This window comes from Silene latifolia, chromosome 7 (assembly GCF_048544455.1).
Source record: "Silene latifolia isolate original U9 population chromosome 7, ASM4854445v1, whole genome shotgun sequence".
In the NCBI taxonomy this organism is placed as follows: domain Eukaryota; kingdom Viridiplantae; phylum Streptophyta; class Magnoliopsida; order Caryophyllales; family Caryophyllaceae; genus Silene; species Silene latifolia.
In genome coordinates, this window is record NC_133532.1 from 7,866,770 (window position 1) to 7,938,858 (window position 72,089).

Here is a 72,089-nt window from a genome sequence, read left to right on the forward strand (position 1 = left end):
CAATCTGTTTATTTCCTGGGTTTAGCATCATCCTTTAATAAGGAAAACCATATTTCTCTAGCTTAATCTGGTCTGAAAGTTAATTTCACCATTCATTTTTCAGTGTTTTTTTGGCTTTCTATCAACTGTTAAATTTGAAGGGGGGCCTTAAGGTATTGTTGTGTGACCAAGGTCACGTGTCGTGTCTTGGGAGCGGCCTCTTGCCAAAATGCCAAGGGAAGGCTTGCCCCTGTTACACCCTTGTAATGGGACCCTCGCCTTGTGTGGACGCTATCGTGCTACGGGTTGTGTTGGAGCATATGACACGTGATAAGCACTTGTCTAGGAATGGGCCAACACCCTATATCTGTTCCGGCACATGATCTGAATATCTAATGTTTTAGGCCCATTTCTCCTGTGGCTTATTTTGTTTACTGCCTCACACTTGTTATTGTATATAAATAGCATGTAAAGTAACTTTAGCCATAAGAACATTCATCACAACTTTCCCTCAGATACATAAACATTCATTCTTCAATCATCAGCAATATTTATCATTACAATTATCCTTAATAATGCATCCAAGTTTCCAAATTTGCCATGGTATCAGAGTGGGTTAAACCGTCTCTGCATACATCATCAGGTTTCATCTTCCCTTAATTTTTGCCTTGTCTTTGTGTTTATTTTTATTTTATTTTTCGTTGTTGTTGCTTTCCCCTTACCGCTTTCTGCTCAAAGTTTCGTTCTTTACCACACAATGACCAAGGATAGTGACAGTTCCAAAGGGAACTCTGATAGATTCATAGATCCCAATGACCCCCTTTTCACTCTCCTTTCAGACGTCCCTACTCTTGGCCTCGTCACTAACAAGTTTGAGGGAGATGGCTTTGCCTCTTGGAAGAGATCTATGCTCATTACTCTGTCGGCTAAAAATAAGATTGGCCTTATTAATGGAGAGATAAATAAACCTAAGGAAGAAGATCCTAACTTTAGGAAATGGGAAAGGTGCAATTATATGGTCATTTCATGGATTTTACATGTTTCTGAGGAGATTCGTGAGAGTATTCTCTACTCTAAGACTGTTGAAATAATGTGGGCCGAGTTAATGGAAATGTTTGACCATTATAATAGAGCAAAGTTGTATCAAGTAGAAAATAACCTCAACCAAGTATCACAGGGATCTGATTTAATATTTGTCTATTTCACCAATCTGAAAAAGTTATGGGAAGAACTGAGAAATGTTTATTCTCCCCCTGTGTGCACTTGTGGGTGTACTTGTCAAGCCAAGGAAAAGCGTCAAAACATGAGGAGAACAAGAGAGTTGTGAGGTTTCTAATGGGACTAAATTACTCTTACAATACTGTCAGGGGAAACATTCTCATGATGGAACCCTTGCTATCTGTGAATGGAGCCTACTCTCTTCTGATCCAAGAACAGAAGCAAAGAGAAATCTCTACCCAAAGTCCTCTTAGTCTAGAGGGATCTCCAATGGCTGCTAAAGTTTGGAGAAATAATCAGCACAACATGAATAGAAACAAAAACAATTTTAAGAAAAACATGAACAACAGTGGCAACAATGTCAACAACAACTACTGAAATGGGCCTTTTATGGGTAGGAGAAACAACTATTACTGCACGAGCTGCCAGATGGAGGGGTACAACAATGAGAGGTGTTACATTCTTCACCCAGAATTGAGGAAAGATAAGAAAGTGGTGGCTACTGCTGCTACCAACTATGACAGTGTTGTACCAGGGTCCAGTTCAGGGAGTGGAAACAATACTACTTCTCAAGAGTATGAGCAAATTTTGCAACATCTCAGCAAATTCAATACTGGTGACAATATTGCTATGATGGAAGGTAATTTCTATGACACTTCTAATGATATGCAGTTGAAATGGGTCATTGATAGTGTAATACCCGCCCTTTTTGAGACCCTTTGACCAGCGTTGACTGACCTTGGGAGCGGGAATAGCCTTAGAAGTGAGTGCCAAAATCATCTTGGGTTGCATGTTAAGAGTGGTACTCGACAGAGTAGAGGCTACTCGATCGAGTAGCTAGGTTACTCGATCGAGTAGGGGGCCACTCGATCGAGTATGTTGGGTACTCGATCGAGTACCGAGTTTTCAGCGAGGGTTTTATATCGCGTTTTGTGAAATCCGCATATCACTTCCGCCACTTTCCTCCTATCCTTCAGTCGCCTCTTTCCCTTCCCTTCACCTCAAAACCTCCATGGAAGCCTATGTGAAGATCCTTGTGTCTTAGAAGAGCGTCACTTGAGTCGGGTAGCGGTCTTTTGCTGAGTTTCTCCCTATAGGTATGTCATAATCATCATCCGTGTCCTTGTTCTTTACAGTTAGGGTTTGCTTGTTGGTAATAGATAATTGTATGGTGGTTATAGGCTTTGCTTGGTCGCTGGATAGGTTGTTTGTCGGCATGGATTGGTGGCAGTTGCTCAAAGGTAGGTTCGCCTACTCAGTTTCTGTAGATGGTCTAGTATGTCGGTCGTTGTGGTTGTATTGTGATTGCTTAGTATCGTAGTTGTATTGTGACGGTTGTGATGGTGATTGTGGTTGATTGTTTCTGGTTCTCGAGGTGTGTCCTCGGCTGAGTAGGGTCACTTGCGGGAGTGGCTTCACGCCCTAGTTTCGCCCTTCGTGGAACCCGCTACGGAAGAGGATGTGCACATTAATGGACAGGGTTATCGCTCATTATGAGGAGCGGGGATTTGATGGGAATGGCTGCGGTCCCCCACTGGCAGGACTGGTCCAGTGGACAGTCAGTGACAGAGTTGGTTAGGTTATCGTGATTGTGTTTGAGACTGATATCATTGTTTGTATTGATAATCGTAGTTGCCGTTGTCGTATCTTATCTCAGTACTGACCTTGTGTGGTTGTTTGTTTGTTATGTGTCTGCCGTGATCCCTTATGGTGAGCAGTCGGTCTTAGCAGGTGTTGATGTTGTTGATACCTGGAGTCCGGGCAGGGATGAGTCTTCACGAGATTCGATAGTCATAGCGAGTAGTCTTTGAGTTGTATCTTTCATATCGTTTGTTGGTTTAAATCGCTTGTAATACAATATAATAGTTCTTTTATCGACATTTGATTATTACTATCCTCGGGCAACCGAGATGGTAATGCCCTTATATGCTAAGGAAGGCCTAGTTAAGGCTCCTCTGAATATGGGGGTGTTACAAAGTGGTATCAGAGCGACGATTTTGGAACCTGTAACAAATAAAAATAATGAACATAGTGAGTCTAATAAAATGAACCTGGTGTATGTGTAATGGGAGCCCCAGCTGATGCTAGGTTTTGGGTGAGTAGGCGCCCTCATTTCAAAATCTTGGCCCCATGATACTTAAGCCAGTCACATGGTACGGGAATGTGGAGTCCGTGTGTATATGTGTGACGTGTATGCTAATTGTGTCGGAGCTACCTGTAGTTGAGCTTTAGTTAGCGTTAGTAAGGACGTAATAGCTGTATTTGGGCCGTGTTTAGTGAACTGTGGGCATGATTAGTGAGCTTGTGTGATAATTTGGAGTTGCGTGACAAAAGTCTATTCGATAGAAATGTTTGGGAATGTGAATGGGTGTGCTATAATAGAAGGATGAACATGTTGGTGGTTGCTGTAAGTTGATGGTGACTTTAGTCATGTACGAGTCTATAAACCCTGCCGTGAGTACGATGATGATAGTTATAGAAATGTTGAGTTATAATTCGTATCATAGCATATGGTAATGTATATATGCTTTGTTAATTACTTGAAACTTTTCCGCTGCGTGACAATCGATTTGTGTAAGATGAATTGCTTATAATTGAATGTAGAACATGATAGAGTAATTGGTTATAAGGATATACAATTATATGTTATAAGAAAGAATGAGTTAATGCTAATTATGTGTTTCATGTTATTGTGAAAGCGAGTTTGGTAGCGACATGTTAAGACAAGTTTTGAGTATGATAGGATGACGTGACTAAGCTTAAGAGTGACTCGGTAGCAGGTAAACCGAGTTGGGTAGTTGTGTAGCGTAAGGTGGCATACACCTTATTAGTAAGGCGATACGTTGTGCGTGAGTAATGATTGTAAAACGTGATCGAAGGTGATAATTAGTGCCGAATTCCGAACTTAGTTTGGAATCGACACGCGGTGTTGTTTTGCAGGTATCTTTGATTTACTTTGTATTTCTGACCGAGTACTTAACTATACTTGACCGAGTGCGAGTGCTTACTAGACCGAGTAGACCTCACTCGATCTAGTTAGGAAGCTATGACGTCGGGATTGGAAAGATTTCCTGCTGATACTCGACGAAATAGCTCCTACTCGATCGAGTAGGGTGGTACTCGATCGAGTACCCTAGACACTCGATCGAGTAGGTTACTGTACAGAGAATCCTACGGGTTTCTTAAAACCCCAATTCTTTCTATTTCTTCCCATTCATCTCCTATATTTCGAAACCTAAGGCTACAATCCTCTCAAAATCTCTCATACTCTTGGGTTAGTGGTGATTCTTGGGGCTGATTTCTTTGCTTAATTTCGTTTCCTTACTTTGCTACTCAATCAAGGTATGTTTTCTCCCTAATTTGCATGGTTTATGGATTTGAATGTATTAGAATGGTGAAACAATCTGAAATTTTCGATTCACATGGGTAGATTATTGCTTTTAATAGTTGAAATATGATTCACATGCCTCCTTTCCATGTTTGCTTGTGATTAATTGCTGTAAATTAGACTAGAAATTGCAAAGATTGAACCCGAAATTTCTAGGGTTTCCAAAATTGAAATTGATTTTTGGTTGTTTTACAATGGTTAGATGGTAGAATTGAGCCCTATGTATTGTTTATATCATGTTGAAGGATAGATTTTGATGATTTTACCTTAGAAAGTTGCCTTAAAACTCCGTCTTAAAAGTGCCTCAAGTGGAAATTCGTGATCTATAATTGGAATTTGGTGTGGTATATGACTGTTTAAGTGAAGATTGAACTTCAATATGATAATAGAGACGATAATTGATGAAAAATATGCCAAAATTATCACAATTTGTAAAGACCGTCATAAAATTTTAATTGAGTTGTTGTTCATAATATTGAAGGGTGATAATGATATGTTCTAAGTTATTCTTTTCCATGAACTAGTAAGAATGCCTCACATGTGATTAGAAGTGTGTTTGGAACAACCTTCAGAATCATGCTAGGATATTCGAATTTGTTGAGCATGTGTAATCACCATGATAAATTTCTTTCACAACTATGGCTTATAAGTAGTGGTAAACGGAGCTTATATGTCAAATTTGGGAAATCTATTTGAAACGTGTGTACTTAGCTTAGTATTCAAAGTTAATGGCATGAATTATGTGCTTCACATGTTGAAATTTGTTGGTGAATTGGTGTGCCTAACTGAGTATGTTAAGTTCAAGTTCCATGAAGTATATGCTTTACGTGTTTGTGCAAGTTGCTTAAGTCATATGCTGAAACAGATGCCGAGACTGAACATAGGAACCCGTCAAAGTAAACGGGGGAGGGGTAATCCACCTGAGATGGTGGAAGGGAGTGGACCTGTGGTACCCGCAGTTCCAGAGTACCCTTCTGTTATTTTTGTTGATTTCAAACAGCGAGAGCGTTTTGTAGTTTTACAAAAACGTAAGATGAGACCAACGAGGTGTATAGATACTACATTGTTGGAGGAATTGGAGATAGAGACGGATGTCCGTCACATATTTGAGACCTTGGGCCTTATGGGTTTGTATAGGTGAGGAAACACTCTTATCCTTTTCTTACCTTGGAGTTTATGAGCTCCTTTATCTATGACCCCGCTGGCCAGACCGTTGAGTTTCGATTGATGAACACTAGTTTCTTGCTTTCTATGGACCAATTTGCTTCTCACCTTGGGTTGGCCAAGCCTCCCAAGGACTCCATCACCGATATCCTGCTGAGTGCGGTGTATGCCGCTAATGCCTTGTCGACCGGGGAAACCGCTCCTACCTCGAGTAACATGCTGATTAATGACGTTCAGCATGTCACATTGAGGATCTTTCTTCGTTCTCTCTCGAACCTCCTTTATGATCGACCGGATATCAGTAAGCTGAACAACCATGAGGTGTTACTTCTGATGTCTTACTTGAACCCGGAGCGGACCAGGAAAGTGGTCTTTAATGCTCCTTCGATGGTTTGCGCTGCCCTTGCCTTGATGGCCACTGCCTCTTCCCGATACTTGAGTTGTGGCGCCATCGCCACTCGGTTAGCTGAAAACCTAACCTCTTTCGAGGCTTCTTCGGAGTACGTGCCTCTAGTTACCCCGGTGCCCACTATGGATCGTGACTACTATCTCGACCTGAAATGGTTGAAGACTTTGGCTGACGGTAGCCTAGCTTGGAGGGTGTGGGGCGTGAGTTGGATGAAGATTCCAGCTCCTGAGCACCTCCCACCCAAAGAGCCCTTAGAGCCGGCGGTATTGACGGTGGACTCCGATGATGAGGAGGAGGAGGAGGATGATGATAGACCCCGCCATCTGCAGACCTACCTCATCGACGACACGATTATGAAGGTGATGCCAGAGCCGAAGAAGGGCGAGAATGTGTCGGTCGTGGCGGTGGAGAGACCTAGGTTGGGGAGAGGACCCCGTCGAGTGAGGGAGAGGACCTCGGAGACTAGGCCACGGCCGGTGGCACCACAGCAGCAGCAGCATCCTTTTCCGTGTTACCCTTACCCCGACACCCCGGAGACGCGATCCAGCTACTTGGCGGAGAGAGTGTCATCTACCTTGACACTCCGGAACATGCACGAGATGGCGTACGCTCAGGGGATAGGGACCGAGGGACCGCATCCGGTTTGGTGGAGTGGAGTTGGGGACTACACAGGGGTTTTCCATTCCTACGGGGTGGATCAGTCGACGTGGGGGACACCTCAGTCCTTTGCCTACGGTGGCTTGACTCCATGGTACGTGGGCCCAGGAGCAGGAGCAGGAGTGGATGCGGGGATTGGGTCATCGGAAGCAGGTACTTCTGGTGGTGGTGGTGATGATGAGGTGATGTTTGAGCAGCAGCAGCAACAGGAGGAGGAGTGATACTCCTTGTACTTATCTTTGTTGATGGTAGTTGGTTTTGATGTTGGTAGTATTGTTAAACTTTAGTAGTTACTTTCGTTGAGACTTAGTTGAACTTGTATTGTTGGCCATAAGGCCGGATTTGATACTTTGACCTTGTTGCAGGATGTTGGGAGTCGGGGAGTGATCCCGACTCGATTGGTATGCCGATTACGTACATGTATGTTGGTTTACGACGAGCTTCATAGGCATTGTTGGCCTGTAGGTACTCGACAGAGTACCCCGTACTCTATCGAGTAGCTGCAGGCATGTATGAAGTAAAAATTTCTGATCTGTGGGCTACTCGATCAAGTAGCCAAGACACTCGATCGAGTAGCATGACACTCGATCGAGTACCGCTACATACTCGATCGAGTAGCACTGTTACAGGAGGTTTTCGAAAATTAAAAATGTTCAATCATTTTATAATTGCAAGTTTGATGTTTAACGTGGTTATTAGTGCGTAGTAACACCTTTGAACCGTTAATTTCATATGTTGGAAGTCAAGTTTCGGTTTTATATGCGTGTTTGTAACAATTAGTGAAGTGGCGACGATTTCTTGATTGTTTTAATATTACATATGACATATTGCCATTCATTCATTGAAGTTACATTTCTTCATACGTTGTGCAAACGATATTAACGTGCTTTATTGATGGCGACTAGTCATCCCGGTGAGTTGTGTACGATTTGTAATTTAACGAGTTTATGCTTAGTGAGTAATGTCCATAATAGATAATATGTTATGAATCAAGTAATAAGTAAAATGTGTTGTATTTTGGGTGGTGAACTTCGGGGACGAAGTTCCTTTTTAGAGGGGAAGAGTAATGTCGCAAAATAAAAAGGCCGTGGTTTTGAAGTTATGTGGTTACTCGTTTACAAGGCTTTGTTGTTTAATTACTAATCTTTGTTACTACGTTGGTCACATTGATTATATGAAGTCTAGGTGGTTACTTTAGTTCGTTAAAATGAATGTGATAGTATGTTTTAAAGGACCATCATAAAGAGCTAGTTGTGGTGCGATGTGTCGTATTAGAACGAATTAGTGAGTAACACGTGGTGTTAGTTGTGCAGCATGAAGTTGATACGAGATACGTTTCGGGTTGATAGTTGTTATCACATGATGAGCAATGGTCGTTTGTGTTGGCTCGTATGGCAAGGTCGATGTTTGATATATAATCATTAGTAAGAATTGATGCATACATGTAGAGTGACAATTAACGGTGATAATGTTTGCATGATAGTTGTAAGAGTCGATAGGTATAGAGCGTAGACGGTGATGATGATGACATGGGGGGGGATGGTATTTCCAGGGAGCAATGGTTCGAGTAGGAAGTTTGGTGATGTCGTGTTTTTCCGTCTCTAGTGCGTGGGATAGGTGGGTTGAACTTCGGGGACAAAGTTCTTTTAAGGGGGGAAGACTGTAATACCCGCCCTTTTTGAGACCCTTTGACCAGCGTTGACTGACCTTGGGAGCGGGAATAGCTTTAGAAGTGAGTGCCAAAATCATCTTGGGTTGCGTGTTAAGAGTGGTACTCGACAGAGTAGAGGCTACTCGATCGAGTAGCTAGGTTACTCGATCGAGTAGGGGGCCACTCGATCGAGTATGTTGGGTACTCGATCGAGTACCGAGTTTTCAGCGAGGGTTTTATATCGCGTTTTGTGAAATCCGCATATCACTTCCGCCACTTTCCTCCTATCCTTCAGTCGCCTCTTTCCCTTCCCTTCACCTCAAAACCTCCATGGAAGCCTATGTGAAGATCCTTGTGTCTTAGAAGAGCGTCACTTGAGTCGGGTAGCGGTCTTTTGCTGAGTTTCTCCCTATAGGTATGTCATAATCATCATCCGTGTCCTTGTTCTTTACAGTTAGGGTTTGCTTGTTGGTAATAGATAATTGTATGGTGGTTATAGGCTTTGCTTGGTCGCTGGATAGGTTGTTTGTCGGCATGGATTGGTTGCAGTTGCTCAAAGGTAGGTTCGCCTACTCAGTTTCTGTAGATGGTCTAGTATGTCGGTCGTTGTGGTTGTATTGTGATTGCTTAGTATCGTAGTTGTATTGTGACGGTTGTGATGGTGATTGTGGTTGATTGTTTCTGGTTCTCGAGGTGTGTCCTCGGCTGAGTAGGGTCACTTGCGGGAGTGGCTTCACGCCCTAGTTTCGCCCTTCGTGGAACCCGCCACGGAAGGGGATGTGCACATTAATGGACAGGGTTATCACTCATTATGAGGAGCGGGGATTTGGTGGGAACGGCTGCGGTCCCCCACTGGCAGGACTGGTCCAGTGGACAGTCAGTGACAAAGTTGGTTGGGTTATCGTGATTGTGTTTGAGACTGATAGCATTGTTTGTATTGATAATCGTAGTTGCCGTTGTCGTATCTTATCTCAGTACTGACCTTGTGTGGTTGTTTGTTCGTTATGTGTCTGACGTGATCCCTTATGGTGAGCAGTCGGTCTTAGCAGGTGTTGATGTTGTTGATACCTGGAGTCCGGGCAGGGATGATTCTTCACGAGATTCGATAGTCATAGCGAGTAGTCTTTGAGTTGTATCTTTCATATCGTTTGTTGGTTTAAATCGCTTGTAATACAATATAATAGTTCTTTTATCGACATTTGATTATTACTATCCTTGGGCAACCGAGATGGTAACGCCCTTATATGCTAAGGAAGGCCTAGTTAAGGCTCCTCTGAATATGGGGGTGTTACAGATAGTGGGGCCTCTAGTCATATGAGCCCCAACTTAGATATGTTTGAGACCTATCATACGTTAGCTTCACCCTGTTACATAAGTATACCCAATGGAAAAAGGGCTAATGTTCTGAGCGTTGGCAACATTAAACATTCTCCTGACATCACCTTGAAAAACGTTTTACATGTACCTGAGTTTCAGTTTAACCTCTTATCCACCAGTAAGTTAAGCAAAGATTTATCCTCTTCTATCATTTTTACACCTGAATATTGTCTTCTTCAGGTTCATGCTTTGAACTAAACCTTGATCCTTGGTAAACAAAGACATGGCCTTTACTTTGCTGATTTCAAGCCTTCCAACAAAATCAAAGATGTTGTCAACCAAAGTCCTTCATCTCACATTTGTGATGCCGCTTCCACCAATGCTGTCATTTCTCTTAATAGATGGCACTGTAGGCTAGGACATATTCCTTTTGCTAATTTGAAACATCTTCCTGTAATACATAATTGTTGTCAGCAAAGTTTATCTATCTATCAAGTTTGTCCTAAAGCTAGATTTCACAGATTATCATTTCCTAATAGTATCTCCAATTCAAAGCATATTTTTGAGTTACTTCATGTTGATCTATGGGGACCATACCATACACCTACAGACTCAGGCAAGAGATTTTTTCTGACCATATTTGATGACATATCTAGGACCACTTGGACTCATCTTCTCAGCCACAAAAGCAATGCCCTACCCATCCTTATGATCTTCATCACCTACATTGAGACTCAATTCCAGGTACATGTAAAAATGATTAGGAATGATAATGGGTTGGAGTTTGGTGAGGTCCAAGCCACAACATTCTATTAATTCAAAGGTATATCCCACCAAACTTCATGTGTTGATACCCCTCAACAAAATGGTGTCGTTGAGAGGAAGTATAGACATTTACTTGAAATTGCAAGGAGTTTATTTTTTCAATCAAATGTGCCTATTCAGTATTGGGGAGAATGTCTATTGACCGTCACTTATTTGATAAATAAAATGCCATCTAGTGTTTTCGGATTTAAATCACGTCTGGAAATTTTACAGAAAGAGGCCCCCTCTTATGACCATTTAAGAAGCTTTGGTTGCCTCTGTTTTGTGAGTAAATCAAAAAGGGGTAGGGACAAGTTTCAACCCAGGGCATCACCTTGCATATTTCTTAGATATCCCACTGGAAAAAAAGCCTACACTGTCATGGACCTTCAATCAAAGAAAATATTTCATAGTAGAGACGTTGTCTTTCATGAAAATGTATTTCTCTTTCACACCACGAATTTATCCAAACATTTCCATCAAACCACAATGCCTTTCCCACCTAAATCTCTCTCGAATCCTATTTTCTATATGCCCAATGAAATGAAAACTGAAATTCCAAATTAAAATGCTAATATTCCAACATGTGACATCTTGCCTTACACCCAAACTGAAACAACAAGTAATATGCAAGTTAATGCGACTGTCCCTGAAAATGCTATTGATACCCCAACTGAGACAAAAAGTACCAGAGGCAGGAGGTTGCCATCATATCTTCAAGATTATGAGGTTAGCCTTCCTGGCACAGACAACACTATTGCCCAACTCTCTTGGCAGGCTCCTCAACACTGGTGCAATCTAGTGAGTTTTTCCGACATTTCCAACCATGCTCAATACATCATCAATCAACAACTGGCTTATTCTGAACCAACCAGCTAAAATGAAGCATGCCAAGATCCTCATTGGGTCCAAGCAATGAAAAAGGAAATTGAGGCACTTCAAGCTAATGACACATGGGTTCTCACTTACTTGCCCATAGGAAAAAAGGTTATATCTTCTAAATGGGCTTACAAAGTCAAATTAAATGCTGATGGTTCCTTGAAGAGGCATAAAGCGAGACTAGTAATAGAGGTTGTAGGTCAAAAGGCAGGGATAGATTACCAAGAGACCTTCTCTCCAGTGGTTAAAATGACTACCATCAGAGCTATGATATGTGTTGCTGTCCACAGACATTGGGATATCTTCCAAATGGACGTCAACAATGTTTTCCTTCATGGGGATATTGAAGAATAAGTGTACATGAAAATGCCTGATGGCATACCTAATCCCAATGCAAAGGTGTGCAAGCTGAAAAAATCCCTTTATGGCCTCAAACAGGCTTCAAGGCAGTGGTTCTCAAAGTTGTGTCTATTCCTTCATCAATTCAAGTTTATCCAATCCAAAAATAACTATTCCTTATTCATAAAAAGGGACAAAGGTGACATTACAATAGTAGCAGTCTATGTGGATGATATAGTGGTCACGGGCTCCAATACATCCAAAATCAATGCTTGAAACATCTGCTCAATTTAACTCTCGGGATAAAAGATCTGGGTAAATTACACTATTTCCTTGGGATTGAAGTTACCTACACTCCACAAGGGATCATCCTAACTCAAAGAAAATTTACCCTTGATCTTCTAAATGATGCTCACATGATGCATTCTAAATCAAGTATCACCCCTTTTCCTGTTAACTGCAAGCTTGATAAATCTGACGAAGCATTATATGATAATCCTACCTATTATAGAACCTTGATTGGAAAGCTCAATTTTCTCACCCATACAAGGCCTGACCTGTCCTTTGTTGTCCAAACCGTAAGTCAATTTATGCAAGAACCTAGAATCTCTCATTTTCAGGCCATTTCTCATGTGTTACAATATCTCAAGGGAACTTGTGGGCAAGGCATCATGATGCAGGGTTCTGACACACTCACTCTCCAGGCCTTTTCGGACTCTAACTGGGCAGCTTGTCCTGTGACCAGGAGATCCATCACAGGATGGCTTGTTCTCTTTGGCCGCTCCCTCATCAGCTGGAAGAGTAAGAAACAAACCACCATTTCCAGGTCATCTGCTGAGGCTGAATATAGGGCCATGGCCCAGGCAGCAGCAGAGGTTACATGGCTGGTTAGACTTCTAGATGACATGGGTGTTCATAATCTTCAACCTGTGAGTCTTTACTGTAACAATCACAGTGCTCTCCACATAGCTAAGAACCTTGTCTTTCATGAGAGGACCAAACACATTGAGTTAGATTTTCATTTTACTAGGGATAAGGTCCTTGATGGTTTGCTTCAACTGAAATACACTCCTACCTCCACACAACTAGCAGATGTTTTCACCAAAGTTTTACCTTCAAGACAAAATTGGAAACTTCTGCACAAGCTTGGCATGTTACCATATCCTCAAGCTTGCGCGGGGTGGGGGTGGGGGGGGGGGTGTTGGAGCATATGACACGTGATAAGCACTTGTCTAGGATTGGTACAAGACCCTATATATGTTCCGGCACATGATCTGAATATCTAATGTTTTAGGCCCATTTCTCATGTGGTTTATTTTTGTTTGCTGCCTCACACTTGTTGTTGTATATAAATAGCATGTAAAGTAACTTTAGCCGTAAGAACATTCATCACAACTTTCCCTCAGATACATAAACATTCATTCTTCAATCATCAACAATATTTATCATTATAATTATCCTTATTAATGCATCCAAGTTTCCAAATTTGTCAGGCTGCCCTTTATGAACTGTCAAATATATTTCGACTCTGTCTAATGGCTCATTTTGCCCCTAGCTTATGCCGTCTGGTGCTTGATCTTGATTTCATTAACTGGATTACAGAACTTGGAAATATCTTTTACCTTGACAACTTAAACCGGCTATTGTTGTTTCTTTATTTCTCTCTGCTGCGAAATGCTTCTCTATAGCGTGGAGTATGGACTCATGTTTGATTTTCCTGTAACGTGATGTAGTAGAAAGTATTGGCTGTACATGGAGCAACAAAGATGAGTGCATATGTCACGCATGGAATATTTCCAAACAAATCATGGAAAAGCTTAAACCCAATACAACAGGTATGTCTATTTTTTTCTATATTCTTCCCAATCATTGTTGAGAAAACTAGAAGACAAGCATTGGAGTAGAATATTCTTATTATTCTTGATGATGAAACGTAATACATCCTTCCTGCATATATACTGAAGCTAGCTAGGTCATATCTTTGACTATGCACAAAATACTCCTACTTCTATGGTAACTAATTATCACCAAATATTCACAATATACACTAGCCACTAATATAATGCTAATCAAATAATATGGTTACCATATAAGACGGTACCCATATTCTAATACTCCCCCTCAAGTTGGAGCACGGGGCAAACCGAGACCCAACTTGTACGATAAGTGATCAAATGACTCTCCTCCAAGAGCTTTAGTGAACAAATCCGCTATTTGTTCCTTACTCGGCACATGATGCGCTTTGATCACTTTGGACACTAAATGTTGACGGACAAAGTGACAATCAATTTCAATGTGTTTCGTTCTATCATGAAACACGGGATTTTTGGAAATGTGAAGTGCAGCTTGATTGTCACAAAACATGAGCATGGGATTCGTGTGAAATACCCCAAGTGATACGAGGAACGACTTCAGCCACAACAATTCGCTTGTAACCGATCCCATGGCTCTATACTCCGCCTCAGCCGTTGATTTAGCCACCGTAACTTGTTTCTTCGCCTTCCAAGAAATTGGTGACCCTCCAATCGAGACAAAATACCCACTCAATGACCTCCTGGTGACGGGACACCCGGCATAATCCGAGTCACAAAAGCCACGTAGTTGATAGTCCGAACTAGCATTGAGTGTGATTCCCTTACTCGGATTCCTCTTAACATATCTAACCATCCGCAAAGCAGCATCCCAATGTTCTTTCTTGGGCTCGTTGACGAATTGCGACAACACATGAACAGAGTACACAAGGTCGGGCCTGGTTATCGTCAAGTAGACCAATCTGCCGACGAGTCTTCGGTACTTCATAATGTCCTTCAAAACAGGCTCCTTTGCAAGTCCTAAATTATGCCGACTTTGAATAGGAGTATAAGCTGTCTTCGCACCTGCCATACCACTGTCTTCTACGATGTTTATGGCATATTTTCGTTGGTTAAGAAATAACCCATTAACTCCATGAGCCACCTCAATCCCAAGAAAATACTTAAGTTTACCCAAATCTTTAATCTCAAATTTTTTGTCAATGAATTTCTTGAAATTGTTACAGGCTGCTCGATCACTTCCGACCACTATCATATCATCAACGTATACTAGAACGCCAATAAACACGTCTTCTCGGTGTAATGTAAACAATGAATAGTCCGCCATTGATTGAACAAAACCATAATTCTTCAACGACTCAGTTAATTTCGCGAACCAATTTCGCGAAGCTTGCTTTAAACCATAAATAGATTTCAGTAATTTACATACCTTTCTCCCTTTGTCTCTTTCAAATCCCTGTGGAATCTTCATATACACGTCTTCTTCGAGGTCGCCGTGCAAGAAGGCGTTGTTGACATCTAATTGCTCAATAATCCACTTCTTCTTTACGGCTACAGCAAGTAAGCATCTTACACTGGTCATCTTCGCAACCGGCGCATAAGTCTCATGAAAATCAATGCCTTCAACTTGTGTAAAACCTTGGGCTACAAGTCTCGCTTTGTATCGTTCTATCTCTCCATTCGCATGATACTTTATCTTGTATACCCATTTACACCCTATTGCTTTCTTCCCTTCCGGTAATTCAACAATTCGCCAAGTTCCATTATTTTCTAAAGCATTAATTTCCTTTGCCATTGCTTCACGCCATCTCGCATCTGTAGCTGCTTCACGGTATGAGCCTGGTTCTTTATGTTTATCACTTTTGGCAAGAAAACAGGTATGTGACTTCGAAAAATAATCATTAGTAACATAATTGATTAATGGATAACGAGTACCTGGTGTAGAGGAAGCTGACTGTGTGCGGTGCGCATCTTGATTCGGGGTGATTACTCTTGTTGACTTACAGTAATAATCCTTTTTCCATGCTGGCTCATATTTTTCTCGAGCTCCACGACCCATTCTGTCATCTCTGTTTTGCCCATCAGCATTTGTCACTGGTAATGCAGTCTCCCTTATCTCGCCACTTTGTCGAAAGTTCATTTTCCACATTCGCATCACCGATTGCGCCACTGTCAGGGACGACTTCAGTCATGTCTGGTAATGTATCATCACTCTCACCCTCATCAACACTCCCCCTGTCTACCCAAGTCCTCTCATTTAATGACTCATCAGTATGCAATTTCGAATTACTGTCATCAATAGTCGCATATGGGTAAACATGCTCATAGAACTTAACATCTCGAGAGACAAAAACACGTTTCTCCTTAAGGTCATAAACCTTCCATCTCTTCTTACTATGCGGGTATCCTATAAAAATACATCGTGTTCCACGCTCCTCAAATTTATCTCTCGGTTTTTCATTGTTGTGTACGTAACATAGACATCCAAACACTTTCACATTCTCAAAATTTGGCCTTTTTCGATAAAGAATTTCAAATGGAGTTTTTCCATTCAACAACGGTGTAGGGGTTCGATTTATCAAATAAGCAGCGGTCAAAATGCATTCCCCCCAAAAATGTAAGGGTAACCCTCCTTCAAAACGTAGGGCACGAGCTTTTTCTAATATGTGACGGTGTTTCCTCTCAACCCGACCGTTCTGTTGGGGTGTACCAGTATTGCTAGTTTGGAATAAAATCCCATTTTCCTCATAATATTGCTTCATTGATCCCGACAACAATTCCGTACCATTGTCGCTTTGAATTTGCTTAACATGGGTCTCGAATTGGGTTTTTATCATTTGACAAAAAATTTTCATAAAATAACCAGCCTCACTTTTATCTTTCATAAGGTAAACCCAAACGGCTCGACTACGGTCATCAACGATGGTCAAAAAATAATGGGCCCTTGTCAAACTAGCAACCTTATACGGTCCCCAAATATCGCAATGTATTAAACCAAACAAAATATCACACCGTTTATTATTCAACTTAAAAGGCGCACGAGATTGTTTTGCCCTACAACAAGAATCGCAAACTGTATCCGATGTCAAATGTAAATTATTGCCAACTAAATCAGAAAAACTAAGAAAAATACTCTTGGATGGGTGTCCGAGCCTCTTATGCCACAACCGTGCTTCCTTTGTGACGACAGTTCGAGCCACTACTTCTTCCTTTTCCAATTTGTAGTAATACACCCCATGACGATGCTCACCGCGTCCAATCATCATCCTCGTACTCAGGTCCTGTATTTCACAAAAATCGGAATGAAATGTTACTGTGCAATTATTTTCACAAATTAATTGCTTAACGGATATTAAATCGCAAGTAAGGGTTGGTACAAATAAAACATCCTTCAACACGAATTTCTCGCTCAATTTGATTTCGCCATGTATTTTTGTTTCAACCTTCCTGCCATCGGGTAGGCTCACAGTTGAACTCCCATTTTCGACCCAAACATTCTCCAACAATTCTCGCTTTCCTGTCATGTGATGGGAACATCCACTATCTAACATCCATTCAACATCAATAGTCACTTTCATACCTTTCAACTTGTCATCTCCTTCGGGGCTTCCTTTGAGCAATAGTTTCAATCGCTCGAATTCTTCACTGGTAAACGAATAGCTTTGTTGAGTCGAACCTGATTCTTTTGTTCCAGAAGAATTACTGACAGCATTCGCTTGGTGAGCCTCTTGACTGCGGCCCCTTCCTCTGCCACGATTGCCACGGCCAGAGCCTCGCCTTCCTCGTCCTCTTCCGCGTGCTATCACAGTATCATATCCATGCTTATCATAGCAATTTTCTTCAGTATGATAATACTTTCCGCAATGAGAGCACCGTGGTGGTGGGTCTGCGTCCTCATTCTCAGATTTTTGACTCCAATTCCTGCCTTGTCCTCCAGTACTTCGAACTGCCATGGCTGCCTCCACTCGATCTTCCTTGTTTTTCGTGATTGAGGCATGCGTCTCTTCCCTGAGAACAATAGCATAGGCCCGATTTAAATCCACAATAGGATCATCCGTTAATAAATTTGTCCTCACATGTCCATATAATCTGGAATCCAATCCCATAAGAAATTGGTGGATTTTCTCCTCTTCTCGTTCTTGGGTGATTGATTTAGCCGCTCCACAAGTACAAGCCTTTATTTTGCTATAATTTCCCAACTCATCCCATATAGTTTTGAGTCGAGTATAATATTCTACTACTGTGTCGCTCCCCTGCTTGCACTCGCTGAGATCGGCTTTTAATTGATGAACTCGTGGTGCGTTGCCAGTAGAATACCTAGCACGCAATTCTTCCCAAATCTCTGCCACCGGTTGCGTAAATGTGATACTCGGATGTAATTTCTCATCGATCACATTACGTAACCACGCTCGTATCATTGCATTGCACTACCGCCACGCGACAGTTTCGACAGTCTCCTCCCCTCCTTCTAATTCGGGTTTGACAACTTTTCCTTCCAAAAAATCTAATTTGTTTTTCACATCCAACCCGTTCTTAACTGCTTCTGCCCACAAATCGTAATTTTTTCCATTGAATACAATTTGTGTGACATTGAGGTTTGGACTCTCCGAAGGGTGGAGATACAGAGGCGATGTTGTTGGGATGATCTTTGGACCACCACTGTTAGTTCCTTTCAATTTATTTTCACCTGTCATGGTGTTTAAAAATTATGTGTATGTGTGTTTTCGAATCAAATTCTAGCTCTGTGATACCATGAGAAAACTAGAAGACAAGCATTGGAGTAGAATATTCTTATTATTCTTGATGATGAAACGTAATACATCCTTCCTGCATATATACTGAAGCTAGCTAGGTCATATCTTTGACTATGCACAAAATACTCCTACTTCTATGGTAACTAATTATCACCAAATATTCACAATATACACTAGCCACTAATATAATGCTAATCAAATAATATGGTTACCATATAAGACGGTACCCATATTCTAATAATTGTTGTCAAAATCTCGATTCGATCTTACGATTCTACGATTTTACGATCTAAAAACGCTTGACGATCCTAGATCTTACGATTCTATTATGGTTGTAGAATCTTAAGATTCTATTCATTTTAAAATTTCTAAAGGTAGGATCATAATACGATCCTACAATTTTACGATCCTACGATCCAGTTTTATGAAAAAACATAAATATATATTTTATATAATGAAATTGTAAAATCCGAATCTATGTATAAATTGTAAAAATATGTTCCTAACAATGACATAAAAATTATTATTCATCAATAATTTATGAATAAATATTAATAAATATAAATATGTATATTAATCTTCAATTTTATATTTTTACCAAATAAAAAAGCTGTATTTAGTTAGTTTGTAGAATCTTACGATTTTACGATCCGATTCTACCGATTCGATTCTACCTACTCTATCGATCCAAAGTAGAATCTCGATCCTGACAACATTGCTCCCAACATGACAAATGAAAATTAATCCATGTTAATCAAGCTCTCTGTAAAATGTCCTGTTTTGAGGCAAGTTAAAAGTTGAGCCGAAAGTTGGAAACCTCACAACATTCTACAATGAGAAGGACGGTGTAGCCTAATTTCTCAATGTTTGTCATTCCCATTAAAAACCCAAGAAACAAACATTTCAACTGATAGCTTCATCCATATGGATCCTTTAACCAACTTAAAATTGAAACTCAATAAATAATTACTCTTCACGAGTACGTCATTCTAATGATAATCTGATCATTATGGTACCATACATACTAGATGCAATATCAGTCTGAAATCCTAGGTAGGTATGGGTATTTTTCTCCTTTTCTTACGTCGTCACCTCATTCTTGGCCTACTACATTCTACAGGATCGGACTGACGTACTTGTGGATCACGGATTCGTGTCCCCTAACCGTAAAGGAGGTTAAGAATAGGCAGATTTGTATTCGTGTCCCCTTTTATTTAATTCTAAAAAGAGTGTTTTGTTAAGTTTAGTGATGGTGTAGTGGTCGAGATAGTCGGTCAAGTGATTTAATGCACGATGACGGTACCAAACAATGTGTAAGGCTTGTGTTTACGATCGGTAGGTCGTAAACACGTGTCTGATTGTGACTTAGAAAGTCGAATCTATAATTTTAAGGGAGAAAAGAGGGGGCGGACACTTGCGTAACTCTCAAATGATGGCATTTGAGGGTTATTTATAGGAGAATGAGTGGCTGTGTGAGTTTTGAGCGACGTGGCCACCTGGGCTGCTCAAAGAGGCGCGAGCCATGTCGCACGTCTTCGAGGTGTCTTGTCACTATCATACGAATGCAATCATGATTTGTTCTATCCTAGGATTTGGATGAACATTTTTGGTACTTGACTATGTAAGATTCCGGGAAATCTTAACATAGAAGCATTTGAATGGTTTGTTTTTTTGTGTTTGACTCGGTTTGACTCGTTGTTGGAGTCGGGATTTGAATTTTGAGTTGGGTTTTGGTCCGGTGTCGGTTTTGACTCTAGTTAGTGTCATTGTGACCCCATCGTCATGCATTAAACACTCCAGGTACTTTTGAAAAGTTTTGAAATATTTCATTTTCGAAATCGTATTATTTTCCGACGCAAAGTTATACACAAACTGTCGATCAAACGCTGCGATTCCTAAGCATGTTGTAGTCCGATAATCATCGGGTGTGTGTTGGAGACTCAACAGATACTGGGTATCTACAGTAACCTGGCAGGGTTACACACTTTGGTATAGCCCGATGAAGCGGATTCTTTGCAGGACCTCGTCGTCACCAGTCTTTGTCAGTTTGAAATATATTTTCCTCCCTCATTTTTCACTATTATAGTTCATTTGACTGTCCACGTAGTCCGAGAGATTCTGTATCTCGGGCCAGTGTATTTGAGATATCACTATTGATTTGAAAGATTGATGAAAGTTTACAAGTATTACACATCTAATAGGTATCGTCCAGAAGGGTATATTTCTGAGCGAGCTATTATCGATGAAGCTCTTTCATATTGTTACGCATACATCTCCTTCGACGGTTTGAGGTGTTCTTGGCCCTTTCTCTGACCAGCCTTACTTTACGCACCAATCAACCCCACATAAAGCCACCTTTGACCACCGTGTTGATAACTCCTGAAAAGTCTGTACTCCCACCTTTCCAACGAGTCCAAGAACACCTCAAACCGACCTTGTTTCTATCCCAAATATAGACTGAAAGTCACCCTATTACAAGTGGTCAGAAAGTTGTTAAAATTAGGTCAAAAAGTCGTGTTTGACAAACTTTGACAAAAAACCCTTTTATTTAATTGAAAATAAATTTAAATGCTAAGTAAAGGTACAATAGGTCTCACTTGTGACGGGTGAACTATCACCCACATGGGTGTATGAGACAAAGAGTAGAATGCATAAAGAATCACATATTACTTGTCTTTATCTTTTCATGTGGATTTTATTTGACCCGTCACAAGCTTGTGACGGATATCGGCCGTCACAACTCACAAATGAGAATTTGTGATAAACGTAAGTCGGGCGGTGCTGAACATCAATACTAGTTCTTTAATAAAATTCAAATCTAAAAAATATACTCCCTCCTATTCTAGATAAGTGTCACATTGTATGGATGACACAAGAATTAAGTAGGAGTTAAATAACGTAAAGTATTGTGGTGGGGTAAGGTAATTGGAGAGATGAAAGGTATTGTGGGGTATTATTGTGAGTGGAGTGATTAAAATATGTATTGTTGTGGGATGAGGTGAGGTATTGTTGTGGATCAAAGTTATTAAAATAATTATAAAAGTTTACCGAAAATAGACAATGGGACATTATTGTGAATAGACGGAAATGAACAATGAGACAGTTAGGTAGAAGAATAGGAGGGAGTATAACCGAGCCGATAGTTTATATACCGTTCTGATTTGGGGGGGTATTTAGCAAATTAATTAGGATTATGGTGTTATTTAGCAAATTAGCAAATTAATTAGGATTATGGGGTTGGTTTCAAACTATTTGGAGTCAATTGGTCCACGTCATCGCTTTTATTTTTTTCTCCAGTTTTTAGGTAAAGCCGCTAAGATCCTTGGCGGCTTGTATCTTTACCATTTTGAGTAGCTACGGTAAGTTTTAGAAAAATACCGAACTAATGAAGCTGCTATGATCCCTAGCGGCTTTTGATGACATTTTCCAATCATGATGTAAGCAACTAATAAGCAACATGCAGCTTTTAGAATTCAACATGCAAAGACGCTGAGAAGTGAGAATCCAGCGGCTTTCATTGCCAACAAAAAAATTGCATCATGATTGCTACAAAATAGTAGGGATATAAGCCGTTAGGGACCTTAGCGACTTTACCTAAAAACGTAAAGAAAAAAAAAGTGATGACGTGGACTCATTGATCCCAAATAATTTGAAACCAATCCCAAAAATCTAATTAATTTGTTAAATAACCCAAAAAATCAAAAAATATAACCCTCTAATTCTAGATAAGTGCCCCATTGTATGGATGATACAAGAATTAAGGAGAGGAGTTAAATAACGTAAAATATTGTGGGTGGAGTACTGGAGTGATTAAAATATATATTAGGGTTTTTCTAACATGTGTCCTTAGGGCACATGTTAATAAGTTAAATATAGAAAGTTTGTTGAGATTAAATCATGATAGATGTATAAACTTACATTTACCATAATTAGTGAAATATTCTCAACAAACTTTCTCTAATTAACTTATTAACATGTGCCCTAAGGGCACATTTTAGAAAATCCGTATATATTAGTGGGTGAGGTGGGGTATTGTTGTGGGTTGAAGTGATTAAAATAATTATAAAAGTTTATCGAAAATAGACAATGTGACATTATAAAAGTATAACAGAGCCGATAATTTATATACCGTTCTGATTTGGGGTATTAAGAAACCCTAAATCAGAGCTCTTTAGTCTTTATCGTCCTTGTCTCTGCATTTGTAGCACACACCAAATATACAAACAAGGTCTCTACAATCCAACTTTACTCCAATTTGTTCTGTAAGTGTTTATTTTCCTCTTTTTTTTTTTTTTACAAGGAGTTTGAAACCAATTTTTGATGTCAAATTCTGATTATTATTATTATGATGATAATAATGATGATGATATACGAAAAGAAGTGGATGAATTAAAAAAGTCAAAATTAGTGTTTTTCCCTTGTTTACCACCATATAAACCTATAAACGAGGTTATAGTCCTAAATTACTTGTTGGAAAAAGATGAGGAAGACATTCCACCAGAGTTACAGTTACGCAACCATGATTCGCAACCTGATCATGATCGTTTTGTAAAGCCTTTCGAGAAAGAAGAACCCGAATACCCAAATGATAATGATATACCCGTCTTTGGACCTGTCAAGGTTGGTGAGAAATTTGATGTTATATCCATGTTAACTAGCAATGGTAGTAGAGATTACCTTGTACGAAATGATAATGATGGTGAACGTGTTCTAGTCGAGACCCTTCGCGGGAAATACATCATTGTTTGTTGTTTCTTTGTGCCTATGTTGGCGGATTCTTATGAGGCCAACAAATGCTTGGATATTATAGCTGCGTATACCCACTTGATTCTTGAAAGGAGAGATGAAATTCAGATGGTCATGGTTGCTAAGATGAGACGTGATTCGGCTAACCATGAGCCTCATTTCCAACACTTTTTTTCTGCCTTCCCTTGCAGTTGCCTTGCCATACCCTTTTGGGACTCGCAGTCTCGTGACTGTGTTGCCAAGTCGCTAGGGTTGCGCGTTGCCTAAGTGGCCGACTACTCTTATTGTGGATCCTAAACAAACTGTTTTACAACAGGGGTCGTCTATGGACTCTTTATTCAAAAGCCATGGAGCTCTTACATTTCCTTTTACTGCTGAGAGAATTTACTCGCTTTCCATGGAGGACCGGGAATCGAGGTTAAGAATTAATGATATGAACCTTGATGAACTCCTCTGCCTAAATACCTCTGATTATCTCTGGTCAAGTGATGACGAGAATGGATGTATGTCTGTTTTAGATTTGAGCAACAAGGTTGTGGGGTTATACATGTGCTATGACGGGGGATATTTAACAACAATTAATTTCTTCCATGAGAAATGTAAAGCTAAGGGGCTCGAGTTTGAGATAGTGATGGTATACATGCCCTTTGCGGGACCTGTTAAGTGGCTCCAAAGTCGCGTCAATGAAGCATTGGTAAAGCATGAGATATCTTGGTGGGTGTTGCCCTTTAATGACAAAGTAAGCCGGAGATTGTCTCGATTATTTAGCGCCTACTACCACCGAAATGATAAAATGATTATTCTAGGACCTAATAACTCATTTGCTGAGAAATTAGGGTTAGAAGTCATGTGCTGCTACGGGATCAGGGGGTATCCCTTTGCTAGAGAGTGCATTGTAGATCGAAAGTTTGCCAAATTAAGGTCAGTAACACTAGAGTCAGTACTGTTGATCATCTCTGAGGAACATAACTATTATGTCCTTGACAAGGATGGGGATCGAGTTCCCGTGTCTGAGCTGCTTGGAAGGAATATCATACTCTACCTTGATTATTTAGATCCCACTCCCATCGCACAAGTCTACGACCAGCTTGTTAATTGGTACCCAAAATTAAAGGCCAAAGATCCCGAGTTTGAAGTTGTGTTTATCAGCTATGGTGCGCCACGTGGAATAGTAGATGAACGATATTATAAAATGCCATGGCTGAGCGTTCCTTTTCCGTCTGGTCATTCAGAGCATGTTAATATCAAGCAATTGTTCTTGGAGTGGGAGGATAAATATCCTACATTGATTGCATTTGGGAAAGATGGTCTGCTCCGTTCAAGACGTGCTAACCTACATCTTAAGTTGGATGGGATTGATGCGTTTCCTTTCCAAGGTTATCTCCGCCGAGAGATGTTTCTTGATTTTAATGAGCTCAACCATTTTTTCTATTAACTCTCCTCATACACAGAAAAAATCTTTTTTCAAGTCATTTTTCCTTGACTGCAATTTCTTATCAATTACAGTACACCCTTGCAACTGATTTATTTTGAACCAAATGTTAGATTTAATAATCTTCTTCTCGGATATTTTGGATGTGTTGATATCGAATGAATCACATAAGCAATCTGTTTTGAGCTAAGTTATTAAGGCTATTGTCTATTACCACTTTTCCTGTGAGGAGTTGATGTGAAGCAAAATGACAGTGGGAAATCTAACCACAAAGGGACTTGGATACAAGTACAACAAGGCCTAGATAAACCCATGAGGCATATTCTTACCCTTAGTAGAGGAGTGGAATGTGCAACCGGTGAAATGCCCGGTGTGGCGATATTCATGGACAGTTTTATCATCTTATTGAGTTGTTTCCTTGGTTTTGGATATTGTTGTATTTGAACATGATATTTAATTATTCCTTAGTTTTTTTGTGAAAATTTGTCAAAACTGTTGTACTGTTATTTTGTATTGAGGCTGTTGAAACTGTTCCTGTAGTTGTTATTGTTGTTATTGTGGTTGTTGAGCCCGTTACGTACTAAGGATTGTCTAGGCTGCTATTGCTACTGTTATTAAGTCTGTTCTCGATTTAGACCTCACCAGCCACGAAATAAACCCCTATGTATCGTATGATAATTTCCTTCATCTTGCTTAATACCTGGATCTCTTATCCGCTAGCCCACCTCGGCCTTAGGGAGCTTGACCTCTGCGCACGAAGTAAACCCCTATGTATCGTATGTGTTGCTGGCGGTTTTCTTCCAATTGGTAGTAGTAGTGGTGGTGGTGGTTAATGTTGTGTTCTTTTGACACACTTTTGGACTTGGTTAGTAACAATCCCTTGTCCAAGAATTTGATGTCCAAGAATATGACATAGTTCACCCATTATTATAGACGGTACGTCATTACACCTTCTCGGAAACTTTTAGAAAAGCCGAATCTCGAGCTATGTGATTAGCCTAACTGCATAATTACTTGCTACATTTCCTAATTCCCACCAATAAATATATCTGCAAATGGTTGTATGCATTCTGCCTATATTGGGTGGTTCATATTAAATCTCATGTCTAAACACCTTTATATTGACAGGTTGCTGACTTCTGTGCTAGGAGGATGCATCAAGTTATAACATAGGAGTTGAGTAGGGAAGGAATCGACGGGCAAAACAAGTGGATGCATTCTCTAGTGACTTTAGGAGAGCCTATACCGAGGTCATAACAGAAGTTGTGGCCTCGGATATGGTGCGCTCCACGGCTGTTGTAGCTGTTGTGTCAGGCTATCAGATTATTCTATCAAATTGTGGGGATTCAAGGGCTAGAACTCAGACCATTCCTTTGACTGTTGACTAGTCCGATTCTTTCTTGCTGCCTGTTCTTGAATGTTCATAATTTTAAGGGTCAATTAAATTTTACAGTCTTACAATGAAAGTAAAGAAGAAAGGAAGATAACTGAACTTTCAATATGGTATGTTAATGTGGAAGAAAAAAAAAACCAAGCTGAAGAAGATGGGGTAAGAGTGGAAAGGAGAGAGATGGGTGGGTAAACCGTAAAAGAAATAGAAATAAGAAGAGGGGTAATTTGGTCAGAATTTTCAAGTTTTGGAAGGAAATTTTAAATATTGACGGAATATTTTCTTTTAAGTGACCGGAAAATGAAATTGGTAGCAATTTGTATGCACTAATGCTTAGTAAGGTAGTAATTTTAGGAGTTTGTTTTATAAGGTAGTAATTTTTGAAAACTGGTATTTATAAGGCTGTAAAATTTAATTGACCCTAATTTTAACTTTTATGAATGCCAAGTTCACTCAGTCCCGAAATAATGATGAATAAACTGTTCTTTACTACGGTTATAGAACCGTAGCCAAAAGCCGTTTTTGTACTAGAGCGGCTGTTTTGTTAACTTTTGCATAAACTTGGTAAAATTTAGTTTCATTATTTTGCGGTACATATCACTCTGAGATCCGCTTTTTTTTCGAGGTTGCAGTTTTTTTTGTGACGCTTAAACACTACAAGACTTTCGTTCTCGGGCTACCAAAGTAGGCGACGGAAAAGCAGGGTCGCGAAATTGGCGACTGATAAAAAATTCGGGCGACTGCGTCTCGTCGCCAAATTGGCGACTACAGTTTAATAAATTGGCGACCGCATTTTGGAGAATAGCGACCGAATTTAGTCGCTAATTTGGCGACCGCATAAGGGTCCGTCGCCAGTTTCCGTCGCCCGAAAAAAAATACCATATACCAGATTTCCTCCCCCTCTCTCTTACTTTACCAATTCATAAAAAAAAAAAAAAAAAAGAGAAGAGGACGACTCAAAACCCGACGCCGCGCCACCATTCGTCACCGCCGCCACCAATCGTTACCGTCGCTGCCGTCAACACCAGCCCACCACCTCGACCCCACCACCGGTGACTACCCAACTGTAACACCCCCTCATACCAAGGTGCCTTACCAGGACCACCCTACCATGAAAGAGTGTTACCATCTCGGTTTCCCGAGGTTAGTATATAAAAGTTACCAATTCCAAACAACCTTTATTAAAGTATAAAGAGTTTAACGATTACATAATCTCAGACCAACTCAAAATAAAAGTGTAAGGAACTCAATACAACTGAAATCAAAGACAGCTAAACTCGTAATAAATGGAAGCTAGACTCGAAGTGATGACTCCCCATGATCGTCCCATAGCTAAACATCTCATTACACTGTCATAATCGCTCACCATCCCGAATGGATCACCGCAGTTTTACAAAACAACAACACGGGGTCGATTCTTTGCGATAATCAAGATAAGACAAACAAACAATGTAATCGGTGATCATCCTCCACAATGAATCGACTACACACCGGTGTGCGACCTGCTTAGGATTACCCATCGCAATAAGTAATCCACTCCGCCGGTGGGGGACCGCAGCCCATCCCCACCAAGTCCAGCTCATCAACGAGCGACTAACAATCCCTGTCCCTTAATGTGCACATCCCCTCCTGTGACGGGTTCCACGGAGGGCGAACTAGGGTGTGAAGCCACTCCCGCAAGTGACTCCGCCACAATCACACACACCACAGCATCACAGCTGTCACAACACCACAACCGTCACAACACGACCACATCACCACCGTCACCGCAGCACCCATACTCCGATGATTAGCAGATAACAACAATTACAAAATAAACACAATCTTAATCAATCAACATTAACTGAGTAGTGGAAACCCTACCTTTTCGCAATCCGCTTACGTTGTAATCAACCATACAAATGCATAACAAATACCACATCGTCACCTACAACAATAATCACATAATACAATTACACATTGCACAATCCCATTTTCCCCCAATTCATGAATAAAACAAACCCTAGAATTAATCATCAACAACATAGGGATAAAGACTTACCGACGGAAGAATGAAAGATTGAATGCGATAGCTACGATGTCCACACACACAGAGGAGAGATTTGGGAGTGATTAGAGTGTCGTAGGTTTGATTAGGTTTGCAAATGACGTTTTAGAAACTGATTATCGAATAGATAATCCCTAATTACTCCCGAATCAAACCGCTGAAATATTACTCGCCAGACCGGATACTCGGTCGGGTATAGGGTATACTCGGCCGAGTACCCTCTACTCGGTCGAGTATTCATCATACTTGGCCGAGTATTCCTCAGCAGTAGCCAAACAGACTACACAATCTACACTACTCGGCCGAGTAGGCTCTACTCGGTCGAGTACTTAGCCTAAGAAATCCGTAGTATTACAGTCTTCCCCCCTTAAAAAGAACTTCGTCCCCGAAGTTCCAACCCAACCTATAAAACATGGATACCTAACACTAACTCCACCAACTAAGCTTACTTCTACAACACGACTTACGATATCGTCTCAACTACAACATAGCCTCTCGACACTAACTCCATAATACCATCGAATAACCATATCATAAGTGTTGCCAACTCTATCTCACTACTATAACTCTCACTAGCACCTCAATACCAAGACAATCTACCAAACAAGATCAACCATCAAAACAACCAAACAAGATCAACCATCAAAACGGAATGTTACATTCTACCACCCTTAAAACGAACTTCGTCCTCGAAGTTTACTCCCACACCTAAACATCATACTACTACGAGCACTGCCATTACCTGTAATAAAATCGACCATCACACAAATCCATCCTTATTCTACACCAACACTCCAACTTCCAATTGCCACCTGTATGACCATCAAACTCTCTTGTCGCATCCTACTCCTCTTAAGATAAATGTTACGTCCTCGTAACACACTAATACTAGGTCCTTTGCTATACTCCCCAAAATCCTCATTACTACCGCATGCCAACGATAACCCACTATAACCTCAACACCTACAACCATTCCTATATCCAAGAATCTCTTTCTTTAACAGTTCTCGTGCCTCCAATCATTTTGTACTCCCATAACATATATCATAAAATCCTCAGTATTACTATTACTCCATCTCTTCCCCATTACCACAAAACGACATACTTCTATATACTTATACACTCTTCTCCACGATCTTAGATCACAATCCACAAAATATTACACATACTCACATTAGCTTCTCAAGTTCATCTCTTTTATTACCACAAAACTCACCCCTCACTTGACATGATACTAAGTCCCAAAACTCCGTACTCACTGTCCCAATAAAAGGTGTTAAACCACCCGTAGCTTCAAGTTTAATACCACACATGTTCCACAATTTCCTTGCCACAACTATGTCCACCAATGCCTCATCTAAAACAAGATCAAAAGTATTCTAACAACCTCTCACAACTGTGTCCCATTGACATAATGCGATTAAACCATGACCACAACGGAAACATACTCAACTTTCTTCCATATCCCACTCTACCCTCAATCCGAAGCCGAAACTGATAAGAAACATTAACACACAAAACAACACTCGATATGCCAACACTGATACTAACAGCAAGCAACAGTAAACAAACAACAATCTGTGACAACATGAAAATACTCGTATCACAACACGAATTACCTTGCACAGTGCACAAAACCACATCGATAGCCATCACAACTTTTACAATCTCATAACACTGACTCAGCACAACTTCCTTGACCACAAGACTTTCTTAAAACTGCTCTACCAGATCACGACGCAGCATATTAGACGGGATCACCAATACCAACTTTATGAATATTATCCATACCATGACTCTTGAGGCCGAAACCCCACACCATTACTTACAGATATCATACATAAACATATAAGTATAACATATGACGCGGAACACACATATAACGACTCGTATCTATCACACCACACCATTACTCATGAGGCCAGGACCTCACACAAAGTTTTACACACCTCATGGACCCATAATCGAATATAACTAGCCAATCCTGATCACGTAAGTTACCACTTGACAATGAATACCTCTCATCCGGACTTAACTCAGGTGCCCTTCATAACATATCCTTTCATACACAAAATTATCACCCCCGGCAAACGTAGCCATAACATCAGTACCCAACTTCCAGCGAACACCTCATATATCCACCTCTTGTACTCCCTCATAACCATACATACTAATCAATCACCACAGAATCAACCCCATTAGGACAACTAACTTTGTTAAATGTAGCATCATCTAGTGACAACAATACGACACCACCATCCTTCATGTGACCGCTCTCTCACTATCACTTCTTTATACAACAGTTTATCTCCTCTTTTAGTTATCATCCCATATAACGAGCATTCGATCCATCGACAAAATTTTCCTCAACATTATTCCCAATTCTATCCTTTATCGTATCGTCACCTAACTCTCCACCAAAATCTCAGATCGCGCAAACACTCTACAACATTCTTATTCCCTTAATACCTCGAAACTCACGGCTAACATCATGTCGTCCTGTTCTCCTATATAACCATTAACTCACCCCCTCCAATGAGGCTATCGTAAATTTCCGTAATTTCCTACTTACTTCCATCCCTCTTTCCCCCTTTTCACGCAGTAATACCAATTAATAATTCATCTCCTTCCTCTTTCTACCTAACTCTTTCGTAATTGTTTATTTTCTCGTAACTCCACAACTCTAATTCCATTAATTCATATCAATATCTTATCATTCTTTCTTATCATTGATCCTCTCCCTTCATATTATTCACTCGCACTTGTCACCATCAAGTCCCCATAACTAACAATTACCCTTTAATTAGTTATATCTCCCTTTCGTATCCCTAGAAAACCAACCATTCACCTCATACCGTTAATTGCCCAAAGAATTATACACTAGGCTCGCCGCTCGCCTCTTGATAATTCAAATTCCCAAACTCATTCATTTTCTACAAATTCACGTCGCGATATAGCTCCATCTAAGTTCACTTAATACCCTTCTTCTCAATCCCTCTATAACAACCTTTCATTACCTATATATTCTTAACCAACACAATTCTAACCATCTCCCTCTATAAATCCTTACACCTCTCAAGTTGTCAGTATTCACATCCCTCATCTCAATATTTCATTCTCACGTTTCTTTACACTTATATCACTCTTGCCCATAAACACTGACTTTTATATTACTCAACACACGACTATATCACTCACCATATCTTACCAACATGTTCCTTACCTTGATTATCTCATCATTCCTCCCTTTCCATTTTCCACTATCCTTCACAACCACATATCACTCATGTCCTTCCTATCCAACACATATCCCTCATAAGCCAGCATTCTCCCTATCATAGCATTTGGTAACTTACGTATCAAGACCGTCACATATATAAAAGAATGCGTAAAGACTCAAAACATACGGGTGCACATACCCCACGACTCAAAACAAATGTAAGAACATAGCCACCGTCTCAAAATTAAGGTGAAAATATAGCCACCGACTCAAAATGGTCGCCCACTGAGGTACTCGATCGAGTACATGGCGTACTAGGCCGAGTACAGGGTACTCGTTCGAGTAATGAGACTACTCGGCCGAGTTAACGACTCCAGAAGCTAAACAGAATTATCACAGAGAGATTACTCGGCCGAATATGGAATACTCGGTCGAGTATAAAAGATACTCGGCCGAGTAGGGACTACTCGGTCGAGTATCGGCGCAGTTCTCAGCACCGTCCAGTTTTCGTAAAACAGTCCTATCTCACTCGTTACTTGGTCGTTTTGGGCGTGTGACCTATCGTTAGAATCGTAAGAAGACAAGATATCACCTCAACTTGGAATCACAGCAATATCATTTCTAGAACTCGACTTATGACAGTTTTAAGACAGCCCTTCCATAATCGGTCTTCATACAAATCAACTTTTCTAAACCAACACAATTTGAACATGCATAATGCAACAATAACAACTCAATACTTCAAGAAACCAGTACATAATTGAACTCTTATCATACTCACATGAAAATTAAACATGACATTCATATATATAGATGCATGACCTTAATCACATGCTACTACCAACAAACCAAACATTAACATCATCATGATCATGTACACATGAACCACTACTATTTTGAAAGCCATGTATTAAACAGGTAACATGGTCGACATATATCATGCTCAAGATCTATCATATACGAATTCACAATCCACCTTTCATATATTACCATTTTCCATCACTTTCACCATTTCATCCATCCATATCACAAAATTCAAGTTACACGTACTACACATACATGACTCGACATACAACAGTTTCCAAGACTCCCTCATGTGACCGGTTAGAGATCGTAAGGGCCTTAGTGCGACTTCGGGACGTCTCCTAAGTTCATTGGATTGATTAGTTTTAGGTGCCAGAATCTTCGGCTCTGATACCACTTTGTAACACCCCCTCATACCAAGGTGCCTTACTAGGACCACCATACCATGAAAGAGTGTTACCATCTCGGTTTTCCGAGGTTAGTATATCAAAGTTACCAATTCCAAACAACCTTTATTAAAGTATAAGGAGTTTAACGATTACATAATCTCAGACCAACTCAAAATAAAAGTGTAAGGAACTCAATACAACTGAAATCAAAGACAGCTAAACTCGTAACAGCGGAAGATAGACTCGAAGTGATGACTCCCCATGACTGTCCCATAGCTAAACATCTGCATTACCTGTCATAATCTGCTCACCATTCCCGAATGGATCATCGCAGGTTTTACAAAACAACAACACGGGGTCAGTTACTGCATAATCAAGATAAGACAAACAAACAATGTAATCGGCTGATCATCCTCCACAGTAACTGACTACACACCGAAGTGTGCAGCCCTGCCGGATTACCCATCGCAACAGGTAATCCACTCCGCCGGTGGGGGACCGCAGCACATCCCCACCAAGTCCAGCTCATCAACGAGCGACTAACAATCCCTGTCCCTTAATGTGCACATCCCCTCCCGTGACGGGTTCCACGGAGGGCGAACTAGGGTGTGAAGCCACTCCCGCAAGTGACTCCACCACAATCACACACACCACAGCATCACAGCTGTCACAACACCACAACCGTCACAACACGACCACATCACCACCGTCACCGCAACACCCATACTCCGATGATCAGCAGATAACAACAATTACAAAATAAACACAATCTTAATCAATCAACAGTAACTGAGTAGAGGAAACCCTACCTTTTCGCAATCCGCTTATGCTGTAATCAACCATACAAATGCATAACAAATACCACATCGTCACCTACAACAATAATCACATAATACAATTACACATTGCACAATCCCATTTTCCCCCAATTCATGAATAAAACAAACCCTAGAATTAATCATCAACAACATAGGGCTAAAGACTTACCGACGGAAGAATGAAAGATTGAATGCGATAACTACGATGTCCACACACACAGAGGAGAGATTTGGGAGTGATTAGAGTGTCGTAGGTTTGATTAGGTTTGCAAATGACGTTTTAGAAACTGATTATCGAATATATAATCCCTAATTACTCCCAAATCAAACCGCTGAAATATTACTCGCCAGACCGGATACTCGGTCGGGTATAGGGTATACTCGGCCGAGTACCCTCTACTCGGTCGAGTATTCATCATACTCGGCCGAGTATTCCTCGGTAGTAGCCAAACAGACTACACAATCTACACTACTCGGCCGAGTAGGCTCTACTCGGTCGAGTACTTAGCCTAAGAAATCCGTAGTATTACACCAACCACCATACAACCACTAATTTCATTTGAATAAGGTATGAATCTTTGTTTATAATTTCAATTTCTTAGATTAAGTTTAGTTTAATTGGTTTAATTTGTGATTGTAATTAGTTTATTTAGTATATTAGTGTTTAATTTTAAGGTAGATTTAGTTTGGTTAGTATAAATTAATTTTAGTTTAGTTAGTATTAGTGTTGTTAGTATATGTTAATTATAGTATAGTTTTTGATTTGTTTGTTGAATTTGTTCTTGTAGTTAATTACTTGGATGTTGTTATGATGTTTAATTAGTTAGGATTTGTATAAATTGATAATTAGGGTGAATATGAATTGGGGGTTTTTGTGAAATTAGTAATATTATTTGAATTAGGGTTGTAGTTGACAATATATTGGTGATTTTGATGATGTTAGTATACTTAATTACAAGATTTAGTCTAATGTTAGTATAATGTTGGTATAATACTAGTTTAGTAAATTGCTAGTCTTGTTAAAAACTAAGAAGTATAATAATGTTGTATGAGTTATATTGTTAAAAATTGTTGTTTGGAATATTTTTTAGATTAAAATGAAGAGATCGGAACGCAAATGGATGTACGAAGATAGGGTAGATAAGAGGAAACGTCCCACCGGTAGATTTGTAAAGGGGGTTCTTGAGTTTATTGAGTTTGCTAAACAACAAGATGGATATGATTTGGTAGAAAATAAACTTAGGTGTCCTTGTAGTAAATGCAAAAACTTGAAATATTTTCATTACATTCAGGTAGAAGAACATCTTTATACAAATGGGTTTTCTCCAAATTATTATAATTGGATTTGTCATGGAGAACCATATTCTCCAATTACCGAGCAACCTCAAACCAAACAAAATGATAACCCATATAGAAATATGGTATTTGATGCTTTGGAGTTTAATACTTTTAATAATGACAACCACGAGCCTATCATTGAACAAGAACCAAACCCACAAGCAAAATCCTTTTTGAAATGTTAAAGGCTTGGAAAAACCTTTATATGAAGGGAGTAGAATGACATTGTTACAAGCCGCCTCTAGGATAGTAACCTTAAAATGTGAGTTTAATATGCCATTTAATGCCGTTGATGCTATTGCGTCTTTGCTTGAGGACGCAATCCCCGACAATAACGTCATGACCCGAAGTTTCTATAATACCAAAAAAGTAGTTAAAGGCCTTGAGCTTCCGCATCAAAAGATTGATGCATGTCCTGAAGGATGTATGCTTTTTTGGGGAGATGGTGCTTTGCTTAACAAGTGTAAGAAATGTCAAAGGGGTAGATATGAGACAAGTGAGGGAGATATTGTTTTGAAGGGAAAAGGCAAGAAGGGTAATAAGACGGGTCAAAAGAGTAAGAAACCAATATCACAAAACCAATTAATTTATTTTCCTCTTGCTCCAAGACTTCAAAGAATGTATGCAACAAAAAACATTGCTGAACAAATGAGATGGCACAAAGAAAATCCTCGTACACCGGGGAAGATGTGTCATCCGAGTGATGGAGAGGAATGGAAGCGTTTTGATAAGATTTACCCTGATTTTGCCGAGGAACCTCGCAATGTTCGACTTGGCCTATGTACGGATAGATTTGCCCCTTCACCCAATTTGGTAAACCTTACTCTTGTTGGCCCGTGATGATCACGCCATACAACTTACTGTTGGAATATGTGTCCTCCGACAATAATGCGATCACGACTGTTGATCATGATGATCACATGTTTAAGTCTCATTATAAAGAATACAATTGGGAAGTAATATTTTACTGTCAACTGGTCAACATATATCGGTAATGATTGGCTGACTAGAGTTTGACATTACTGTCGTGCGACGGTGGTGATCAGTTGATCCCCTAGGTCATACCTATAGGGCAACACTCTTAATTGATCATTTAATTAATCGTATAATGTTACGAGTTAATTAAATTACTTGAAAATTGACGGACGATTTTGGAAGTAAAATTTACGTATCACATTAAAGTTGATTAAAATGAGATACGGTCTGAGTAATTGAATTGTATCATTACTCAGATGAAATTATTGTTTAAGGAAACAATTGAAATTGAATGAATTATTATAAATACAAATTGTTGTGATTTATAATTGGTAAAATATTTTGGTACAAGTAATTATGAATTACTAAGTCGATTTTTGTATATGACGTGTTTTTATTAATACGTTGATTTTTAATATGTTAAAAATACATAGCAATTTTATGTGACATATGACATGTAACATATTGACAAATTGACAAAAATAATATGGATCCCATATTATAAGTGTACCGAAATTAAGAGGGGATTAGGCAAAATATTGTGTTGTTTAAATTAGTGGAAAACATAATCATTCACTAATAGCCTAGCCATTCAACCCTAGTTTGCATTGTGAAGGCAAACAAGAGCATGCATTGGGTCTCCTTTATTCCCTCCTCTTCCCTCCTACCCGGTTTTACCACAAGAAAAGGCAAAGTGTTTTTGTCTTATATTTTTGATATACACTACATGCATGAGTGTGTATTATTCATTCATTCTAACTCATCTAAAATAAGATTTTTAGAAAGATAAAAATACTTCCTCTCCTCTTCTCTCTCAACCGGTTTTTGGGAGATTAAAAACCAAATTATTTTGGGTCATTTTTCTACAAAATTAATATTATCTAGTATTCATAGTATTAATTTTAATTAAGAGTAAGCTTTGGGTATAAAACTTTGGGAGAGATCCTATACTTGGGTCTTTGTTCATCCAAAAGGAAAGCTCAAGAACAAGAGAGAAAGGTGATCTCTCTTGTGCCCATATTAACCAAATTTCCAATGTAAGACAATGATTTCTCCTTTATATTGTTCATTAGTTTGCATGCATAAGATCATTTGTTAATTTTATGACAAATTAAATTATAACATATATGAATATGTAAGTATATAGATCTACTTTTCCTTCAATCGGTATCAAGAGCCATGGTTGTTTGCATGCAAATCGGTTAAAAGTTTTTCCGAGTTATAAGAATAACATATAAAACTTGAATAATTTGTGTTATTATGAGATATCACAAAATTAATTTATACATGTTAAATTTCTGGTCCTAAAATGTTTTAGGATATTTTGGTTAATTTACGGATTTTTATTGTTCATATTATACAATAATGGCATTTAAATATGATTTTATGAGTAAAAATGTCATTTTCGGACTAAAATTAGCTAAACTTCGAATTTTTCAGTGATTTTTGGATATGTTGTCACCTATATTATTTTGAGATAACATGTAAATTTTCATAATTTTTGGACTTCTTATGCTCGAAAAATGGATTTTTCATTATTAAAATCGATTTTAGGTGAAAAATAGGTTAATATGAGATAAATTTCGAATCTGGTCATAGAAATTTAGTATGATGTCACATGCAATTTTACAAGATGTTTGTAAAATAATAGGCTATAGTGAAGTCTTTTTGCATGATTTATGGATTTTTGAAGAAAAATGGCATGAATAGTGACTTTATTAGTGAAAAATTAATAAAACATACTCTATGACTTAAGAAAAACATCATATGTTGCTTTTTATTGTCATTATCAGATCTAAAATTGAAAAGTTAATGAATATATTTTTTCTCATGTTTTTATGATTATTTTGTTAAAAACCGATAAATTGCAACATTGTTTTTCCGGAAACATTTCGAAATTTTTTAACCTAAGTTTTTGAACATTATGAGTGTCATGGTATTTTTCCAGAATGTTCATGAGTTTAAATTTCAAATTTTGAATTTATTTGAAATTTTGTGATTTATTTGAAGTTTATAGCTTATTTTTGTAATTTTTGGTCCAATAATGAACAATATTAGAAATATGAGTTAATTATGGTCAAATAATTAGTGAAGACTAAATTTTGAGTCCTAAGAGGTTAGGGTAATTAACTTATGCATAAATATGAATTTATGTAATTTTTGTGATTATAAAATGTTGAAATCACGCAAATCCGTAAAAACCGAGTAATATACGATATTGGCTAATTAAAGGCGATTTAGCATAAAATTGGGCATGTTCATACATATTATAATGCTGCATTTTCTTTATGATTGTCATAATTTAATTTATGTAATTTTTGAATTATGTATTTTTACTTAGTATGGCCTTAGTTTTAATTGGTATTTCCCGAAATGTATGGGAATATCGATTCGGTTGTAATTTTATTGTGATCTCGTATCACCGTTTTGTAATTTAATAGATTTATTTTATTTTAGTTACAAATGTATAATAGGAAATTATGTAATTTGCTATGTAATTTTATTTATTCCGGAGTTCCCAAAGACGGATTTCTTCAAGATGACGATACATAAAGACGGTGTTACCTCGAGATGCGTGCCACAACCGAAGTTCAAGGGACCAATAGAGTTGGTTTCCGAATATGTAATAGTTAAATAGTTTTTCTATTTTAGGAAAGGCCATACTAGGATTTATTTTATGCTTGCATTTTATTTTTATGTCACATGCATCGCTAAATCGCCATAACTAAAACATGCATCTTCTTTCATCGAGTTTATCGACCGTGTCAATTAAAATTATCGTAGTTCACCGCTTTAGTTCACTTAAAACGTGATAGATAATAAATTGACATGACCTCTCGCTAAAACAATTAATTGAGACATAGCCTTACCAAATAGTAGAAACCATGAAAACCTATTTCGCGAGGGAGTGCACTCGGCCACACCGGGGTACAAACCTTGTTACGTAGGGGAAGTGGGTGATAAATGTCTATCCACCAAATTCATGTTGATAAGGGATGAATCGGCCACACTGTGCCTAAGTTAATATGGGTTTGGATAATGGACACATTTATTCGAAATTTGGATTGAACTCAACAAAAGTATTTGATAAGGGATGTATCGGCCACACCGTGCCCTTGTCGGATGTGTTTTGGGCTAAAGATAATTGTTAATGTAATATTATCGACCAAGAGTTCTAAAAGTAGAATCGATTAAACGTTAATCCACCAAGTTATATTGATAAAGGATGAATCGGCCCCACCGTGCCTAAGTCGATATGAATTTGGGTCTTGGAATCATTTATCTAGTTGGGTAGAGGTCACTAGAAAAATGCATAAAACTTGTTTAAATTATAATTTTTACGAGTATTATTGTTAAAACGACATTTGTTTTACTCCTTCTATTTTGTTTTGTAGACCACTTCTTTTCTCATAACAAATGGCAACACCAACCCCTAACGCCACACCTCTCGCTAATACATCATGGCTCCGATCCTTCATGGATCGATGTAAACTTGAAAAAAATGGGTCAAATTTCTCCGATTGGGATGCCCAACTCAAATTAGCCGCCCCAAGGTGACAACAAGCTTCGTTACCTTACCGAGGCCTCTCCATCCGAACCTACTACTAGGTCGACCGCCGCCACTAGGGAAGCATATGAGGCTTACCAAAAGGAGTCCGCCGCAATGAAAAATGTCTTGATATTTGCAATGGAGGCGGATCTCCAAAGGAGAGCCTTTAAAATGGGCAATGCTAATGAGATTTACTCCAAGCTTGTGACAATGTTTTCACAAACTCCGCGGATCGTCCAATATGAGGCGGCCGCGGCATTCTTTGATCTCGACTTCAAGGAGGGCCAAAAGGTTAGCCCTCATGTGCTCAAACTTATGGAGCTAGTCGAGACCTTGAAGATTCAAAAGGTTGAAATCCCCAAAGAACTCATTGTAGATAGGATTCTACACTCCTTGTCCAAAGTCAAAGCATATGTTCAATTCCGGGTGAATTTTAACATGCAAGACAAGGATGTGTCTCTTGAAGAATTGCACAAGTTACTTGTGCAAGCCGAGAGGGACATGGGGTTAAATGTGAACCCACTAAAGGATGTGCTTAACATAAGCACTAAGAGTAAGGGGAAGTTCAAGAAGAATGGGAGGAAGGGTAAGAAGCAAGCTCCCACTTTCACCAAAGCTAAAGCTAATGATGCTAGCACTTCAAAAATCAAGAAGGTCCTCTTGATAAATGCCATTATTGTAATGGTATGGGACATTGGAAAAGAAATTGTTCCAAATACCTTGGTGATATTAAGGCTGGAAAGATTACTCCAGTAGGTAAATGACTATCCCTTCTTTTATGTTTCTAATTCAACTATGGTATTATGATACAAAGTTGTGATAATGTATCTCCCTTTTTATTGTAAATAGGGCCTCCACCAAGCAAAGACAAGGAAAAGGAAAAGCAAGCATGAGAATCCATCAAGGAGCTAGGAATAGCTTTCATGGAGCTTCGCTTTTTATTGTCTTATTTTAAATTATGTTTTGGATTTTAGAACCTTAAGTTTCCGTGTTTGACATGGAAAGGTATTTTGGATAATTGGTTGTATTTTGGATAATGGTGACTTGGTTTGCAACCCAAGTCACCCGTTTTATCATTTTATCCTTTTGTTCTAAAATCCATATTTAAATGCTTACTCTTAGAAACATTTAACTTAAAGTGATCTAATAGACAAATATAATGACGGGTTTCATTATATGTCCACATGCTTAAGGCTTGTGTATGATCATTTAGAAAGTGATTTTGAGTCTATAAACTCTCTTAAAGGGATGTCAATCACCAAGTACACTTCAATATCTAAAAACTAATTAGTCAACCTATGAGGTAGTTCTCCTTATACTTCAAAAATCATTATTTGTGTCTCATATGCTATCTTTGAATCTATAGTGTATTTATTCTAAAGATAGAGTGGGAGAAAAATGAGGTCACAACGACACAACCAAGATAAGTTTGCATACTTGTGTAAATGAAATCTACTTGTGTAAATGAGATCTACGCAAGGAAGAATGATTTGAATTGAGGTATGTCTATTTATATAGTATACCCAATAGATGAGATCTATGGTCTCAAGTAAGTTCTATATGACTAAAGAGACCACGTGAACTAATCGAAAGAAAATATTCTTAAGATAACTACGTGAGGACACCAAAAGAAAGTTTTTGGAAGAAATGACTAATGTAAAGTCTTAATAAGAGTTTTGACTAAGTTTAGACTATTTTGTGATAAATTTTGACCTATAGTTTCAACCGAGATTTACTTAAGAGCCTAAATGAATCAAAGTAACATTCTAGTATATATATACGAGATTTATGGCTAGAAATTGCAAGGATTGATATACCAATATCCTAAATAGCTAAGTTAAGCATTAACCACGCAAATGTCATTTCTTAACCTCATTATGAAAATGAAATGGTTAAACCTCCTTTCGAAAGGGTATTTCGAAGGACGTGTTCTAAATATTATTTATGATGACATTGCTACACATCATTATGATATGTGTGTGTTAGTTTTTAAATAAGGTTAAGATGAGACCACTTCAAAATAGGTATTTTGAAGGGATATGATGGGAACATATATGGTTCTATCTTAATAACTTGGCAATGCAATTTATATTTCAATTCTTAAAAAATTTCGATTGAGAAGTCAATTTTGAAATATGTGGAATTGAGTGGGAGTTATGAAATTATCATGTGAAGACATGGAATTTAGTGGGAGCTATCATCTTTTGAATGTTTACAACTCATCACTCATTAAAGAATGACGAGCTAATACCTTCTTTCATAAAGAAGCATTTGAGTTTTCAATTCTGGATGAAAATGGACTATGATGAATCCAATTACATCAAGGGATGTTGGATAAGTATTGGGAGATACACATCGTATCAACGTACACATAGGTTATTCGTCTAAATGAAATGGAATTGCCATTAGCAGTCATGGTCGTTCCTTGAACCTAAATATAGTTGATAACATGATTAAAAGTTACTAACGTTTCCGCCATTAGAATAATCATGCACATGTCCAATGGTGAATCATTTGCATAAGAGCATGATGATTCATTGGTAAACCATAATAGAAACGTCATGAATTCTCGAGTAGAATCCGATGAGCGATTTCGGTGTTTGACGGAATGCTCTATTGTGTGTCAAGAGGTTGCACATATTATAGAAAATCCGAGCACATGCAAGGATTTATGAGAATCCTTAACCTTTCAAGCTAGAAAGAGAAATAAGAAGTTTTTGGAAAGATACTTAGTTGAATAAGAAGTTACTCAAAACTAATCTTTCCTAATATGCTAGGACTTGTGAGAAGTGCTAAGTCAATCATCTTGACAAATTGTTGCAAGACACTGCAAAACACATACCTAGTGCATTGTGTATGGATGGAGTACTTGATCAGTACAAGTTATATCATTCATCACAAATTCGTTCGTTATGTGATAATCGATGAGAAAGTTCTTTCAAGTTAAAGAACCGAAACCAAGGTCGGTAACCTTGATGTGTACTTGGTAAGATTCATGCTATGAGAGAGAACATGAATGTAAAGGAAAATGCAAGTATAAGAAGTTTGAACACATGGACACATGGCATGTTAAACTTCTATTGCAATCAATAAGTGTTTACACTTACGATATACATCACAAGGTTGAAATATGGTATTGACTACCCGAGTGTGATGTCGACATTTGTCGTTTGAGTTATTATTAACTCACCGTACACTTTGTTACATCCAAACGGGTTGTGCAGACAATTGAACCCCGTTAAAGTGAACATGGATTAACATTGTATTTGCCCATAGTTACTTACATGAGGTGACGTCTCGAAGTGACTAGAGTGTGATGCGATTGATGGCAAGTTCAAGTGCCATAGAGTCATGTGAGATGACTAATCGATCACATAGGCAGACTGTTAGAAACATTTTGTCGGGCCTAATGACCGCTTATAGAGTTCTGGCAAATTTATATAGCCTGGTCGTGGCGAGAGCTGCTATAGTATTCAAATGAGTCGATTCTTTTGACTAAAGACTGTTCACCTAAGATGGCACGATTTGATTAACTTTGATTTGTGTTACTACGACCTTCGTAAATGGGGTCAAATGGGCATATTTTGGGTTATGATGGCTGTGGCTAGTCGAAGGGAATGAGTGCGATAGGAATTGTCCATCCCTAGTCAGGGTTATAACAATATCTCAAGGCCACTCGAGGAGTAATGAACTGGAAATGCGTGGCCACGCTCGGAAGGTATCTATGATAGATAAATCCGGTCAATCAGTTATTTTCCAGATCGAGGAAACCACTCTCGATATGATCACTTGCAAGTACGACCTGAAAGACACCTTGCATTGAGTGGGAGATAGTAATAGGACAAGAGAATTGGTGACGCACACTTGTCGAGGACAAGTGGGAGATTGTTGGAATATGTGTCCTCCGACAATAATGCGATCACGACTGTTGATCATGATGATCACATGTTTAAGTCTCATTATAAAGAATACAATTGGGAAGTAATATTTTACTGTCAACTGGTCAACATATATCGGTAATGATTGGCTGACTAGAGTTTGACATTACTGTCGTGCGACGGTGGTGATCAGTTGATCCCCTAGGTCATACCTATAGGGCAACACTCTTAATTGATCATTTAATTAATCGTATAATGTTACGAGTTAATTAAATTACTTGAAAATTGACGGACGATTTTGGAAGTAAAATTTACGTATCACATTAAAGTTGATTAAAATGAGATACGGTCTGAGTAATTGAATTGTATCATTACTCAGATGAAATTATTGTTTAAGGAAACAATTGAAATTGAATGAATTATTATAAATACAAATTGTTGTGATTTATAATTGGTAAAATATTTTGGTACAAGTAATTATGAATTACTAAGTCGATTTTTGTATATGACGTGTTTTTATTAATACGTTGATTTTTAATATGTTAAAAATACATAGCAATTTTATGTGACATATGACATGTAACATATTGACAAATTGACAAAAATAATATGGATCCCATATTATAAGTGTACCGAAATTAAGAGGGGATTAGGCAAAATATTGTGTTGTTTAAATTAGTGGAAAACATAATCATTCACTAATAGCCTAGCCATGCAACCCTAATTTGTATTGTGAAGGCAAACAAGAGCATGCATTGGGTCTCCTTTCTTCCCTCCTACCCGGTTTTACCACAAGAAAAGGCAAAGGGTTTTTGTCTTATATTTTTGATATACACTACATGCATGAGTGTGTATTATTCATTCATTCTAACTCATCTAAAATAAGATTTTTAGAAAGATAAAAATACTTCATCTCCTCTTCTCTCTCAACCGGTTTTTAGGAGATTAAAAACCAAATTATTTTGGGTCATTTTTCTACAAAATTAATATTATCTAGTATTCATAGTATTAATTTTAATTAAGAGTAAGCTTTGGGTATAAAACTTTGGGAGAGATCCTATACTTGGGTCTTTGTTCATCCAAAAGGAAAGCTCAAGAACAAGAGAGAAAGCTGATCTCTCTTGTGCCCATATTAACCAAATTTCCAATGTAAGACAATGATTTCTCCTTTATATTGTTCATTAGTTTGCATGCATAAGATCATTTGTTAATTTTATGACAAATTAAATTATAACATATATGAATATGTAAGTATATAGATCTACTTTTCCTTCACTTACCACCTTGGTTATGTTTGAAAAGGCAGTTTATCTTCTTGTCGCCAATTATTCTCGGGCCTAATAACCCAAAAGACAATTTGGATGTTTATTTACAACCATTGATAGAATAGTTGAAACATTTGTGGGAAGTTGGTGTGGAAACATATGATGTGTCCTTGAAGCAAAATTTTCAACTAAGAGCTTCACTTTTATGGACCATAAATAATTTTCCCGCCTACGGTATGCTATCTGGATGGTCTACCGCAGGACAAAAGGCATGCCCTTGTTGCATGGATAAGAGCAAAGCATTTTGGCTTCCTAATTCCAAAAAAATAAGTTGGTTTGATTGTCATATAACCTTCTTATCGGATAGAGATCTAAATAGAAGGAACAAAAAAGCTTTTATTAAAGGTAAGGAGGTGCTTGATGATGCTTCGGATCGGCTACCAGGGGATGAGTTATGGGAGTTGATCCGTGATTTGCCATCTACTGTTGATGGTACTGAAGAAGAGTTTAAAGAGTTGAAGAAAAATAAGAGCGGTTGGTTTAAAAGAAGCATTTTCTGGGACCTTCCGTATTGGAATATATTGTTACTCAGGCACAACTTGGATGTAATGCACATAGTGAAGAATTTCTTTGAGCAACTCATTTATACAATTATGGATGTAGAAGGTAAATCCAAGGATACTATTGCTTCAAGAAAAGATTTGAAGAGATTTTGTGATCGTCCCAAACTACACATTCGTAAGGATGGGTCTAAGCCAAAAGCTATTTTTACTCTTGATAAAGCTCAAAGGAAGGCATTGTGTCAATGGTTAGGAAAGTTGAAGTTTCCTGATCGATATGCATCCGATTTCAAACGTTGTGTTGATCTTAAGAAACTGAAGTTGCAAGGGTTGAAAAGCCACGATTGTCATGTTTTCATGGAGCGCTTATTACCCGTTGCATTGAAACATCTCCTCCCAACTACTGTGTGGAATGCAGTTACCGAGATTAGTCAATTTTTCCGAGATTTATGTTCTTCAACCATATCGGTTGATGACATGATTCGTCTTGAATACCAAATTCCAATTATCTTATGTAAACTTGAGATGATCTTCCCTCCTTCATTCTTTAATTCCATGGAGCATTTACCGGTCCATTTGCCTTATGAAGCAAAAGTTGGTGGACCCGTCCAATATAGGTGGATGTATCCATTTGAAAGGTGTGTAATAATAATTTACTAGTATTTCAATTATAAATATTATTCATTTATGTATTTTATTCTAATAATAAAGAAATAACTACATTTTAATTACATGTATAGGTTTCTTAATCATTTGAAGAAACAAATTGGTAATAAGGCTCAGGTTGAAGGTTCTATATGCAATGCGTATTTAACGGAAGAGATTGCAAATTTTTGCTCTCTTTACTTTGAAAAACATATAGAAACCAAAGCAAAGAACTTAAATATTGATAAAGCCGAAGAATAAGGGTAATATGCAATGCGTATTTAACCTTTGTTTTTCATTTTCGAAAGGCGGCCAAGAATAAGGGTAAGATGCCTACGGTTCCGGAGCTTTTTTATGACACGCATACCAAAGAAGGAGCTAAGGGGAAAAGGGTGTGGAATTCGAAGAAGAACGCCAATTTATATGTAAGTATATAATACAATTCCTTTCAAATGTTTTGATTACATATATATTATTATACAAGTATAACCTATAATCATTAACGCTTTATTTTTTTAGGCTAAATTTCGACTTCGAAAAGAGAGGAATCCCGACGTGTCCGATAATGAGCTTTGGCTTGATTTAGTGGATGGCTTCAATAGGGGGGTGTATGGAACCGAAACGGCAAGAGAACTCTTCTACGACCGACCTACTTCGGGAACCCCTCAAAGCCAAACATATATGCCGAGTATCGTGTCTCAACTTCAAACTACACTTGAGACCGAAAGAGAAGAAATGAAGGCGGAAAGGGAAGCAAGGGAAACAAGGGAGGCCGCAAGGGATGAAGAATTGAAGAGAATGAAGGAGCAAATGGAGTTGATGACCACTTATTTCCCGTCTTGCAACCCGGGATGGCGTCCACAAAATCAAGACCCTAAAGATCCTTCCGGAGGAGGTGGTAGTGGAGCGGGATCTACTTTGCCGTGTCATTGACTCAGTTGTTGGTTGTTTATCCTTTTACTTGTCGGATGTTTTAGTTAGATGCATGAGACTTGTTTATCCTTTTGTTTAGTTAGACTTGGACACGAACCATCTTGTTGCGTTGGTTGTAATAACTTGAATTCGGATTTCATTTGTATGAAATGTGACGTTGTTGGCCATCGTGTGCGTTGTGTATGCTGCTGGGTTGTAATTTTAATTGCAGGTTCAAATTGTAGCAATTTGGCTCGAGCTAAATGAAAATTTCAGGTCCAATCTATACAAAAATAGCGACTGAAATCGGCTCATTAGCGACAGAAATCAGTCGCTAAAATGGCGACTACAATGGCCCGTCGCCAAATTGGCGACCAAAATAGCGACCACCCCCGTCGCAAACCCCATGATCATATTTTTCAGTTTTTGCAACATAGCGACGAATTTGGCGACAGATACACATGCGTCGCCAAAATAGCGACCAAAATAGCGACCACAATCCGTCGCTATTTTGGCGACTAACCACGTACCCGTCGCCATTTTGGCGACTACTTTCCGTCCCTAATTTGGCAACTACACTTTTATCCGTCGCCAGTTTAACGACTGAAATCCGTCGCCCGAGTGAATTTAGGCGACTAAGCGTTGCGACGACCACTTGGCGACTGATTGTAGTCGCCCGAGAACTTTTAGCGACTATTTTCTGTCGTGCAATTCAGTCGCCCGAGAGCAGATTTCTTGTAGTGAAACAACTTCAGCTAAGTTGATACGAAAGAGCAACTAGAAACACTCGACATAGTTATAGTTGGTTATGGAACAACATAATGAAACTAGTCACTTCATTTTATGTATTCAGATACTTAGTACTCCATACATACTTTAGTACAGTAAATCCAGAGTCTTACATTTCAAGCTACTAGATGAAAATTCATGCCTATGAAATCAAATTATTCAGGTGCTCTTAGAGTACTTGTTATCATCATCATCATCATGTTCAAAACATAAGCTTCGATTATGATGGAAAATAGATTGGTGTTACGAATCTATCACAGTATGGTCCACAACCAGGCAGGCTGCCTTGAGTATCACAATCTTGGAGATTTAAGTTCATATCTGCACAAAATCTCACATCATACAAGTATTTGTCCCTATTGCCGTCCTCTATGCACCTTATTTGTGGTTGGTGACCGAATTCATCCAAGATTGCAAAATAATAATCCATAGGAGTATAATGTACGTTAGGACCGGAAGCCATACCAGCTAAAACAAAAAACCGCCACAAAATGAACAAATTGTGTCATGCTAAAATTGTATACCAATCAACCAAAATCACTTTTAGTACTAGTAGTTGTTCATAAATCATAATGCATACCTTTAGTAAAGGCAGTGTATATTTTTCCGTAGACTTGTAAACAAGTGCGTACCCCTTTTGTAAAATAATCCACTGGAGACATCCCGGAACATATCCCATAGTTTTCCCATTCTGCCCCCCAGAAATACTCGGTTGGCGTTGTGAAACTTGGCCAACAGAACTCCAAGTCTTCCTTGAGCGGCGGCTGAATATCAATGTACAATAATTTTAATTAGCTAAAACCATCCAAAATGTTTTAGTTTAACACACACAATAACAAGCAAACATGCTAATAAAAAGAAGAGACATTCTGAATTTTTGGGCTTACAACATTAAGATCTTGACTGGCAAATTTGAAATTTGAGGAGCAATCACTTGGCGATGCACTCACCTCATACAAGTATTTGTTCCTAGTCCTCCATGCACCTTATTTGTGGTCGGTGACTGGATTTATTGACGATTGCAGAATTTTGTATGTTAAATAATTAACATCTCTATACATCTAATCAATACTATATATTAATTCCAGAAACCAATGGACTTCAATGTAATTAAATAAACCTATACAAATTAATTATACTATATAGTTTTTAATCATGGCACTGTGTGATGGGCCCGACAAAGGGACTTCAATGTAAATATTATATAGTTTTGGTTGAAATATAAATTTAGAGAACATTATAATATGATGATTTTCCTTAAAATAACATGCCTCACTTATGGTATTAATTAGTATAAAGATGTTAATTATTTAACATACACGAATATAATATAATATAATATAATAATATAATATAATATAATATAATATAATATAATATAATATTTTGGAAACTATTAAAAGGTAAATAAATCAATCTAGATTTCCAAAAAATATAATATTCCATAATTCATTAGATTTGTAATTTAATTAGTAAATAATAATGATTGCTCCTAAATAATATTCTAATCTAATATTTCTGATTTATTTAAATATATAACTCTAATACAACAAGATAATCAACTATTATGACATGATAGTAACTACCCATGTGAGTAGTAAAAGCAACAATAATAGCAACCGGAGTAGTGAAAGTCATATTAGCAGCAATGGGAGTAGTGAAATTAACAATAATAAATGCGGGAGTAGTGAAAGAAAAATTATGACGGCGGGAGAAGTGAAAGCAATAGTACTATAGTAGTCAGAAAACATGTGATGAAAGTAACAGTAGGAACAACGAAGAGAGAGTATCAAAAATTAACTAACAATTCGATTTTAAAAAATATTAATTAATTTAAATATATGAGTTTGACAAAACTAACAGGTTAACTGTAAAAATAGCAGGAGTAGTCGTCATTTTAACGACTGAAATCCGTCGCCCGAGTGAATTTAGGCGACTAAGCGTTGCGACGACCACTTGGCGACTGATTGTAGTCGCCCGAGAACTTTTAGCGACTATTTTCTGTCGCGCAATTCAGTCGTCCGAGAGCAGATTTCTTGTAGTGAAACAACTTTAGCTAAGTTGATACGAAAGAGCAACTAGAAACACTCGACATAGTTATAGTTGGTTATGGAACAACATAATGAAACTAGTCACTTTATTTCATGTATTCAGATACTTAGTACTCCATACATACTTTAGTACAGTAAATCCAGAGTCTTACATTTCAAGCTACTAGATGAAAATTCATGCCTATGAAATCAAATTATTCAGGTGCTCTTAGAGTACTTGTTATCATCATCATCATCATGTTCAAAACATAAGCTTCGATTATGATGGAAAATAGATTGGTGTTACGAATCTATCACAGTATGGTCCACAACCAGGCAGGCTGCCTTGAGTATCACAATCTTGGAGATTTAAGTTCATATCTGCACAAAATCTCACATCATACAAGTATTTGTCCCTATTGCCGTCCTCTATGCACCTTATTTGTGGTTGGTGACCGAATTCATCCAAGATTGCAAAATAATAATCCATAGGAGTATAATGTACGTTAGGACCGGAAGCCATACCGGCTAAAACAAAAAACCGCCACAAAATGAACAAATTGTGTCATGCTAAAATTGTATACCAATCAACCAAAATCACTTTTAGTACTAGTAGTTGTTCATAAATCATAATGCATACCTTTAGTAAAGGCAGTGTATATTTTTCCGTAGACTTGTAAGCAAGTGCGTACCCCTTTTGTAAAATAATCCACTGGAGACATCCCGGAACATATCCCATAGTTTTCCCATTCTGCCCCCCAGAAATACTCGGTTGGCATTGTGAAACTTGGCCAACAGAACTCCAAGTCTTCCTTGAGCGGCGGCTGAATATCAATGTACAATAATTTTAATTAGCTAAAACCATCCAAAATGTTTTAGTTTAACACACACAATAACAAGCAAACATGCTAATAAAAAGAAGAGACATTCTGAATTTTTGGGCTTACAACATTAAGATCTTGACTGGCAAATTTGAAATTTGAGGAGCAATCACTTGGCGATGCACTCACCTCATACAAGTATTTGTTCCTATTGTCGTCCTCCATGCACTTTCTTTGTGGTCGGTGACTGGATTTATTGACGATTGCAGAATTTTGTATGTTAAATAATTAACATCTCTATACATCTAATCAATACTATATATTAATTCCAGAAACCAATGGACTTCAATGTAATTAAATAAACCTATACAAATTAATTATACTATATAGTTTTTAATCATGGCACTGTGTGATGGGCCCGACAAAGGGACTTCAATGTAAATATTATATAGTTTTGGTTGAAGTATAAATTTAGAAAACATTATAATATGATGATTTTCCTTAAAATAACATGCCTCACTTATGGTATTAATTAGTATAAAGATGTTAATTATTTAACATACACGAATATAATATAATATAATATAATATTTTGGAAACTATTAAAAGGTAAATAAATCAATCTAGATTTCCAAAAAATATAATATTCCATAATTCATTAGATTTGTAATTTAATTAGTAAATAATAATGATTGCTCCTAAATAATATTCTAATCTAATATTTCTGATTTATTTAAATATATAACTCTAATACAACAAGATAATCAACTATTATGATATGATAGTAACCACCCATGTGAGTAGTAAAAGCAACAATAATAGCAACCGGAGTAGTGAAAGTCATATTAGCAGCAATGGGAGTAGTGAAATTAACAATAATAAATGCGGGAGTAGTGAAAGAAAAATTATGACGGCTATAGTAGTCAGAAAACATGTGATGAAAGTAACAGTAGGAACAACGAAGAGAGAGTATGAAAAATTAACTAACAATTCGATTTTAAAAAATATTAATTAATTTAAATATATGAGTTTGACAAAACTAACAGGTTAACTGTAAAAATAGCAGGAGTAGTCGTCATTTTAACGACTGAAATCCGTCGCCCGAGTGAATTTAGGCGACTAAGCGTTGCGACGACCACTTGGCGACTGATTGTAGTCGCCCGAGAACTTTTAGCGACTATTTTCTGTCGCGCAATTCAGTCGTCCGAGAGCAGATTTCTTGTAGTGAAACAACTTTAGCTAAGTTGATACGAAAGAGCAACTAGAAACACTCGACATAGTTATAGTTGGTTATGGAACAACATAATGAAACTACTTCATTTCATGTATTCAGATACTTAGTACTCCATACATACTTTAGTACAGTAAATCCAGAGTCTTACATTTCAAGCTACTAGATGAAAATTCATGCCTATGAAATCAAATTATTCAGGTGCTCTTAGAGTACTTGTTATCATCATCATCATCATGTTCAAAACATAAGCTTCGATTATGATGGAAAATAGATTGGTGTTACGAATCTATCACAGTATGGTCCACAACCAGGCAGGCTGCCTTGAGTATCACAATCTTGGAGATTTAAGTTCATATCTGCACAAAATCTCACCTCATACAAGTATTTGTCCCTATTGACGTCCTCTATGCACCTTATTTGTGGTTGGTGACCGAATTCATCCAAGATTGCAAAATAATAATCCATAGGAGTATAATGTACGTTAGGACCAGAAGCCATACCGGCTAAAACAAAAAACCGCCACAAAATGAACAAATTGTGCCATGCTAAAATTGTATACCAATCAACCAAAATCACTTTTAGTACTAGTAGTTGTTCATAAATCATAATGCATACCTTTAGTAAAGGCAGTGTATATTTTTCCGTAGACTTGTAAGCAAGTGCGTACCCCTTTTGTAAAATAATCCACTGGAGACATCCCGGAACATATCCCATAGTTTTCCCATTCTGCCCCCCAGAAATACTCGTTTGGCATTGTGAAACTTGGCCAACAGAACTCCAAGTCTTCCTTGAGCGGCGGCTGAATATCAATGTACAATAATTTTAATTAGCTAAAAGCATCTAAAATGTTTTAGTTTAACACACACAATAACAAGCAAACATGCTAATAAAAAGAAGAGACATTCTGAATTTTTGGGCTTACAACATTAAGATCTTGACTGGCAAATTTGAAATTTGAGGAGCAATCACTTGGCTCTGCAATCACCTCATACAGGTATTTGTTTCTATTGTCGTCCTCCATGCACCTTATTTGTGGTCGGTGACTGGATTTATTGACGATTGCAGAATTTTGTATGTTAAATAATTAACATCTCTATACATCTAATCAATATTATATATTAATTCCAGAAACCAATGGACTTCAATGTAATTAAATAAACCTATACAAATTAATTATACTATATAGTTTTTAATCATGGCACCGTGTGATGGGCCCGACAAAGGGAATTCAATGTAAATATTATATGGTTTTGGTTGAAGTATAAATTTAGAGAACATTATAATATGATGATTTTCCTTAAAATAACATGCCTCACTTATGGTATTAATTAGTATAAAGATGTTAATTATTTAACATACATGAATATAATATAATATAATATAATATTTTGGAAACTATTAAAAGGTAAATAAATCAATCTAGATTTCCAAAATATATAATATTCCAAATTAATAACTAATAATTGGAGAAGAACAAATTTTATCACATCATGATCATAAACAACCCGTATAAATGAATTGTAAAGCTAATAGAATTCTATTATGGGTATCTTTTATGCAAGCCAAATCGATTAGAATATTATTATATAAACCAAATGATGAATGTCTGTCATTAACCTTTCAATATCCCCATACACATCGATTAATTGAACATGAACTTAATTTTTTTGTTGTGATGCATGACGATAATTTTGTTACACTTAATACACTTTATATTATGAAATTTAATTATATACGGTAATTTTTGTGTTTTTTCAGGAAATATTCAATGTTGCATTTAACAATCAGGAATAAAGGATTTGGGCAATTGCAACATCAATAATAAGGTCAGGAGAGAGGAAGTGAGGGAGGGCTTTCCGGGTAGAAAGCAACAAACATGGCGTTTCATTTGGTGTAGGCAGGGCCGTCTCAAGAAAGGTGGAGGTCTGGTGCAAAAAAAAAATATGAGGCCCCAAAATTTACAAAATCCAGAAACGATCCTATTGAAGCCAAATTCCAAAACTATCGTTGCGGCGGTGTGAATCAAAATCCGACTAAACAAAATCCTCTAATCTCCGACTAATAGCTGCAAATTCATAAAGCAAATAAACAATAAGACAATAACATGAATAAAATTAAAGACAAGAATCACAAGAAATCGACTATCACCCATAACAGAACAATTATTCATTAAAACTAAGAAGAAATATTACCTATTTCGATCTCTTTGTAACTTAAGTGTAAATCTAGGATTTTATAAACAATTGAAACAGGCTTTATTACAAAATTTTGATTCAAATCTCTCTAATTGTAAACTTGAATGATTTGTGGGGAGTTAAACATTTCAAAATAAGAAACGTTTGACCAGTTTATGGGAAAAATTAAAAAGCAAATTTAATTTTTTTGGGAAGTAAACTAATTACTCAGTATTTGGGGAAGGAGATTGATTGAAGATTTGAATTATTGAAATAGACACACTCAAACAACGTGTTTGAGTTGCCTATTGTTTTAATTTTTTTTTTTAAAAACTTTATAGATAGTCAAGATCTGGGCCCCAAAATTTTGAGGCCCAGTGCCACTGCACATAGAGCATATAGCCTTAGACGGGCCTGGGTGTAGGGCAGTTAGGCAGCTGTAACACTCCGGCCCGTGCTCTTCCGTTGCTTATTCCCTTCACACTCAACTTCATCCTGTTTCAATTGAATTTTTTTAATGCCGCAAGATTTGAGGAAGACAAAAACAACTCTTTGCAACTTTGGAAGTACGTATATGTCAATAATAACATTAGTATTTTTTTTATTATTGTATTAATGGTAAGTCGGTAATAACTACACGTACAAACTCACATAACTTCTTCTTTGTTCCTCTTATGGCTATATTTGATCTTCTACCTCCAAGATGTTACTTCATAGTATATTGTTAAATTTGTGTATGTATTACTTTTTACGTCATAATTCTTTGTTTTTTCATATTGGAGGGATTCTTGAGATTACCTGACAACTTAAAGATATATAAGCAACCAAAAAGAAGTCACTTATTAAGCTTAAGGACTTATTAAGAGCAAGTCACTTATTATAAACAAATAAGAGATTTTTGCATATGCACTATTTACCTAAACCATTCCCGTATTTGCCTAGGTGGTTTAGATGTCGCTTTGACCAATATCAATTATAAACAAATTGTGTTTCTTTCTTCAAGTATTTTCTGATTTGGTTTTATAACTGATAGAATACAATCCCTTGATTAGGGTTGTTAGTATATTAGCATATATATAGAATAATTACATTGAGTTAGCTAGCTATAATCAAGGCAACAAACATATTACAATAGTAACAAATAAGCTAAATATATGATATACAAAGATATCGACATATTGACTAATACACCCCTGCAGTCGGAGCGGGAGCGGAGCAAACGCTGAGGCTGGATCGAAAACGAGTAAATAGGTGCTTGGGAAGGCCCTTAGTAAATATGTCCGCATATTGATATTCGGCAAGTACATGTAAGACTTTGACGATGCCAAGGCGGGCCTTTTCTCGAACAAAATGAATGTCAATCTCGATATGTTTAGTTCGCTGATGTTGAACCGGGTTGCCGGATAAGTAGACCGCAGATACGTTATCACAATAAATGAGGCTAGCTCGTGAAACAGGAACGTGAAGTTCAAATAATAAATTACGGAGCCAGCATGTCTCGGCAACGGCATTTGCAACACCCCGATATTCGGCTTCCGCGCTAGGTTTGGATATAGTCGGTTGGCGTTTGGAAGATCAAGAGACCAAATTATTACCAAGAAAAACACAATAGCCGGAAGTGGATCGTCGTGAGTCAGGACAATCCGCCCAATCAGCATCAGAATAAGCAGTGAGTGTATGAGAGGCGGATTTGGTTATAGTAAAGCCATGATCAATTGTTCCTCTAACATATCGTAAAATTCGCTTAAGGAACTGATAGTGTGGCTCACGAGGGGCGTGCATGAATAAACATACCTGTTGAACGGCGTATGCAATATCGGGCCTAGTAATCGTGAGATATTGAATCCGGCTAGGTTGCGTTACAAGGACGAATCCGCAATAAGAGGACCAGCCGAGGATGAGAGCTTGGCCCCTGATTCAACAGGGGTAGATACGGGGTTACAAGAGCCCATGTTAGCGCGCGTCAAAATGTCCCGAGCATACTGCGTTTGGGAGAGAAACAAACCGCTGCCTGTGCGCTGGACTTGTATCCCGAGGAAATGGTTTAGCTTCCCAAGATCTGTCATAGCAAACTCAGAAGAAAAAGCAGAAATAATTTGACGAAGAAGATGAGCACTGGATGCTGTTAAAACAATATCATCAACATATATTAACAAATAAGCCATGTGAGCACCATTCTTATAAATAAAGAGTGACTGATCGCAGGTGCTGCTCGTGAAACCCCGAGTTTTAATAAATGTCGCAAAGCGATGATACCAAGCCCGAGAGGCTTGCTTTAAACCATACAAAGACTTTCGAAGACGACAAACGTGATTAAGTGCAGCGGGGTCAACAAAACCGGGTGGCTGGTGCATAAACACCGTCTCAACAAGGTCACCGTGTAAAAAAGCATTCTTGACATCCAATTGATGGATGGGCCAAGAGCGAGAAGTAGCGAGACTAATCACAGTATGAATGGTGGTTGGCTTCACCACGGGACTAAAAGTTTCGTCACAATCAATACCGACATGCTGACATTTTCCATTAACGACAAGGCGAGCCTTTTAGCGTTGTAACGACCCATCAGATTTATATTGTGACGGAACAACCAAAGGCACCGAATGACAGGAGCATTGTGAGGGCGCGACACCAATTCCCATGTTTTATTGTCAATTAAAGCACGATATTCATCAGTCATGGCGGCATGCCAGTTCGGGTCATGAAGGGCTAGTTTGGGTGATTTTGGAAGTGGGGAAATGGCGGGTGTAGAAGTAGCAGCGAGGGAAGTAGGGATTTTGGGTTTAAAAATATCGTGCATAGCGCGGGTGTGCATAGTATGTGCACGAGGTGGTGGGAGTGGTGGTGGTGGTGGAGGGGAGCTGGTGTTTGTGTTAGGGGACGGGGTAGGGGAAGGCTGGGTCAAGGCAGGTGAAGCAGGAGAGAGCGAGGAGGCAGGGGATTAGGGTTGGCGCGGTGAGGGAGGGTCGGTATTGGGAGTTGGGTCAGGGGGAGGGGTGGTCTGGGCGAGGTCGTAGAGGACAGAAGGGGGGAGGTGGCTGGTGGAGGGGTCGAGGAAGGGATTGGTGGTCGAGTTGGAGGAAGGAGATGAAGCAAATGAGAAGACTGATTCATCAAAGGTGACATGACGGGATATGATAAGCTTACCACTCGCTAAATCGTAACATTTGTAACCACAAAACTCTTGTGGGTAGCCAATATAGACACACTTGGTGGACCGGGGGGGCAAGTTTATGAGGTCGTTTGGAAGACAGATTGGGGTAGCAAGCGCACCCAAAGACGCGGAGGTGAGAGTAGGACGGAGTTTTGAGAAAGAGAGCGGAAGTGGGAGACCGGAATTGAAGGATTTTGGTGGGCAGAATATTGTGTAAATGGACAGCCGTATGTAAGGCATCAACCCAGAATTCGGGAGGAGTGGACGAATGGTGTAGTAGTGCAAGGCTGATTTCATTTATTCGACGGAGCATACGTTCGGCCTTTCCATTTTCGGAAGAGGTTTGGGGCATGAGAAACGAAAAATGAGACCATTATTATTGGCAAATTTCCGAAATTCATTGTTGTCAAATTCGCGGCCTAAGTCACATTGAAAAGCTTTAATAGAGCGGTGAAATTGTGTAGTGACATAGTTACGGAAATTTAAAAATTTAGTGAATGTTTCGGATTTGAATTTTAGAGGATATACCCATACAAATTGGGTGAAATTGTCTATGAAAATGAGATAGTATTTATAACCGGCTTTGCTCGTGATAGGTGACGTCCACAAGTCATTATGAATGATATCGAACGGAGCTAAAGTATTTGAATTTGAATCATAAAAAGGCAATCGACGATGTTTGCTAATCTGACAAGAATGGCATAAAGAGTTATCGGACTTTTTATTACAATCGATGCTAGACTGAGACTTAAGCAAATTTAAAATATTGGCACCCGGATGACCAAGACGAGAATGCCAGACATCAGACGAAAAGGCAACGAGGTTCGGGCTGGGCTCGGAGGACTTCGTGGTGGACTCGGCTGACACAGGGTAAAGGTCATCGTCACTGTTGCTCCTCAGAATCAGATTCCCATTCGCTAAATCCTTCACAGAAAAACTACGCGGGTCAAATTCGACGGAAACATTATTTTCTTTTGTAAATTGGCGAACGGAAATAAGGTTTTTAATTATATTTGGGGTATACAAAACATTGTGCAGGTGAAGGGTCCTATTTGGGTTTGTTAAGGTAGTATGGCCGGACCCATGAACTGGAATACGAGCACCATTACCGACATAAATTGACTTAATCGTACTAGAATTGAGTGGAAATTTAAACGTACCTGCATCCGCACTCAAATGGGACGATGCACCGGTGTCCATGTAAAATGGACTCTGATGAACGGATTGCAGTTGAAGAGCCGCAAAAGCTTGTGCTAAATCAGTGGGCTGCTGCTGCTGCTGTCCATCGTCAGAGACGATGTGAGCCTGCCCAAAACCGAAGCCTGGCCTACGAGAATTTCCGCGAGCAGAGGTAACCCGAGGAGACTGAGCAGGAGCGGGCCATGGCTGCCAGGGAGCATTCCACCCCAGATAGGTTGGATATGGGAAGGGAGGAGGCGTCCATGGCCATGCCGGCATAGGGCCCCACGGCGAGGCTGACATAACAGGAGCAGAGGGAGTCGAATTTGAATTCTTCGAATGATGACGGGAACCCCCGCCAGTTGAACCACCCTTATTATTCCCACACTTACCATTATGGCGCTTGGTGTTGCGAGAAGACGGGGCAGCTTCATCCCAGGCGCGAGGTTCACTGGTTGGAGCAGATGGCGCAACCAAGGCAGTGGATTCTTCACGACTCGACTGGCGGTGATTCTCAAGTTCAATCATGCTACACACCGTCTCAAAATTGGGCATTGTTTGATTGATATACGCAGCAACCGTGTCATACTCCTTAGGCAGACCACGAACCAACTGAAGAACCAAGCGCTGATCGCTAATTGCAGCCCCGACGTCTTTCAATTGCCCCGACAACCCACGGAGTCGTTGACAGTAGGCATCGAAAGAGGGAAATTTCCCGAGTTTGAGAGTGTGGAATTCATTCTCAAGACTTGCAGCACGGGCACCTTTGTTATTAAGAAAAATATCATTGACTCGATTCCAGGCCTCTTGTGCAGTGGAGTCGGGTTCAAGAATACGTGGCAACAAATCATCAGACATGGTGCCGTAAATCCATTGTAAAACGTGGGCATCAATTTCGTACCAGGCGTCATACAATGGATCGGTCTTAGCAGGGGAAGGCGTGTCGTCGATGTGATTGAGGACCTTGTATCCGCGACCATGGAGCGTAAATAGATTTACCCATGACGCATACGAGACCTTGGCACCGTCTAACACACAGACTTTGTTCTGTATGTTAGTGACGGTGTAAACTGTATGAAGAGATGGCTTTTGAGAAGTCGAATTTTCGTCGTCCACCATTGTTGCGAGAGGCTAGGAGGAGACGAAGGGTCGACGATTTTACCAGGGGCAAAACTAGGAGGCAGAAGGATCGGAAAATCAACCTGATACCATGATAGAATACAATCCCTTGATTAGGGTTGTTAGTATATTAGCATATATATAGAATAATTACATTGAGTTAGCTAGCTATAATCAAGGCAACAAACAGATTACAATAGTAACAAATAAGCTAAATATATGCTATACAAAGATATTTGTGGACAATGGGCCCATGAGGGCGCTTGGGAAGAACAAGCGTTTGCATTTGTGGAGTCGCCACCAATTTTTATGGGAAATTGGAACCGTTCGAATACCTCGTGTCATGTCAAGACACAAAGTAGTGACATGAACACTAAGCAATCGTTACCCTTAGCATTCTATGTCTAAAATGACTCTCGTGGATACCAATGAACACGGATGTTCACAGAGATCTGGAGGAAGGGGTGAGGGTACGTATTAGGAAGCTCTTTTGATCGAACACCTAATCCCGCCCGCCTCGATAGCGGCCTCTACTAATGATTAGGGAAGTTATTCGTACTCGATATATCGTCGATTATATGCATGCAATGCAACATCCAAGTTTTGATCCTAGCATGTGAGAATTAGACTAAGTCGGTGAACAATTAATTTATCATGCAATTAATGTCAAAGTAAAGATTTAAGTTCAATTACATGTGAAAACATACAAATGCGATAAATATTACAATAATAGAATATTACAATAATAAAAATTACAATAATTACATTGGATTTGGTGATTTATGTCGAAAATACCTTTAAAACGGATAATTTGAGAAAAAGAATAAAGGAATGAATTAACGAACAGAAATTAAGGCGATAATACGGATAATAGTTAATTATACGCAAACTAATTAATTAGGTCAAGGCAGAACGGAAGTTCAGAGACAGAAATCAACCTGGAACAGGCGCAGCAGGACTGCGCCCTTTGGAAGAGGCGCATCAGACGCTGCGTCTGTTCCAAGGGTGAGTTCTGGCTGTGAAGCCGGAACTGCAAATCGTTAATATTAATTGGTGAATTTAAGGATTGATTAATATATTTAACTCAGATGGAAGTGATTTAATAGGTTATTTACATATAAATGAGTCATAAAAGCAATAAAACACGGATGAGACGGATGTAAATGAATTATTTACATGAACGAAAGATTGATTAATGACATAGGTGAACTAAATAGGTTAAATATGACGAATTAATGAAGAATTAATGATGAATAAGATGAAAGACAGATGGAAATATATCAAAGATCGAATTCCAGAAACTCAATATGAAAGAATTGAATTTCTACAACCCGGATTGAATTTAATGACGAAAACCTGCAAATATGAATTATTTGGGATTTAAGTCGGGAATTAATGATGAATTATATGCGTTAATGATGATAAATAATGTACATGTGAGATTATTACGCTACTACGTCAAAGATTGAAGAACAAACGAAAACAAATAAGAAAACAAGACGGAATTACAGAGGACGAAGGAAGAAGAAAGGAAGCAGGAACTGCGGCAGCCTTACGAAGAGGCGCATCAGTTGCTGCGTCCTTTCTCGACGGTTGTCTTCTGGCAATCCGTAAAAAGAGTTTAAAGCATGGTTTTGTAAATCGGTTTTAATAATACTTTCGACATAAACCTTACATTAGTGATACAATAAGATAAAATACAATAAATAAAGAAGGATTTACACCCTCAGACTTACATGTTTGACGAAACGAGATGAACTAAGTTATCGATTAGTGATGCTCGACTCGAATGCAACGAAAGTGCCCTCGTAAGAGGAAAACGATTAGATTAAATTAAGTTGATTATTGTGGAGTTGGTCAAATTGGTCGGTCATGCAAAACGAGGCTGGTACTCAGAAGGATCCGAGCTTACGTGGTCGAAAGTTCAAGCACGTAGACGCCAAAAAGTAAGAACGTGGACTTAGAATGCAAAGGGAGAAGAGAAGGGCGGACACTCGCATGAGAAATATGAGGAGCGAAGGCTCTTATTTATACTAATCACGTGAAGGAATAGGGTTTTCGGAGAAACTTTGGAAGTGAATCTCGAAAAGATATGAAAAAGATACGAAAAATACGCAGAAAAGGACCTGGGAAGAGGCGCAGCAAGCACTGCGTCCCTTGGAAGAGGCGCAGCAGCTGCTGCGTCTGTTCCCAGGTGGTTTCCTCCTGCGGAAGAAAGATTTACGTGTTTAAATTATGGAATAACGAGATAATTTGGTTTTCCTTAATATTTTGTATGAATATTACGGGAAATTGTTTACCAAAGATTAAAAGATTGTGAAATATTTATAAAATATGGAATAGAAATATCCGGAACATTCCAGAACATTCTGACTCGGGATTTAACGGTTATCAGAAAATAAAGTCGGTTTTAGGCCCGGACTCCAAATGTACTCTAATTACTGTCAAAACGACCGTATCGGCGCGTAGATGACATCTAAGAGGTAGACATTAATGTTTGAGCAATCACTTGACGATAAACTTACGAACTGTCAAAAATTGTTCCGCGTACCAAACATGCGGCCCAATCATCACCGGGTGGCTTGCGGGAGGTGCAGAAACGAGGTATCTACAGAGCCCCCACTTTGACTAAGGCTTGGACAAGGCGAAAGTCAAAGTATAGCCATCAGGTCAATCGAAGATTACAACCTGACGACTATGGCGACGTGAGGCGACTCAAGGGGTCTGAACCAAGGACCTGTCGTCGGGAACATTTTAGAGTCTGTTGACTATTGGGGAGGGTCGTTTAAAGTCCATTAGACTACGTAAGGAGGCTCGCCAGCCATAAGAAGAGACCATACCTGAAACACCCCTAGGTGAAACGGGACTGAAGACGCTTCGGCAAAACTCTTTGGTCTGAAGATAACGTGGTGTCTGAAGGCATTAGGGGTCACCGGGATTCTGAAGGAACTTCTTAATACTTCTGAAGGCTAAACTCTGAAGGGAAGGCTGAAGGATAATTCTCTCTGAAGGTTCGCCTGGGGAATAAAACGATGATTTTGGGGAAGACAGCAGGACACAGTCTGGAACCGCTGGGAGAAATCTGCTTGTGTTCAGCTTCAAACAAACTTCGAAAGAATTTGGGGTCGATGTTGATCTCCATGTCTCGAGAGAGAATGACTGTCGGTCGTGAGCTCTCGCTGGGGAACTTAATCGGGAGCTGATTTCCATGTCTCGAGAGGGAATGTTTGTCCGTGTACTCTCGCTGGGGAAATATAATAGAGGCGTGTCGAAACACCTGTCAAAGAGGGATGCTCGTTGTAACAAGCTAGGTCCTGGATAAAAATAAGGCGATAATTTGATGTTGGTTTTGCGGTCCACACTCGCTTCATGAGGGCCATGGTTCGTCCGGAGTTGCTGGAGAAGGGGACTTCTCCTGGTGCTGTCGGCCATGAACTACTGCTGGAGGTATGAACCTTCATTTATACTAAAATCATCTCTTTTCTTGCTGAATTACGAAAGATCGTTATTGACTATCTTGCTTCATAGGCGTGGGTGTACTCCTACTTTCCGAGCCTCTCGCCCAAGAGGACTGAGCCGCTGGAGAAGGCCTATCCCGTCGTGAGGGATTGGGTGATGTGTCATACGAGGAGCAAGCGTTCCTCTCACGGTGTCTACCGGCGGGACGTGAACGCTCTTCAGCTGGAGAGTGTGAGCATCTCACTTATATTCGTTTTGCTTCTTCATTACTTTTTAACCGATCATAAGAATGATTCCTTGTTTGTCTGTCCCCAGTGGGTGCCCAGGCCTTGGGCGGAGTACGCAGGCGTGCCTCCTTTTGTGGCTGAGGTCCTTTGACCTAGGAGCTCGAGCCGGCTGCTGCTGAGGACGTCGATGGGTCATGTGTGGTACTTGGGCGAGCGCTTAGCTCGTCGGTGCTCTCGGGATGTCTTGACGGTTCCCATCGATCCTCCTAGGACAATGTTCAGGGAGCCTTCTGAGGCTGAGAAGGAGGCTGACTTGGCTGGCGTTGGTGGTGACGCCCTCCTTCTTCCTGGTGAGGACTACTCGGCATTCCTCTACGAGAGATTGGTGTACTGGCCGGTTGTGGTGAGCATCTTTATCCTTCTTTATTTGATTTTTGAGGATACGATGAAAGATCATCGATTAATAAGAAACATTTGACTTTACAGGAGGTCGAGGCGGCGGGCATCGAGCCCCCAGAGTACCCCGAGACTCTCGAGTACACTGACGCGACCGGGATGACGATGCTCTCCGAGCTGCGTGACTTTGACGTGGCTGTGAGGGATGCTGGCTTGGACGATTGGCAGCATCTGATTCGGAGGGTGAGCCTCTGATTTGTATGATTTTTGCGTAAGAATACATTTGATTGAACTTTATCCGATTACTGAGAACTTCTTTATGAAAATGCAGGTTGAGCCGTCTCGGTTTGTGGCGTTATGGAGGGTGGCCAACCGGTTGCGAGCTACTGCCGTCGAGGCACTTGTCGGCGGTCGAGGTCGTCAGGTATGAACCTTCCGTCTATTTCATTTTCGATTTTTTTACTTTTGACTGCTTGACTTGATTGACATGAGCCAATTTCGTTGCTTCCAGGGGGACTGTGAGCTGGAGCGAGAACTGGCCCAGGCTCGAGAGGAGACAGCTCGCTTGTTGAGGGAGCTCGAGGTTCGCGACGCCGAGATTGCTGCTCTCGAGGCGAGGGTTGCGGAACTAGAGGGCGACCGGCAGTAGTTTTGTTGTTGTTTGTTGTATCTCGCACATTTTAGGACCCGTATTTTGGACATTTTGGATTTTGCTTGGTGCTCGAGCCCCCAGTTTGTTGTACATTTTCCCTTTTTGGATTGTATATATGATGGCCTGAGTGCCTTTGCTGCTGGGTTGCGTTGCTTATACCTGTAGGTTAGCTTTGAACAAGTTTGGTAGATGACGGTTTATGCCGTCATGCTGCCGAAATTTACATAGAAATCACATAGAACATACATTTGTATATGCATGTGGCTTAAATTAGCGCAGAACGAATGACTCAAAAAAATGCAAAAGAAAGTGCCAAAAATGCAAAAAATTTGCCGGAAATGACCGGACGGTAGGGAGGGTTACCCCCAAAAAAATGAAAAAAACATAAACCTGTAAGTTAGAAATGGAATAAATAAAAATGAAAGAAATGTATATAAGTTTTGAAATAAATTAAAATGAGAATATGCAAGTGTACTAAAATGACGAAAATGTCGATATTGCCTCGGAATACGTGCCTGCGGAATTAGGAAACACGAAATATGGCAATTTCACGTATTACCAAAATAATAACCCGTAGGAATAGGAAATTATTCGCTAAGGAATTTAGGAAAGATCCAACGCGGAAAATCACATAAACGTTGCTGAGGAAGAGGCGCAGCAGAAGCTGCGTCCCTTTGAAGAGGCGGAGCAGGTGCTGCGCCTGTTCCCAGGCGTGTCCGTTCTGACGGATTTTAGGAAACAGATTTTAGTATAAATAGAGACGTCGATAGAGGTTTTATTCACACAATTCTTCCGTCTTTTCTTCGTCTTATTACATAAAGTCCTCAAAATAATCTTTCATCATGAATACTTTAGCGATTCGTCTAAAAGAGTGGACCAACGAGTTTTCCAACATGGAGAAGCACGACATGGGCGCTTATAATCTTGGATTGTTGTTGAGTTTGAAGCTTATCAAGGTTGTCAAACCATTCCTAGATGCTTGTCTTGATTACTGGGACCCGAATTACCATGTTTTTGCGTTCCCCGGAGGTGATATTTGCCCATTTCTTGAAGAAATTGCCGCGATCGGTGGATGGGACCCAGAACACTTGCCTGCTATTCCTTCTACTTCTCAAGGGTATAGGAATAAATTTAGAGACTTGCTTGGATTGACAAGGCTTGAGGTGGACCGTTTGGTGACCTCAAAAGGAGTGCGAATGTTGGACTTCATTGACCGATTCATTAACAGAGCCGACCCCACCATTTCTTATGTTGCTAGGCCAAGGGCATTCGGATTTTGCTTGTTGCATGTATATGTCCTTCAAGGGCATGTTGATGAAGACTTAAGAGGTGATCCCCGTCTCCTAGGCCTAGTTGAGCAAATGGAGCTGCGCAGGAGCCCAGCTTGTTTGTGTTTAGGAGAGATCCTATTGGGTTTGGATAACAGGAAAGCCAATCGCGACCTACCGTATTTGGGAAGTCCCATTATTTTGCAGGTAAAAGAACGCTTTTCTTCTTTTCTCTTTGTTTTTTTTTTTTGTCTTTTTTTCTTATTTTGTTCTTTTTTTTTCGTTTTTTCTTTTTTTTTCGTTCTCTTTTTTTTTTTTTCTAATACCCGTTTGTGGTAGGTCTTGCTTATGGAACGTCTTCGATTGATCGAGCCCCCAGTTCATGTTCCTTCTTATCACGCTCGTTCGATTGCAATGAGGACCAGGCTTTACATGGTGGACTTCACTCAGGTCTGCAATTATTGGGAGAATAAATTGAAGAGTGATGATGGCCCCTTGATTAGGTGGGTTGTGCCATGGTGGCATCTCAAATCTGTGACTGGAGTGTCTTCCTTGGATCCTACTCGATCTGTGCGCATTCCTGGCTTGGAATTCATGGTATGCATCTTCTCGGAGAGGTTGATGAGACAGGTTGGAATGAAGCAGACGATCCCGAAGCTTGACACTGTCCCGCAGACTGCCGTGGCGCTTACTAGGGAGAGTCGAAGAGAGTGGGCCATTAAATGGGCTCAGAGGAATATATGGTTCTTGAACTCTTCTGTTAGTGCCTTGTGGGTGTCGGATTCCTATCTGCGATGGAGGAAAGCTACTACTCCGGAGGAGCGTGAGAAGTTGAAGAAGCGCGAGCCCGTTGACTACAAGGTGCGCGAGGTGGAAAAGGAGAAAGAGAAACATCTGACTGAGGGAGAGGAAGAAGCCGGGTTTCGAGTTGTTCATCCTTCAAAGAAACCGAAGACCTCTCCTGTCGTGGACAGGGTGATTGACAACAATGGGAAGTCTAGACCGCGAGAAAGACTTTTGGTGATTAGGTCCGAAGTGGCGCAAGAGCATCCCGCTCGAGGTCGTGACAGGAAATATGATAAGAATGACAAGGGCAAAGGGAAGATGGAGGAATAGCCCAAGTCTTTATTATTATTTATTATTATTATTATTATTATTATTATTATTATTGTAATAAAAAGGTGGGGTTTTTAGAATCCTAGCCTATTTTCATTTTATTTGGCATTATTATTATGTAACGTATTATTATTATTAGAAGTGAATGAAATAAAAGAGGTTAATTGGTGATGAAACCGTTGTAATTTTCTATTTATTATTCTTGTCGAATTCCAAATGCAATTGCAAATGTCCTTCTATTTACATTTTGAAACTGATGGGTTGTATCCCGTGAAGGATTGCCTACGTATTCATTAAAAAAATGAAATCAAACCTTTGCGCGTAGTTCGAGTAAATGTAAAAGAATAATTGTTCTAAGCAAGAGCTTGTAATGAACTTAGAAGATTAGCATGAGCTTTTACTTACTCTTAAGGTGCAGATTAGTTTATTTGATGATGTGAGGATGACAAATTGTCAAAATGCAAGCGCAGAGTGACATTAGCTTATTTCAGCTTGGCTAGGGGCCGTTTATTTAGTGCCACAGGAGCGACACGTGAGGTTACGCGAGGCGCGTTTTTGTTCCTATTCTAGGCATAATATCGTTTTAGTTGGTCAAGGTTTGTCGGGTTGGTAAATTCATTCCCATCTAGGTCTGTGATTCTAACCGCACCCCCTGGAAGTATGGACTTGACTAGGAATGGTCCGGCCCAATTAGGTTTGAATTTTCCTCGTGGATCGACAGATAAAAGAGCTCTAACCGACTTGAGTACTAAGTCTCCTTCCTTGATGTTTCTTGGTTTGACCCTTTTGTTGAAGGCCCGTTTTATGCGTGCTTGATATGTTTGGACATTATGTAAGGCACGTAGCCTACGTTCATCCAGGAGGATGAGTTCTTCATATCTATCCCTCTTCCAATCAGCTTCCGGGATTTGACTTTCGAGTAAGATACGCAATGATGGTATTTCTAACTCGACTGGTTGTACAGCTTCCATGCCATAGGTTAAATAGAAAGGGGTTGCCCCAGTGGGCATCCTAACAGATGTGCGATACCCCCACAAGGCAAAGGGTATCTTGCTTGGCCAATCTCGATAGTTGTCAATCATTTTCTTGAGAATTGTGACAACGTTCTTGTTTGCCGCCTCTACCGCGCCATTAGTCTGTGGTCTATATGGCGAAGAGTGGTGATGTCTAATCTTGTACTTGGCTAGCAATTGTTTAGTCTCAGCTTGGAAATGTGACCCATTATCACTAATGATCTCATGTGGGCAACCGTATCGACAGATGATGTTGTTTTGTATGAACTTTGCTACATTTTTAGCCGTGAGACTAGTGTAGGAAGCCGCTTCTACCCATTTGGTGAAATAGTCAATTGCCACTAGGATGAAACATTGACCTCCTGTTCCAGCTGGAGTTATCTTCCTGATTATATCAATTCCCCATGCAGAAAATGGCCAAGGAGATGTCATCGTATACAGTAATGAAGGAGGGACATGCTGTACATTCCCGAAGATTTGGCAGTTGTGGCAATGTCTTACATATTTGATGCAATCGGATTCCATTGTGGTCCAATAATACCCCAAACGTGTGATCTTCTTTTCCATCATGGACCCACTTATGTGAGGACCGCATTCTCCGTCATGGACTTCTTCCATCACTTTTCGTGCCTGTGAATGATCAAGGCAACGTAGGATTACACCAAGAGGTGTTCTTTTGTATAATTCCCCTTGCATGAGAACGTATTGGGAAGCTAATAGGCGTATAGCTCGTTGTCCCCTTTTGTCCATATCCGGTGGATAGGTACCGTTGAGCTTGCAATTTAGGATTGCTTGGAACCAGGGTTCCTTTGCGATTTCCTCTTCATCGGTGATTTGGTGGACATAAGCCGGCTATGATCGTCGTTCGATGCATAAAGGCATTTCCACCATGTCATCTGGCATATTAATCAAAGATGCAAGTTTTGCAAGATCATCTGCAAATTGATTTTCTTCCCGAGGTAGGTGTAGATAGGTCACGCGATCAAAGAATTGGGCAACTTGGTCTATTCTGGCTTGATAAGGTGCTAGGCTTTTGCTTCGGATCTTCCAAGAACCCGTAACTTGATTGATGATCAGGGAAGAATCCCCATGTACTCGGAGGTTTTTAATGCCTAAGCTCACTGCCGCTTGTAGTCCAATGAGACAAGCTTCGTATTCTGCAGCATTGTTTGTCACCTCGAAGTCGAGTTTGACAAAGATTGGTGTATGCTCGCCTTCAGGAGAAATGAGCAACACTCCTATTCCAAATCCTCTTAAGTTTGATGCTCCATCAAAGTAAAGGTCCCAGGAGTCTACATCGGTTTGGAGTATATCCTCGTCTGGAAATGACCAAGTATCTATTGTTTGTGCATCATCGATGGGATTTTCTGCAAAGAAATCGGCAACGGCGCGCCCTTTTATGACCTTTAGAGGCACGTATTTGAGATCGAATTCTGAGAGCATCAGAGTCCATCTGGCTAGGCGTCCGTTGAGGACGGGTTTCTCGAAGAGGTATTTGACTGGGTCCATTTTGGAGTATATTTTCACGGAGTAGCTAAGCATGTAATGACGTAGCTTCTTCGTTGCCCACACAAGAGCGAGGCATGTCTTTTCGAGTTGTGAGTATTTGCACTTGTATTCCAAGAACTTCTTACTAAGGTAGTAAATAGCCCTTTCCTCCTTTCCAACGGTTTGAGCTAACATGGCGCCCATGGCTGTTTCGGTTACTGTGAGATATAAACCAAGAAGTTTATCTCTTTGAGGTGGCATGAGCACTGGTGGTTTAGCTAATATCTCCTTGATTCGGTCAAATGCCTTTTGACAATCATCATCCCATATGGTGTGATCTGTTTTCTTGAGCTTCTTAAAGATAGGCTCACAGATCATAGTGAGTTTCGATATGAATCGACTTATGTATTGTACTTTTCCCAGGAATCCCCTGACTTCTTTCTCTATTTGAGGTTGTGGCATTTCGATTAGAGCCTTGATTTTGGAAGGGTCTATTTCTATACCTCGTTGGCTAAAGACGTATCCCAGGAGTTTGCCAGATGTTACCCCGAATGCGCACTTCTGAGGATTGAGCCTCATGTTGTACTTTCGTAGTCTCGAGAAGAATTTGCAAAGGTTCGCAATATGCCCCTCTCTATCCTTGGACTTGACAATCATATCGTCTACGTAGACCTCAACTTCTTTGTGCATCATGTCATGTAGGAGCGTAGTTGCGGTGCGTTGATATGTAGCTCCGGCGTTGATTAGCTCAAACGGCATGACTGTATAGCAATAGGTTCCCCATTGAGTGACAAAGGCGGTATTATGCATGTCTTCTATGGCCATTTTGATTTGATTATAACCCGCGTACCCATCCATGAAGGATAGTAACGCGTGGTCTGCGGTATTATCCACCAATATGTCGATATGTGGTAGAGGAAAGTCATCTTTAGGACTTGCTTTGTTTAAGTCTCTAAAATCAACACAAACTCGGAAACTTTGATGAACCCGGCTTTGAATTGCGTATCGACTTCTTCCTTAATCTTGAGAGCCCATGTAATACTACGGTTTTATGAGTCTCTGGGTACTCTATCGAGTAGGCATTACTCTGTCAAGTAAGGGTGTGTTGCGCTTTAAAATAGTTTCTGACCTGTTGGGTACTCGATCGAGTAACGTTGATACTCGATCGAGTAAGGGGGCACTCGATCGAGTACCTAAGCTACTCGATCGAGTAGCCGGTTTACGGGGTATTGATTTGTCGGGTTTTGTTAATAATGCGATTAAGTATATATTATTTCCGTCACTATTCTTTAAACACTTTTAAAACCTAGTTGCTGTCAAAAAGAGAAAACAAACTACGTTCTTCGCATCAATCGCATTGTTGGCAAATCCCCGAGTTTGGAAGGTCGGATTTCACCTTTCCTTATACCTTTGTGATCCTTGCGTCGAGGGTAAGATCTACGTACCGTTTTTATAGTATTTCGTTAAAGTTGGTTAAACCCTAGTATTGGGATTTGGGGGTTTTGTTGTATTTTGTGATTGGTAGTGATTATATGTTTGTATGTTAGGAGGAGGATTTATAGAAGAAGCCTTTTGATATCAGCTGTGAGACCGTCTGATTGTGTTGCTTTCCAGGTAGAGTTTCCATACTCAGTATTAGTCCCATAATGTGTTGTTGATGTGTTGTGGTTGTTGAATAATATCGTATTCGTATTGTGACGGTTGATGATTGTGATTGTTTGTCTCTGGTTCTCGAGATGCGTTCTCGGCTGAGTGGTGTCACTTGCGGGAGTGGCTTCACGCCCTAGTTTCGCCTCCTGTGGAACCCGCCACAGGAGGGATGTGCACATTAATGGGACAGGGTTATCGCTCGGTATGATGAGCGGAGATTTGGTGGGTACGGCTGTGGTCCCCCACTGGCAGGGCTGGTCCAGTGGACAGTCGGTGACGGAGATTGATTGGAGTGGGTGATTGTGTGTGTGACTGATTGAGCTGTGTTTACTGTGTTGTTAGTTATGTAAATTGTGTGATTAGTACTGACCCCGTTTAATGTTTTAAAAACTGTGGTGATCCATTCGGGGATGGTGAGCAGGTATTGAGCAGGTATGAGTCGAGTTACTGGGATAGCTGGGATGTGCCACCGTCTGATGATAGAAGTCTTCCGCTGTAGCTTTAGTAGTTTGATAAACATTTCATTTAGTTGATTAGACAGTTAGTTTGAGAACTTGTATCCGTATTTTGGTATTTGGTTTTGGATTGTAACCTTTCACTAAAGTTATACTATTTAAACTCTGTTTCGTTATTGTCTTATGATCATCATTGCCTCGGGCAACCGAGATGGTAGTATCCTTATACCTGAGTGGTCCTGGTAAGGCACTTGGAGTATGGGGGTGTTACAGCCCATTCTGTTCTCATTCGGCGAAGCTTCTGTTTTACAGGCTTGAAACCTGGCTTGATCGGGATTCTATGCTCGGCGATATCCTTGTCGATCCCTGGCATATCTTTGTAGGACCACGCGAAAATGTCCTTGAACTCGTGCAGGAAGTCTATGAAACTGGCATTTTCGGTAGAGCTCAAGGTAGTCCATATCCTAAGTTCTTGGGGTTCTAGTTCGGTTCCTACATTGATGGGTTCGGTGTTCTCTATTACTGGTCCCCCTTCCCCTTCTTTTCAGTATTTCTTTGGCTACGTAGGGAGGTATCTCAATTGAGTCTGGGTCTGGGTCATCCTCGGTATCATCGTAAAACGTAATTGCACTCAAGATAACACAAAGAGTAAGCAGAACCTGATTTATTCATATTAAAGTTTGAGAAAAGTTGAAACAAAGAAGCCATCTGATCTGTGGTCAGTGGCGGTAAAGGGACAGTTGTTGGGACATTTCCCGAACCACTGTTACTATTTAAGGCTAAGCTAGGAGAAACAAAGGGAATGGGAGGGACGATAGGAGGAGACTCCTTAGTGACTTCTCTAGACTTCGACTCTGACTCCGACTCTGACTCTGACTCGAATTCATCGTCTTCTGGTTCTCCTTTGAACATCTCTCCTTCTCCTGTGGTGAGTTTGAAGAGTCTTCCTTGATTGTTGGTCCATTTGATTGATTTTCTCCATCCTTTCTGCTGGTTCGTGTTTGTTTCTGTGATTAGCGCGGTAGGGTTGAAATGATCGTCTTGAAGTATCATGGTAATGATCTCATCCTGCGCGGCTTTAACAAATCGATCTTCTCCGAATAGTAGACTAACAGCTTGTTCGTCTAAGCAAGGTGCTTGACAGGCTTTGACGGTAGGAACCGTTTCGGGAGGAATGAAGTAGCAATCGTGAAAGATCTCGATTCCGGCTAGCTTCCTTCCGAGGTAGTGCCAAGGTTCGGGAAATCCGTGAAAGAGTTCTTGGCTTCCTTCCTTAACAAAGTATCCATTTAGGGTAGGGAAATATGGTCGCATTTGGACTCCTATGTGCTTACGGCTTTGAACTTGCGCGAGCATCCCGAGGACTTCCTCTTTCGTGGGTTTGTATCCTAGTCCAAGTGGTATTCTTTTTTAGTTGCCTTCCTTGTAAGGTGCGAAGGTGTTTCTTCGGACAGGGTTCAAAGGCATTCCAGGGAAGTATCCCTGGGATTTGAGTATGTGGTTTACCACCAAGTTGGAGTAGGGATTGT

At 39.4% G+C, this 72,089-nt stretch overlaps 3 protein-coding genes across 3 annotated transcripts; 2 read left to right on the top strand and 1 right to left on the bottom strand.

Moving 5' to 3' along the window:
* Window positions 1–11,502: 11,502 nt before the first annotated feature.
* On the top strand, window positions 11,503–11,820 carry LOC141589664 (putative mitochondrial protein AtMg00820). Its single transcript, XM_074410297.1, has one exon. It carries the CDS (start codon window positions 11,503–11,505, stop codon window positions 11,818–11,820), a length of 318 nt encoding a protein of 105 aa, XP_074266398.1.
* Window positions 11,821–23,441: 11,621 nt separating this feature from the next.
* On the top strand, window positions 23,442–24,551 carry LOC141589666 (putative nucleoredoxin 1-1). Its single transcript, XM_074410298.1, has one exon. It carries the CDS (start codon window positions 23,442–23,444, stop codon window positions 24,549–24,551), a length of 1,110 nt encoding a protein of 369 aa, XP_074266399.1.
* Window positions 24,552–55,246: 30,695 nt separating this feature from the next.
* Window positions 55,247–58,836, bottom strand: LOC141589667 (uncharacterized). The gene is made up of 2 exons (XM_074410299.1): window positions 57,067–58,836; window positions 55,247–55,897 (listed from the first exon to the last, which is right to left on the bottom strand). The coding sequence occupies exons 1-2, from the start codon at window positions 58,834–58,836 to the stop codon at window positions 55,247–55,249; spliced, it is 2,421 nt and encodes an 806-aa protein (XP_074266400.1).
* Window positions 58,837–72,089: the final 13,253 nt, after the last annotated feature.

What these genes read in the sequence shown, in the direction of transcription:
- LOC141589664 (XM_074410297.1), top strand. Translation starts at nt 11,503, where the DNA reads ATGAAAAAGGAAATTGAGGCACTTCAAGCTAATGACACATGGGTTCTC.
- LOC141589666 (XM_074410298.1), top strand. Translation starts at nt 23,442, where the DNA reads ATGGACTCTTTATTCAAAAGCCATGGAGCTCTTACATTTCCTTTTACT.
- LOC141589667 (XM_074410299.1), bottom strand. Translation starts at nt 58,836, where the DNA reads ATGGTGGACGACGAAAATTCGACTTCTCAAAAGCCATCTCTTCATACA. An exon ending in ATTTCACCCAATTTGTATGG is followed by an intron (nt 55,898 to 57,066) that starts GTATATCCTCTA and finishes GGAAAATGTCAG; the next exon opens with CATGTCGGTATTGATTGTGA.